At 32.4% G+C, this 72,089-nt stretch overlaps 3 protein-coding genes, 4 long non-coding RNA genes and 2 pseudogenes across 11 annotated transcripts in view; 7 read left to right on the top strand and 2 right to left on the bottom strand.

Annotated features, from left to right (window-relative positions):
• LOC144571114 (vesicle-associated protein 1-3-like) overlaps positions 1–2,848 on the top strand; it is a 4,522-nt gene extending 1,674 nt beyond the window's left edge. The window contains exons 4-8 of the mRNA XM_078320472.1: positions 1–24; positions 1,524–1,691; positions 1,772–1,816; positions 2,269–2,346; positions 2,532–2,848. The exon at positions 1–24 is cut by the window's left edge and continues 92 nt beyond it. Of these exons, the coding sequence (XP_078176598.1) occupies positions 1–24; positions 1,524–1,691; positions 1,772–1,816; positions 2,269–2,346; positions 2,532–2,642 (426 nt within the window). The 3' untranslated portion in view covers positions 2,643–2,848. The remainder of the gene's footprint in view (positions 25–1,523; positions 1,692–1,771; positions 1,817–2,268; positions 2,347–2,531) is intronic.
• A 14,490-nt stretch (positions 2,849–17,338) lies between these two features.
• Positions 17,339–18,057, bottom strand: LOC144567040 (uncharacterized). The gene has a single exon (XM_078317077.1). It carries the CDS (start codon positions 18,052–18,054, stop codon positions 17,395–17,397), a length of 660 nt encoding a protein of 219 aa, XP_078173203.1. The 5' UTR covers positions 18,055–18,057; the 3' UTR covers positions 17,339–17,394.
• A 7,169-nt stretch (positions 18,058–25,226) lies between these two features.
• Positions 25,227–25,661, top strand: LOC144571024 (14 kDa proline-rich protein DC2.15 pseudogene; annotated as a pseudogene). Its single transcript, XR_013517245.1, has one exon. The product of XR_013517245.1 is annotated as a 14 kDa proline-rich protein DC2.15 pseudogene (transcript).
• A 1,400-nt stretch (positions 25,662–27,061) lies between these two features.
• LOC144571040 (uncharacterized) lies at positions 27,062–28,666 on the top strand. The gene is made up of 3 exons (XR_013517261.1): positions 27,062–27,222; positions 27,329–28,171; positions 28,311–28,666. It is a non-coding gene; the product is annotated as an uncharacterized LOC144571040 (long non-coding RNA).
• A 377-nt stretch (positions 28,667–29,043) lies between these two features.
• LOC144571051 (uncharacterized) lies at positions 29,044–29,822 on the bottom strand. The gene is made up of 2 exons (XR_013517272.1): positions 29,583–29,822; positions 29,044–29,272 (listed from the first exon to the last, which is right to left on the bottom strand). It is a non-coding gene; the product is annotated as an uncharacterized LOC144571051 (long non-coding RNA).
• A 7,609-nt stretch (positions 29,823–37,431) lies between these two features.
• Positions 37,432–38,157, top strand: LOC144571008 (putative lipid-binding protein AIR1 pseudogene; annotated as a pseudogene). The gene has a single exon (XR_013517229.1). The product of XR_013517229.1 is annotated as a putative lipid-binding protein AIR1 pseudogene (transcript).
• Positions 38,158–43,322: 5,165 nt separating this feature from the next.
• Positions 43,323–44,002, top strand: LOC144567461 (uncharacterized). The gene is made up of 3 exons (XR_013515416.1): positions 43,323–43,531; positions 43,700–43,819; positions 43,909–44,002. It is a non-coding gene; the product is annotated as an uncharacterized LOC144567461 (long non-coding RNA).
• Positions 44,003–60,019: 16,017 nt separating this feature from the next.
• LOC144549136 (YbaK/aminoacyl-tRNA synthetase-associated domain-containing protein) lies at positions 60,020–61,729 on the top strand. 3 transcript variants are annotated; one of them, XM_078297874.1, is made up of 5 exons: positions 60,020–60,333; positions 60,505–60,582; positions 60,659–60,743; positions 61,234–61,322; positions 61,413–61,729. In XM_078297874.1, the coding sequence occupies exons 1-5, from the start codon at positions 60,049–60,051 to the stop codon at positions 61,548–61,550; spliced, it is 675 nt and encodes a 224-aa protein (XP_078154000.1). In that variant the 5' UTR covers positions 60,020–60,048; the 3' UTR covers positions 61,551–61,729. The 3 variants fall into 3 exon arrangements, with proteins under 3 accessions (XP_078154000.1, XP_078154013.1, XP_078154008.1); XM_078297887.1 differs by lacking the exon at positions 60,505–60,582; XM_078297882.1 differs by lacking the exon at positions 60,659–60,743 and having other exon boundaries at positions 60,505–60,595.
• A 3,942-nt stretch (positions 61,730–65,671) lies between these two features.
• Positions 65,672–67,350, top strand: LOC144549370 (uncharacterized). The gene is made up of 2 exons (XR_013509659.1): positions 65,672–65,884; positions 66,812–67,350. It is a non-coding gene; the product is annotated as an uncharacterized LOC144549370 (long non-coding RNA).
• Positions 67,351–72,089: the final 4,739 nt, after the last annotated feature.

Below are 72,089 nucleotides of genomic sequence, written 5' to 3'. Positions count from 1 at the left end.
ACCAAGGACATTGTATCTGATACGGTAAATCCTGAATTTTTTCTATGCATAACAGCTGTGATTTATACAAATTAAGTGATGCTATTGTACTATGCATAGCGCACATCGGTCCGTACTATGTATCCATATCTCGGTTTTCAAAGTTTAAATAGTCTATCCAAACCGCCCAATGTAATCTTCATATAAAATTTTCATACTGCGAATAAGGGTCAATTTTACACTACCCATAGCGTTTTACTCTAAATTTTATAGCAAATAAGGCATAAATATTATTTTTTGAAAATAAATGGGGGTCAATTGACCCCCATTCTTTGTACATTACTCCACCATTGAATATACTTATATGCCAAAGTTTATAATTTTTAGTATATTTTTAAATAGGTAGAAAATTGCTTGATTTAAATATTCTGGACCATTCGAGAGTAGTGAAATTCTACATATCTAAAAAAATAGTAAAAAAGTTCTAAAACATGTAAAATCTAGTCTCCAGGTACATTTTCATATGGAGATCATGTTTAACGGTTTGTATCGGCTATTGGACTTTATAAATAAAGATACATGTCCGTAGTACCGGCTGGTGTGCACTATGAATAGTACCGTAACCCTACTCATATCAATTATATATATATATATATATTTTTTTTTTACATCCAAGTTTAGAGTAGTTTCGAGTAGCACAGACAACACAACACTTTGAGGTAGATTTGAATAAGAGAATCATTATAGAGTAGAACTAGGGTGTTCTTAAGCTCACCAAAGTGTTTGGTGAGCTTAACTCCAAAACCCATCAAATCGGTTTCAAATGACGAATCCGAACCGTTGGAACCCGCCTACCTTACGAGTGATGCGTCTATATGTGAAAATTTTAAACATTCGAATTAATTTAGTATAAAGTCAATCGGTCAAAATTAGAAGGTTAATAAATTAATTTTAGTGCATTCATTTCTTGAACGTTTTTTGACCGCTTTACTTTATACTAAATTAATTCAAATGTTTAAAATTTTCACATGTTGACGCATCACTCGTAAGGTAGGCGGATTTTAACGGTTCGGATTCATCATTTGAAACCGATTTGATGGGTTTTGGAGTTAAGTTCACCAAACACTTTGGTGAGCTTAAGAACACCCTAGTTCTACTCATCATTATAATAGCTATATGTCAAATGCATGACTATATCATCTTGGTTTTGTTCATATTAACTCAAACAAATCATTTTGGGACCACTTGGTACTAATTCCATAATCGGCATCTAAATTTGTTTTCCTTGGTTTTAATTAATATTTTAATATGGTATTATAGAATAGAATCATGAGAGGCAGGAGTGAAATTTTCTCAGTCATTAAGATTTTTATTTTCACAAGTTGATGTAATTACTAGGTTCCTTTTTCTTGTAAAGATTTTGGGTATATTCCAAGTACAATATTTCTTGTTTCAAGTTTAAAAGGACAAAATTGATTTAATTTACATTTTTTTTTGTTAAATCTTTCTCGGACAAGTTTTGACTTCTTTCCATAATATCATAGTTTAACAAGGGATTGGATAAGGCTGTAGAGGAGTTCAAACTAAGAGTGATTTACATACAAGCAAATCCACCGTCACCTGTACCAGAAGAGGCTGAGGAAGACTTGACACCAAGGTCGTCTTTTGCTGAAGATGAAGCACGTCAATCCGCATTGTTTGATGTTGCGTCGGTACGTACCTTTATCCTTTAGCATTGTTTGAAGTTTTTATCCTATCTGAAAAAAAAAATCTTCCTCGTGTCTGCTTTTAGGGTTTGAGATCACATGAAGAAACATCAAGACAGGAAAGCTCAGAGGTGATTTGCTCAAACCTTTTATTTTTTTAATAAAGGGTGAAATGGTCATTTTAAAAATTAAAATGAGTTTTAATAGAAAAGTCAATAAATTGGGTAAATTTGTGAGTTTTTGAAATTTAGAAGAGTAAATATGATATTATGAATTGGGACTAAAGGCTTTGTTGTTGTTGTAAATATGTTATTATGAATTTTAGAGGGGAAATATGTAATTTTGAGATTTTTGAGGGGTATACATGAAATTCGCTCTTTATTTTAATACATGATGCTAATCAAATCTGGTAAGCTAGAAAACTTCTTTTCACCTACACAAGAATTTACCTTTTCTTTTCACCTCCGTAAATTGATGTAAATATGGCATGCAATTTCATTAGAGAAATATGGTACTTTTAAAATAGTTTTGATTATATTGTTCTTCTAAATTACTTTTTTTTTTTTTTTTTTTCGAGCAACAGGTGAAATCACTGATTTCAAGGTTGACTGATGAGAAGAGACATGCCAATGAACAAAATCAGAAGCTGAGAACACAAGTGGTACAGTTTATTTTTGTAAATAATTTACTTTTAAGTTTACTTTATTGTTATTTCTACAGGCAATTTTGTGCGCTTCATAACGGGTGGGTTTAATTTTAGATAACATTAAACCATTTGTGAATTTTTGATATCATTTTAATTTTATGATTAATTAGAATGGTGCATTTTGCATTTTTCCAATTTAGGATGTTTTGAAGAAACAGCTGGGAAAAAGTAGATCGGGTTTGTCAGTCACTACCGTAGTGATCATGTTTATATTGGCGATTCTTATTGGATATTTGGCGAAGAGATCTTAGTATGTATGACTTAGGATTTGATTTCATTGATATTATTTTATGTTTGCTGATTACAATACGTAGACTATACTTGTATGTCTATTGGTTTCTTTTAATAATATTCTTTTGTGATAAAAGTGTATTTTGGACTGGGCTTGGCTTGTTGGTAAATTTTTTATGATTCATGAAATTGGGTAAGAATAAATGTGTTTGATGGTTCCTGAAAACGTGTTTGTTTGTTTGTTATAGAAATGTTGTTTAAGATAAGGTTAATTTTACTGTTGGTTTCATATGTTATCTATTATTTTGTTGATTGTCTAGTTAACTTCATATTTGTGCATTTGAATGTACTATTCAAAAGTGGCGCCTTTTGAGCACCTTGACTGCACTTGTGGGTCATGTTCTAGTCGGTATTACTATTAGGTTTCGCTTTTTTCTGTTTTTTTTTAAGTAAAAATAGTTGGCCCGTGTGCATTTAAGTAATGCCCCCACTGACAAATGATTTATCCTCTATGGTGCACGCAAACAAATTAGTATTGATATTGCTTCAGAAGCTCTGATATGCAGTAAATAATTCAAAATTTTATGCATCGAGTCACAAGCATTGAAGCTTTAGTTTAATTGGAATGGGAGCAATTGTATTGGGAAGTTCTTGTTTGCAAATATCAAATTGTTTTTTTTTTTTCCTATCCTAAATCCTAATTGAAGAGGGAAAGCAAGGTGATCATGCTGCCTTAAAATATATATACATCATGACATGACCCCCTCACCCTTCCTCCTCTCTCCCCAAAAAATATATATATACATTGATCCTAATTGGAAGATGCCCAGCACAAATATTGCAGCTGCAAGATCAATGTATTCATCTTAATTTTGATACACCAAAATTTTGAATCTATTCATTTTCTTAGAGGCAATGTACATACATCAATTCATGCCATTTTCTGAAGTCTAAAGATAAAAACATTCAAAAACTCAGGGACAATTCAATTTTGATGCTGTAATACATGTTATCAGTTTGGTGATTTTTTTTGTACAAACATTTTCTTTTCAATATCAAAATTAGTTTTTAATTTGGATAATAAAATTGAAATTGAACTTCAGTTTAATTTGAATTAATTTTCCAAATATGATCGTGTCCATTAAAGACCTAAGAGACCGTATTTCTTTAAAAGGAAGACCAAATGATCAGTTGAATTGCAAAATGATTCATTTGAGACTTTTTTTTTTTATGTTAATATGTCAGAAATAACAAAATCCTAATTAATTACTCGATTTTTGCGCTAGCAGTATGACAAAAAAGAAGGTGAAATTATTTGTTGTATCTTATTTATTTGGATTTACTAGTAATGACTTGTCAAACACAGACAAAAATGAAATGAATTATGCTTGCTGTATCTTATTTGGAGTCAGTAGAAATGACTTGTCAAAAAAAAAAAAAAAAAAAATGACTCATGATAATATGTTGATAAGAGGAATAAGGTGTGTGGGGGATTGCGCTATGTGCTCTACATGTCCGTTAGAATCTGTTTTGCATATTTTTTTTCCATTGTCACTATGCTGCTCAAGTGTGGAGTTGCATGGGAGGGTTGCTAGTTAGAGCAGACACAATACATATGACATGGGAAAAATCATGGAGCCGCTACAAATCAGGCATGCATGAAAAGAAAAGAGTATGGGCCACGAGATTTATGGGGGTATTATGGGCAATTTGGAAGCAGCGAAATGAATTCATTTTCAGAAGCAAAAGAATGCCTCCTTGGTTGCTAGCAAGAACAATTCATGCAGAAACAGAACTGTGGATTCGATGCCTTGGAGGAAAGAATAGGTTGCAGTATTGAGTTTCTTTTTTTTTTAGTGAGTTCTTAATTTTGAGAGGTTGAACAATGATGTTGTAAACAAATTTATTTATTGTAAACTTGGTAGCCACTACCAAGCAATTTAAAAAAAAAAAAAGACAAAAATGACATGAATTTTGCTTGCTGTATCTTATTTGGATTCAGTAGTAATGACTTATCACAAACAGAGACAAAATAAAATGAATTTTGCATGTACTCATTCTGCTGTTATTTCAAACGAATAACAGGTTCATTTTCGTTGAAATTTGTGTATAATTTTTTTTTAATTGAAATTTGTGCATGAAAAAATTTAAACGGTTAAAATCCAAATAACAGTAACCTGTTACTCCAATTCAGATTTATTTCATGTAAACACCAGTAACTATTGCTATGATAACTCCGAGGTCCCGATCTGCTACTAATACTATTTTGTGGTGAATAGTAGGATTTTTTTCTTTTCAATTATATGGTCCGTTGGATGTAATACGGGCAGATAAGATGAAAATCGGTCGGTGCGTACTTGCTTTGCGTGCTATATATTCTTCTGATCATTATAAGCGGACAAATTTTATCCAAATTCGGACTCCAACTGTCCAATCAGCTTCATGATTCGTGTAAATAATTTACAACTTAATAAATTGAAACAGATCCATGAATCTAAACCGTTTGTATGATATTTGATGCTGATCGGACGGTTGAAACATTGCTTAGGATAATACTTCGTCCAAAGCCCGTTGGACGAAAATCGCACCTTCTTTTCTCCTCCATATCCGCAGTTACTAGTTTCTTAGTTTCTTTTATCATTTATTCACTCAACTCAACTTGGCTTTTCTTCTCTCTGAGTTGCAATTTATTCGAGTCACCAGAGAAACGAGAGATAGACAAGAGAATTGATAGAGAAAAAGGAAAAGAGAGATAGACAAAAGAAGGATCTTCTCAGCTGTACCGCTTGACTTCCTCGCATTGTTTTGTTTTCTTGGAATTGAAAAGGTAAGATCGAAGCCCTCTATTTTTACAAATTAATAAGTTGTTCCCAATTTCTTGTATTCAGAAGTCCCAAGTAAACAATATTTTGAGAGTATAAATCAGTAAGCAGATTTATGCTTCCGTTAGGTTTTCTTTTCCTTACGTTTTGTTACAACTTCCGAGATGTAGAATGCATGATCAAAGTATATAAGAACCCGGATTTCCGATTTACAATTTTTTATTTTGAATTGTTGTGTTGTCGTCACTGAAGTTTTTTTTTTTTCTCAATCATCATACTGCGTTTTCATTACTAAATCTACATTTTTATTTTTTATATAAAAGTGGATAGAAACCACTGATTTCAATGAAATCGATCAGCAACTAATAAAAAAAGATACCGTCCAGTACCAATTCCTGAGTACATATTTTGAAGTATTACAAAACAAGCATTTTAACCTATCAAATGCTATCAGTCCAACCTAAGAATAATCATAAGAATGAAGAAAACATTCTAAACAATACAAGATGGCACACAAAATATTACAAGTCCCAAAAAAGAAACAAGTAAAACATCAATATATATATATATATATATAGAGTTAGGCTGGGGTGCTATGGATAGCATAGTGGCCTCTATGCTACGGCTAAATATTCGAGTTTTCAAAATCCAAACGGTCGATCCGAACCGTTCATCTTATTCTCCATATTAATATCTGCTTGGAGACCAAATTTTACATTTTTCTGAATTTGTTTACTATTTATTAAGTATTTTACAAAATTGTTGATCCAACGGTAGCTGCACAAAACAGTAAAACCGTTGGATTAGTGATTTTCAAAGTGGCTTAATAAATAGTAAAAAAATTCAGAAAATTATAAAATTTGGTCTCCAAGCAGATATTAATATGGAGAATAAGATGAACGGTTCGGATCGACCGTTTGGATTTTGAAAACTCGAATATTTAGCCGTAGCATAGAGGCCACTATGCTATCCATAGCACCCCAGCCTAACTCTATATATATATATATATATATATATATATATTACATTTATGTCCACACCCACAGCCCATGGGGTTGGCCTAGGCCCTCCTCCATCTCGATCTATTTCTGTCTCTATATAGTAACTAGGTCTAGACGTCTAGTGCCAATTCCTTGACATCAGAACTCAGAAGGCAGAATGAGTGTAAGCTTTAAAGAGGTATTACTCTTACACCAAACACCGCTAGTGAATTATAATACGATCGAGTTCCTACGTATTTTATTTTTGTTACAGAATATTGATCCCTAAAACACAGCTTATTATGTTCAAGCCATACTAAGTTACTAACCAAAGAACTGCTCCTCGGAGCAATTTAATCAACAGTCTATCTTTCAATGGTGTACAAGAATCAATTATCCATAAATCCTCTGTTGTATTACATTGAATAGTAAATCCATTAAATTTAGCAATCCATGTTCAAATTTGAGAAATATAAGGACATGTAACAAAAAAATGATATACAGTTTCTTGCTGTCCACAAAAAAAGTAAATCTACATTTATTTCTTTTTGCCAGGAGACTGAAAAGTAGAACATGTCGTCCGAGCTAGACTATTGGAGACAGTTCGTTCAAACTGCTAACTACGATATATTTAAGACGATCGAGCACGCAATCCATGTAGCAGTGACCGACTACCCGGACCAATTCGAGAAGAAGAAGGAACATCTCTTGCATATCATCTCCACTGCGCTTTCAAATAAGGTGCTACAGAGCATTGCATCGGAGCAAAAGTACCACACTCAACTCAATGACAAGAAAGACAAAGGGAAACAAGTCAAGATTGTTAATGCTGAGAGCTGGACTAGTGAGGACGATGAAGATGATGAAAATGATGAAAATGTTGGGATTAAGGACTGTTTGAATAAGAAATCTGAGAGGAAACAAGGAAAACGAAAAGGGAAGCATGTTGTGACTGACAACAGAATTACTAAGAAAACTTCTTGGAGAGGAAGTGAGGTGCATACCCAAACTGGTAGCGGTAGTAGTATGCACAATGTTATTACTATTGCAACTACTGTTAATAATGGTAGTGCAGCAAATTTAGTTGCAAAGGAGGTGAAGATGGTGGTGGAGGTAGAGGGTGATGATCTGACAAAGGAAAATGATGTTTTAAGAGATGTATCCAAGATTAGAGATGCCCTCCTGCAGTTGAAAAGACAGGTTTGAATTCAAAATATTTATAAAATTTCCATTTACATTATTTGAATTGTTGGAATGGTCATAATTAATAAGTTAGATAAAATATATATGCAGATAATTAGGATTTGTCATATTTTAAGCTCCTGTTTGAAATGTTTCGAAACCAGAGATGATCTCTGAGAGATTTATAGAACTATAGAAGTATGTAATTGGTGATATGCATCAACATCTATAGCTTGTAATTAAGTTGAACTTCTTTTGATTTTATTGAATGTGTTGGAAGTTATTGTATCTCAACTTACCAAGTGTTAAATTAATTATAGCCTGTGATAGCATATGATCTGTTGATGCGGCTGGAAAAAATGCACATCGCTGTGCATGTGCTCCAGGTACTGGTTATTTAGCTGTTCATTTATTTTGATTTATTTCTGGAATTACTTCTATTGTGCCCTTGCTGAACTAGAGTTGTTCAGCCTAAACCCTTTTGATCTACAATTTGATCAGAAAGCCCTGCCAACGTTATTGTTTATCTATTTCTTCATAAAAAATGAGAAAGGAAATTTACTTGGTTCTTTCCATGTTCTACAGGGTTATAAGATTTTTAGTGATCTTAGTTTATAAAATTAGACTGGAAGATTATATATATATATATTTAAAAAGTTCAATGAAGACCTGAGAATTTTCTATTGAGTTCTGAAATACGTAAGCTTTAATTGCATGTAAAACCTTAATTTTTGGTGGCTCAAGTTGGAACAATAATCATTGGCATTTGCACTAAACAAAGTATGTTTCATGCGGAAAACAAATTATTAGGTGACTGAAATCGCAGCTATTGTAAGGTGCTTTGCGAGTAATGATTACTCTGACTATCCACAGACTCGCCTGTTAGCGTCTTGTCTTCTTGAGTACGTACATATACTCTTTTGAAGAATTTAACTTTTTTTGTTTCTCAATTTTAAAATTTCAGCAGGATTTCCCTTGATATGCTTACCCAATTAAAGTGTAGTACTTGCTTGTCTCTGTTATATAACTTAGCAAATTATTCCTACAAGAATAGAAATATAATCCATTTCCAAACTCCCTAGAATATATCTAGTACACATGGATATGCAGTTTTGTGCAAGGAAGAGTCTTTCAGAGGACTTATTTCTGACTAAGCATATTGGAGAAGAAGAGAGTAATATTTGCAGAATAAAACTGTGATTTTTGTAGTGTCCGGCTTATAGTGAAACTAGGAACTCTAAGTTTAAGAAGCTTTAAGCTACCAAATAACAATGCATTTTAATTAATTAATTAATTATTATTATTTTTTTTTTTTTAAGGAGTTGGGAGATCATACTTGACAAGTGGATTGAACATGCCAATAATGCTATAGGTATACATATGAATCCACACTTTTAATCTGACTCCTGATGCTCGGCGTGTCAACCTTTTCAGCTCTCAAGTTGTTTATTTATATAAATATTTCAACTTTGCAACATATATGATATTTATGTTAAGCCTTACTAAATCTAATGTTCCTAGATACAGATTTTATTTAGGTTTTACTCATAAGTTATGGGCTCTTGTGTGATGTGGCACCGTACTTGATCAGACCTATGTCATAACCTCTTTTTTTTCTTGTAGCAAGTCACTAGGGCCTGTTCGGTGTATTGAATTCCCATGGATTTTTCATGGGTACTGTTGGGTGTTTGACACCAAATTTGAAATTCTCATTCCCAATACCATAGGTTTTTCCCCCTTTCCTGATCAGCATTTCCCATGGAAAATAAATTCAACCAAATACAAACCTCTGTTTTTTCCCCAACTTTTGAGCAAGAGTGAAACTGAAAACATAATTAAGCAATATGCATGGCTAATCAAACCCCCTTTCATGTATAAAATTCAATTGTTTTCGATATATATAATTAAGCAAATATTGTCAATCAAGCATATATATGTCTAACATCAATTAAACAAAACATAATTGGATAGTACAAGAAGTTTCAAATTTATCCATTCCAAGTGTTTGTAAGGTTTGACACCGAACAACAAAACTTTTCAAATGTATTAAGCTATTTTTTTTAGGGTTGGTGAGCAACCAGCTCACAAACAATTTTCCATTTAAAAAGATTTTAAATGTTATGTACATCACCAGCCCAGTTTGACTGTTAATTACACGTACCAGTATACTCACTGGATTTTGCTTAGTTTCCTATACAGTTTATTCTCCTCTATTTTAATTGTATTAAGACTATCCTATCAAGGTCCACTGTGTAATTGTTATGACAGTTTCCTGTATCAGATGCTGCTCCAGCTTGTGCTCATGCGCAAATTGTCTCTTATTCCTCTCGCACCATAATGCCCAATTGCCCATACCCCCGCTTCCCATATCATCTTCCATGATATCCTAGTATCTCCTAGCTGTACCCTGGTTCACATAGCTGCCTCTATTGTTGTGTTAGCCGGAATCCCCACTATGTTCAATCTCCATGCCAAGTTTGTCCAGAATTCCCTTGCGTATGTGCAGTTCCAAAACATGTGGTCACTCGTCTCAACTGCAGTAATACCGCACAATTTGCATCCTTGAGCAACATTAATTGTAGCCCGTCAATATTAGAATCTCCTGCATGAGAATCTTGTTTTGTAACACAGCCCAGATAAATGCCCTTACCTTAATTGGTGCATTATTAATTCTCCAAATAATTTTTTCCAGTTCGCATCTTACCTGAGAGTCATGCAATGTTAGGTATGCCGATTTGCTCGTGAATCTCCCCTCTGGTATTAAGCTAATTTCTAAGTTGAGTTTCTATTCCGAGATGTCTAATAGAATCATTCCACATAAGTCTAGCAACTTTTTTTCTTTTATTTTGATACATGACTCATGTAATCAAACTTTGATCAATGAGATAAGGGCTAGACTCCCATTTATTACTAAAAAAAGTATAATAATTTACTCTCTTTTCAAATTTAAAAATCTAATATATACAAATATAATAATATAAGTGGACTTAATAACAGAGTTTCAAGTAAAACCCTAAACCCTAAAAAGTTTCTAATGTCCATAACGAAACCCTATATATATGTTCTAAATTTTTTCATGGGTTTTTTCAATTGAGGAATCAACAAATTGATATTCTCATTCCATTCCAAAAATTTTTCATTGCCAAAACGGCCTGTAAAAAGCAACAGTAATATGGATTAATTAGATGCTGGAATGAGAAAGTTTGTGAACAAGTAATTTGTAATCATCGACTGCAAATTCATATTTTGATGGCATATATTAATTACTTGTGAATCCATCGAATTTGTATTCCATGTGATGGTTTGTAGACAAAAAGAAAAGAAAAACAAAAACAAATTCACAAGTAATATCTTCAGTCTTCCTCGTAAGTAGGGGCCTCTTGTGCAATGTAGCACCATACTTGATCAGACCTAAATTCATAACCTCCTTTTTTTTGTACCAAGTAATGTAAAAAGAAAAAAGTCACAGTATTAGATGCTAAAATAAGAAGTTTGAGAAAAGAAAGTTCGCAATAATTGACTGCGAATTCATATTTTGATTGGGATATATACATTAATTATGAATCTATTGAAACTGTATTGCATATGGTGGTTCATAGACAAAAAGGAAAAACAAATTTGCAGGCAATATCTTCGGTCTTCCTTGTAAGTAGGGGCCTCTTGTATGATGTGGCACCGTACTTGATCAGACCTAAGATCATGCATGACATCCTTTTTTGTACCAAGTAACGTAAAAAAAACAAAAGTCAGGGGATTAGATGTTGAAATGAGAAAGTTTGAGAACGGAAGTTCACAATCACCAACTGTGGATTCATTTTTTAATTGGCATATAAATTATTTGTGAATCCATCGAAGATGTAATCCATGTGGTGTTTTTTTCAGACAAAAAAAAAAAAAAATCAAAGTCGCAGGCAATATCTTCTACCTTCCTAGTTGAAAATTTGATTTTAGATTTCATTCTTCTTGTTCTTATTCTTATATTATCAAATAAAAAGAGTGGCCCCTAACTATATGTGCCTAGATAAACCACTCCCTTCCTAGTCAGTACAAAAGCATTGGTACACCATCGGTAGAATTTGGTACCTTTTAGCTGGTACAGACCTGTCTAGAAGCTGAGATTCATGATTCTTGAAATCTAGGAAATGTCAAGTAAATTTGTGCATCACTGGCTAGGTCTAAATATTATTTTATCAATTAATAGGCTAATGTTTATTTTTAATTTCTAAATTTTTTTCTTATGATTCTTATATTTAGTTGCAGAAACTGATAAAATTACGGTTCCTACTGACATTGTTGAACCCAAGAGTTCAATTGAAGCAGCTAAAAGAACTGGCCCTATCCAATTCATTAAGGTATCAACATATTGCTCAAATTAATGTTTTTGTTATAGTTAGTTAGTATAACTATTGTGCTATAGGTTTAGAAGTATTTAGATGGGCTATAAAGTTAATATATTGATGTAATAAATGATCCATATAAGGTTTAGTGTGAAAATAGCTTTAATGAACAAGACAATAAATTAATAAAAAAAAATAGAACATCTAAAGCTTTTTAGCGGCCAACCTTCTTCTCTTTTCTCTTTCTCTCTTCCACTAAAAAATACAAACGTAGAACAATGCATCAAATCAATATATAGCCCACGGATAGGCCAACATATATATACCAATAACAAAACTTCCTGTTTGGATTATCTTTACACTTCAGATTTAAGTTTCTAAACTGTTTGAGATTGTATTATGATTGCCATTCTCCTAATATTTGGGTAGTTGCGAAGATGAAAAAAATGACACAGTGGGTTGATGCTAAATTTCAAAAATAAAAATTAGGTTGTTAGCCCCATCAAGAAAGAATATAAATAATCTTGTGTCAAACTTTGCTCGAATATATAATCGATCTGTCCTTACAATTGTTCTCCTTTAAAGAATGCTCTTTTTTTATGTTAAGACTTAATTAAGAAGTTATACTCCTTAACTGTATTTCGGTCGATCAATCTTAAAATTCACAACAAAGGAATGCATTATGTGCTTTACAGCAAGGTCCTTTGATCATATATCTTTAGCTTATTGTTTTATTTCAATGCAGGCCGGGCTCATCAAGGCCCCAGAGTTCTCAACCTTTATTTGATATTGGATCCAGGGGTTCTGCAAGTGAGCTTCATTATTTTCTCTACAACCTTTACGTTTTCCTTTCGTGAAATTTGGTATTCAGAGATTTAGAAACAACAATAAATGATAAGAATGTAGTTTTATTAAGTAAAATATATTGTTCTGCACTTATTAATGAGAAAGGCCGAAAACAATATTTTTCTAAATTTTTTTATTGACATTCTTTTTTCCTTTGAAGATACAAGATGTGTGGCTGGCCAACAAGCCGAAAGGTACAAAAATAGACAATTGGCGAGCAGCTCCCCGGTTGAAATTGAAGGCTCGTCAAGAGTAAACAATTACACGTACTACTCTGAAAGGCCAATCAAAGGGACCTAATTAATAAGTTGATTGCCAAGGAAGTCCCCGCTCCAGCCAAGGTTTGTTTAGTCTTGTTTATTTGTAATACTTTTGATGGAATTACTGTGAGGCTATTTTAACTTTGTTTTTCATGCATTGTTTTTTAGAAAATTGAAGAGGACCCAATCGGGGAAAGCCTGAACATAGCTAGGAAAAAGCTTCAAGAAATGTTGCAGAATCATAAACTGGGTTTGTCGTTTTTCCCTTTCCTTTTATAATCTCATACTAGCTACTTTTAATATTATAACAATTTCTTTTTAATATTTTTATGATCCAATATATATGAAGTTAATCTTGAATCTGTAGGAAATGTATATTTCCAAGTATTATATTGCTTTATAAGTTTTGGGGAAAAATAAGAATCCTCAGTTGTTTTCCATAATCATATTGTTGATATGACCAAAAGGCAGATCAGAAAAACCAATACTTTCCTTTATACTGATTTGTATCAGGATTTCCATCCAAATCGATTCTTGAACTCTAGGAAATTTCCTGAGTAAATTTCTGCACTCACTGGCTAGCTAGGAGATCTGGATACCATTTTGTCAATAAATAGGATAATTATTACTTTTTTAACTTCTTAAATATTTCTCATTTTTTATGAAGAAATAGATAAACAATAACGTTGGCAGGGCTTTCTGATCAAATTGTAGATCAAAAGGGTTTAAGCTGAACAACTCTAGTTCAGAAAGGGCACAATAGAACCAGAAATAAATCAAAATAAATGAACAGCTAATTAAATAATCAGTACCTGGAGCACATGCGCAGAGATGTGCATTTTTTCCAGCCGCATCAACAGATCATATGCTATCACAGGCCATAATTAATTTAACACTTGGTAAGTTGAGATATAATAACTTCCAACACATTCAATAAAATCAAAAGAAGTTCAACTTAATTACAAGCTATATATATTATGTTGATGCATATCACCAATTACATACTTCCATAGTTCTATAAATCTCTCAGAGATCATCTCTGGTTTCAAAACATTTCAAACAGGAGCTTAAAATATGACAAATCCTAATTATCTGCATATATATTTTATCTAACTTATTAATTATGACCATTCCAACAATTCAAATAATGTAAATGGAAATTTTATAAATATTTTGAATTCAAACCTGTCTTTTCAACTGCAGGAGGGCATCTCTAATCTTGGATACATCTCTTAAAACATCATTTTCCTTTGTCAGATCATCACCCTCTACCTCCGCCACCATCTTCACCTCCTTTGCAACTAAATTTGCTGCACTACCATTATTAACAGTAGTTGCAATAGTAATAACATTGTGCATACTACTACCGCTACCAGTTTGGGTATGCACCTCACTTCCTCTCCAAGAAGTTTTCTTAGTAATTCTGTTGTCAGTCACAACATGCTTCCCTTTTCGTTTTCCTTGTTTCCTCTCAGATTTCTTATTCAAACAGTCCTTAATCCCAACATTTTCATCATCATCATCATCATCGTCCTCACTAGTCCAGCTCTCAGCATGAACAATCTCGACTTGTTTCTCTGTCTTTCTTGTCATTGAGCTGTGTGTGGTACTTGTGCTCCGATGCAATAATGCTCTGTGGCACCTTATTTGAAAGCGCAGTGGAGATGATATGCATGAGATGTTCCTTCTTCTTCTCAAATTGGTCCAGGTAGTTGGTCGTTGCTACATGGATTGCGTGCTTGATCGTCTGAAATATATCGTAGTTGGCAGTTTGAAGGAACTGTCTCCAATAGTCTAGCTCGGACGGCATGTTCTACTTTTCAGTCTCCTGGAAAAAATAAATAAATGTACGTAGATTTGCTCTTTTTGTGGACAGCAAGAAACTGTAGATAATTTTTTTGTTACATGTCCTTATGTTTCTCAAATTTGAACATGGATTGCTAAATTTAATGGATTTACTATTCAATGTAATACTATAGAGGATTTATGAATAATTGATGCTTATACACCATTGAAAGACAGACTGTTGGTTAAATTGCTCTGAGGAGCAGTTCTATGGCTTGAACGTAATAAGCTGTGTTTTAGGGATCAATATTCTGTAACAAAAATAAAATCTGTAGGAACTCGTATTATTGCACTGGCTGTTTTTGGTGTAAAAGTTATTAATACCTATTTAAAGCTTACACTCATATGTCAAGGAATTGGCACTTGATCTAGTTACTATAGAGACAGAAATAGATCGAGATGGAGGAGGGCCATGGGTGTGGACTAGACATTGATGAACAAGACTGTTTATTGATGTTTTACTTGTTTCTGTTTTGGAACTTGTAATATTTTGTGTGCTATCTTGTTTAGAATGTTTTTGTAATTCTTATGATTATTCTTAGGTTGGACTAATAGCATTTGTTAGGTTAAAATGCTTGTTTTGTAATACTTCAAAATATGTACTCAGGAATATTTGGTACTGGACGGTATCTTTTTTTATTAGTTTGAGAAAAAAAATAAAGACTTCAGTGACGAGAACACAACAATTCAAAATAAAAAAAATTGTAAATCTGAAATTTGGGTTCTTTATATACTTTTATCATGCATTCTACATCTCGGAAGTTGTAACAAAACGTAAGGAAAAAAAAACCCTCACGGAAGCATCAATCTGCTTACTGATTTATAGTCTCAAATATCATACAAACGGTTTAGATTCATGGATCCATTTCAATTTATTAAGTTGTAAATTATTTACACGAATCATGAAGCTGATCGGACAGTTGGAGACCAAATTTGGATAAAATTTGTTTAAAATCTATTAGACAAAACCCAACTCCAGAAATGAAACAACTACAATTGGGACCTATGAGATGCAGTCTGCTTATAATCATCACAAGAATAGCACGTAAAGCAGGTACGCACCGTCCGATTTTCATCTTATCTGTCCGTATTACATCCAACGGACCATATAATTGAAAAGAAAAAAAAAATACTACAATTCACAACAAAATAGTAGCAGATCTGGACCTCGGACCTCGGAGTTATCGTAGCAATAGAGACGGCATCTCGATTGGTTTTATGGACCCAAGTAAAATTAATATTTAACCAGGTGGCGGGGTGGCTCTTGACAAGAACAATGACGATACCGTAAGTTACATGGCCAATGCAATGATCACCTTCATGGACATAAAATTTATCCTCGCACCATACTATATATCAGAAGTAAGCGTACTTCCATAACTTCTTGAATTTCATTTATCTATTTGAGACCACTATTAATTGATTGATTGTTATTACATAATTAATTTGTAGTAAACACTGGGTTCTTCTCGTAATCCAACCTCGGGATTGTATGGTGTACGTCCTCGATACCAAGAAACCTGAGGAAGGAACTAAATACGTTATCACACGTACGGCCTTTTCAAACATAAGCATCCATTTTAAATTTTGTTCTTATCTAGTATAAGAAGTTATGGGCCTTTTCAAACAGTAGCCGAAGAACTGGGAGTGTGGATATTATGTCATGAAGCTTATGTTATGCATGACCTAATGATTACATGGCATTCTTTATGACCAAATGTATGTATTTCATAAACATGTATATTAAGTTAAAAAATAGATAAGTTCCAAGTAAACTCACAAATTTTTAATTCATGCAGTGTTCCTTGTCGAGGTAGACACTTTTTGTGAGGGAAAAAAACGCTTTTATGACGGTCGTCCGTCGCAAAAAGTACCGTTGCAAAAAAAAAAAAAGCTGAACAATGGGAGTAATCTATCACAAAAAGTCACTTTTTTATCCTCGCGAAAAGTGTCTCATTTTTGTTGTGGTTACCTATGACAGACCTTCACCAAATACGTCTCCAGTGGGTCAAGTTTCTATTGGGGAAAATTGATAAATAATGCAAACTTGTTAAACTTTAATTTGTGTGTGTATACAGGGGCGGAGCCATGTGTGATGAATGGGGGTCAATTGAACTCCATTAATTTTCAAAAATTTTGTATTTCTATATGATTTTTTATATATTTTAAAATAAAATGTTAGGGGTATTGTAAGATTGACCTCCATTCGTGTGTATTAGATGTACATCATTGTAATTTAATTTGTAGTTATTATAATGTGTTATTACTTATTAATTACCATACATTTTAATAACAAACCAACATTTGATATACTTCCAAAAGGAAAATAATAACAAAAATATATGATTCCACAAATTGGAAAGCAGCAATCAACAACATAAAATAACATCATAATTAAAGAAGGAAAAAATAGTAATATTTTCTCTATTCTGCCCTTCCTTCTACAGAACTAATTTTTTCTTTCACAGAGAAATTAATTACACGGTAAACAAAAATAATGCTAGGTTGGTACAAGGAAAACATCATCTTGAAATCCTCCATAAATTTCTGAGATCACAATGGCAACCGCTACCGCCACCGCAACAGCAGCCCCTACCAATGTTACAATTCTGCTTAAACGACGCAAATATGGACGATAATATCCATGCGGTTCCATTTCATCTCCTCCTCCAATTTTTCCTTCATCAAATCTTTTCACTTCAGAAACCCTTGTATCCTCAGTTTCTAATTCAAAACACTCCGACTCTGCCACACCACTGCCTTCCTCTTCGACATCTTTTTCCTTTTCTTCTTCTTTTTCTCCGTTTTGGTCTTCATCTTCGCCACTAAAGCAAGACCTGGTGCAAGAACACACCGAGAACTCGCCCGGCACATGTTTCTTCAAGAAATCACCACCATCCATCCAATCATGAAGCGCCGTATCGAGGCCTTCCAATCGCTCCTCTAATTTGACAAGATGTGACGGTGCATTCCCATGCAGATGGCACTCTTTTTCAATTGATAAAAGATTCTTTAGAAAATCGACTTTCGCTTCAATCTCCTTCGAGAGCCTTTCTTGACTAGCAGCCTTCATGGAATTGGCAGGAGGAAAGAAAAGATCATTGAATTGCTTCTCCAACTGGTGTAATTTCTTGTCTAGTACTCGGTGTGGCCGCTCCATAGATAATTGTTTCTTAATTCCCGCGTTTAGGAACAAGTGATTTTGGTTTTTTGATTTGATGTCTGGGTTGTAAATATTTAATGGGAATTCGTAAGTTGCCAAAGGTCGCCACTAGAGGCGGTTCCCAAATCGTGTGCATTAATTAGAGATTTGCTAATCCCTTCGGACTTTAAAAATAGGAATAACCGAATAAACCAGAAAATCGTGTGCAGTAATTACTGTACTAAAAGTTGTGTGGCTGGCGTGCATGATAAATACAATTTTGTACAATAATATAATAAGAATATAAAAATAGGAAAAACCGAATAAACCATAAATCAATACAATTTAAGATTATATATTGTTTCCAAATATATATATATGACTCGCTACAAAAATGGTACATTAATTATTGCCACAGAAGATACGGTATTATATATATATATATATTTCCCCATACCATTATGGCAAGCATCAGTAATTCTTAATATACCAACTACATCGATCTAATTCCTTTCCTGATTTTTTTTTCTTCAATTTCTTTCCTTATTTTGACATTTTCACCTCCACCGTTTATTGGTTGACAATTTGACATGTATTTTCTCAAACGCAACGTGGTTTGGGTCATGTGCGCTTCGGGGAATCCAAACTTAGAATTAGGCCCAACCCAAAAACCGCATCATCGATCTACTAACAAGTAACAACACACTTCATTAGGCAGGCTGTTTTTAGTTAACAAAATATTGAAGACTAAATTAAAAGACCGTGTTAAAATTTGACATCCCAAATTCTCAATTGAGGGGTGGGGTTTTGGACAAAGTCTCATCCAAAGTTGGATTTATACCTTCCGATTTGCATCAAAATTCGTACAAATATTTAGATTTAATGAGCCATTTAATTATTAAGTTCTAAATATGTTTGCACCAATCTCAATGCAAATTAAACGTTTAAGCTTAGCTTTGGATGAGACTTTGTCCAAAACCCTTTGGACAAAATCCAATCCCCTCAATTGATAAAGAAGTGATTACTATGTTTAGTAGGTCGAGTATTCTAGGATTTATTTTTAGAGAATATATTTTTTTGTTGAGTTATAAATTAGATATCTGTACTGTACATAATTTGGAAGTCAAATTGATCACAAGTCCTTTCCTCATAAATTTGTCAATCCGTTTTCTCTCAAATTAATGCATCTTCAAAATTCCTAATAATTTAGTATTAGTGCTAGGGTTGCAAACTTGTCCTAATGGAACTAGTATAGAAAACACGATCATACACAGTTTGAAAAGCTAATGTCACATAGTTACATGATTGTGTCAACAAATGTCGTGTATAAATAGGGGGCCGAGTAATTTTACATGATTTCCGAACCGTATCTATATAGATCTAATATACACAGTTAATAAAACTAACCTTGTCAGATTTAAAAGAAAATCATTGAAAATGGAGGTTTCTACATGGTTAATTTAACTTTGTACAATAACTAGGTTTATATACACGGTTTCTACAAGCCATATGTGTATTATTTTCATAACCATACATTATTTGTTATTTATAACTGTGTATATATGTTTATTTTTTTAAATAATTTATAATAGGCTAGCACCCATATTTGCTAGCCATTAAACATACAAATTAATATTACACATCCATAATTCAATATATATTCAACATCACAACATACAGAAATCAATCATATTCATTCAACATTCAACAAACAAAAACAATTATTACACATACACATACGCATAGACATATAGCTAACTACTTAGTGCAATAGCTTATTTTTTTAACCGTCCCGCTATACCGTTATAATCGCTATTTAAACCATTGATGTGAATCAATAAGTTGAAAATCAACATATATAAATTATCCATATTAATACGTTTTTACAAGCTCTTGATAACAATCAAACCTGAAATGTCATAATTTTTTACACGTGCATAGATAAAATGATGTAGATCATATCCAATAATTTTATCTTAACTTTTAAATTTTAAATTTTGAATTATTAAAAATAAAAAATATATATAATAGAGGTACAAAAAATAAAGACATTTGAATCATTATCTATTTATAAAATCATTAACTCAAACTGAGTATACGTTACAACACAAAAACTACACTTTCCATTTTTTATTTCTTTTTAGATAATTGATATATGTTTTTTTCATTTTATTTACAGCATAGTCCTCTCTAAATATTTACAGTCACGACATGCGACCACAAACCTCCCAAAAAATGATATATGTTATTGGTGTAATATCTATTTGTTAGTTTCTGATTTAGTAGGAAAGCTTAGCTTGCATCTTCGTTTTTGGATATTTGATATATTATTATACCATCTATTTATTAGTGTCTGATTTATATTACAATTGTTTAAATTCTTTAGCGATTAGAATTAGGTCAGCTCCAATTAGTGACTATATATTCTCATTAACCCCGTGTTACATCCAACATAGAATTTTCTAAGAAACAACCTTTTAGATAAATATTAATACTTGCGAGGATAACTTATTATTTATTTGTCACATTAATTTTGACAGAAAAAAAGGGGTCATTTGAAATTTCTGCAGATTTTGGTATAACATACAAATAATATTGTAATTATGATAATTCCTTTTATGAACATTTAGTTGAATAAAATCACATCTATTCAATCCGAATAATGTGATTTGCTAAAATATATTGTTATTGTTCAAAGAAGCTGATAAACTACTTAATTAACCTAGCAGAACACAATAATATTCTCATTAATTCCACTACGGATCGAGAGAGACTTCAACCCTAAGTAATATCATAAACGCATGCCAAAATTTCATAGCAAATTTTGGCCGAATTTTTTATAAATATCCAAAAAAATAATTAAATTTCAAAAACTAACCAAAATTACTAGAATTTTGAAATCTACCCAAAACTGCAAAAAAACGGTAATTCAGTCTAAAACTGCATTTTTTTTGCGGTTTTAGAATTCCAAACCAGTGGTTTTTTTTAAAAAAAATCACAAATTTTTTTTGCGGTTTCAATTTATTTTTTCATTTTTCAGATTTTTTTTATTTAAATAGAAATATTTATAATTTATTTATTTTTTGTATTGAAATATTAGAAATATTTAATATATTTCTTTGAAAATAGATGAAATATTATATAATTTGATTTATTAGAAAGACTGCTACAAATAACTCTGATCAACATTTTTCATGTTGGATTTTTTGCGGCTGTAAGAAAAATTAGGCTGTGGCTAATTTGCTGCCGGCATCATTTCTGCCGGCAGTGCTGCCGCTGTTTTTTTTATTTTGTGATGTCCAAACAATAAATCCAAACCGTTAGATGTTTAATCTATATTATAATCTACTTGGAGACCAAATTTTACATTTTTTGAAATTTTTTTACTATATATTAAGCTGGTTTGAAAACCGCTGATTTCAATGCTGCAGAAATTTACTGAAATCAGAGGTTTTCAAACCAGCTTAATATATAGTAAAAAAATTCCAAAAAATGTAAAATTTGTTCTCCAAGTATATTTGAATATAGATTAAACATCTAAGGGTTTGGATTTATTGTTTGGACATCACACCGCTAAATATAGCCCCGGCAGCACCTCTGCTGAAATGGTGCCAGCAGCAATTTAGACAGACCCGAAAAATTAATATATTTATTCATGTGTTATTGGAAAAAAATAAAAATATTTGGATTCTGAGTTATTGATCCTGGTTCAAAAGTCACTTCTAAGTTAATACAAAAATTTTGGTCATCCTTCTAGTACATTTAATTTATAAAAAGTTGTATCTATCTTGAGAATTCTTTTTAATAACAATAATTAAATAACTTAAATTTTTTGTTTTTTTCAAAAATAGATACAACTTTTTAGAAATTAAATGTATTAGAAGGATGACCAATTTTTTTGTATTAACTTAGAAGTGACTTTTGAAACGAAATCAATAACTAAGAATCCAAACATTTTTATTTTTTTTCCAATAACACATGAATAAATATATTAATTTTTCTTACAGCCGCAAAAAATCCGGCATGAAAAATGTTGATCCGGGTTATTTGTAGCAGTCTTTCTAATAAATCAAATTATATAGTATTCCATCTATTTTCAACAAGGTTCTAAATAGCGTTTATCGCGTCATAGCGGGAAGCCCAGAAAAAAAGCTATAGCGAAAGCTATACCACATAGCGTTTTTTATTTTTATAAAACTTATATCATATATTTGTACTAAATATCAACATTATCTAAGTGTCATAGAAAATAAATAACATCAAATTAATTAAAAAATTATAATATTTATATTGAACCAATAAAAGTCCAAATTGTGACTCAAAATATCTATAGTAATACATCATAAACTATCGATCTTTTTCTATTCAAAATATATTCAGCATCATGACATAATCTATATTTTTTTCTATTTAAATTTCAAAATAACCTAGATATCAAGGCATAATTAACTATCTTAATCTATTCAAAATATTCAATCTACCATATAGTAAGTATCATTTTGTTATTTCAAGAAATATCTTAATATATTCAATCTGAGCCTTTATTTAAAGCCCATATAAATTGAAAAAAAACTCATGCTGCATAGCCCGCTGTAGCTTCCTTATTTGATTTTGTTTGATGGATCTCTCATTTAATAATTAATAGTTTAATATAAAGCTTAGTACATCAATTGCAAATAAAAAATCACGGTTAAAATCCAATCTGCGCCTTTATTTAAAGCCCTATAAATTGAATTCTAAAAGAAAAAACAGCACATTTTGCATAGCGAGTGCTATTTGCGCTACACGCTATGCGCTATAGTGGACCGCTATTACCGCTATAGCGTCCGTAGCTCAAATAGCGCGTTTTGATGCCATAGCTTAGCGTTTAGGGTCCAAAAACGTTATAGCGACGCTATAGTGCGCTATTTAGAACACTGATTTTCAAAGAAATATATTAAATATTTCTAATATTTCAAAACAAAAGATAAATAAATTATAAATATTTTTATTTAAATAAAAAAAATTTAAACAACAAAATTTTTTAGCGGCTTTTTTTTTTTAAAAACGCCAATTTTTTGCGGTTTTAAATTGAATTACTGCAAAAAAAATTTGCGGTTTGGGTAGATTTCAAAATCCCGTGCAACTTTGGTTAGTTTTCTAAATTTAATTATTTTTTTGGATATTTATAAAAAATTCGGAAATTTTGGCAAACACACTATGGAGCCAGATCTAGTACCTGATGCCAATAATAAATAAAAAAAAACTATATAGTAAATCTGGATCTGAGGTTCAAGTTTTAATTTGTTTTGTTTTTTTATAAGAAGAGCTGTTTTTGTTTTCATTTAATAAATATATAGTTGCAGCGGAAAATTATATGTTCTTTGATTCCTCAAATTTGCCAGACTATGCATGCTTGTGCAATAGCAGCACAAAACTACAAGATCTGTATATTCTTTTCTCCAGAAAGAAAATATTATACATGAATATGTTGCTTTCAAATCTGGTGCTTAGCGATTCGATACAATCATATAGACATATGGAAACCATTTTAAATTGGTGAGCAATTTCATTCGTACCTGATGAAAATAAGGAATGTCAAATAGCCACCTGCAGGAGTAAAAAAAATACGAAACATTTTTTTCTACATATTACTAGATAAATTTGCAAAATTTATTAGGGATATAAATTCATGTTAATGAAACATTCTTTTACATCCATGAATAGTAAAAACTAAAGAGAAATTAATTAATGTTGTATTTTATTTCTAGCTATCTTCTGCCCCTGGTAATAGACATGAAAATTGATGTTTTTATTGGGACGGAGATGTAATAAAAGTTGTGATTACATCCAAATTAGAGACAGGTAGTGTTCACGAGAGTTAATATATGATGAGACAAGACCCACATTAGCCACCTAAAAAGCTTCTATTAATTTCTCATTCCCACACGCAATTAATTCATAAATTTATTGACAAGTTGAAGGGGATCAATTAATATAGCTAGTGACAATCCGAATTTCCAATAATATATATTCTCTTAGCACATTAATTAATTAATTCCATCTTAGAAATCAGCAAAGTATAACACCCTGTGATCTACTTAATTAATTACTCTCATCATGTGGTTACTGTAGGTAATGTCTCTCACCTACTCTTGGATCTATTCATATATATATATATATATATATATATATATTGATGTAATCATGTAAATATTTATTACCCCGGTTCGTGTAATTATAAAACCATCTAAATCTTGAAACGAAGATCATATATTCGGAATTTAACGTGCTTTAAACATGAAGTTATTCAAAATCGTGAACAATAATATTAGAGGAATTATTGTGAATTATCAAAATGAAAAGTATATATAAAGTCGTTTTGTCAAAAGGAATTATTGGAAACAAATTATTCCTAAATGATTTGCAAATCTATTATGGCACTAATTAACCAATCAAATTAAAATTCATTGATTCCGTTCAGATATGGTTGTGTAGAAGCTTATTAATTTCAATGAGTTTATTTTCATTAATTTTATACTAATTATATTATTTATCTGATAGATTGATGAACGGAATTCCATCCGATATAACTTAATTAAAGTAGAACTTAATAATGAAATACTAACAATTACTATGGGCTTAAACTCGCATTAAAAAAAATAATTGAATTGCGGATTAAGTGTATTGACATGAGACTTTGTTTCTCTTTTAAGAGAACGCGTGTTCAATTCTCGAGAATAACACACATCTAAAATATGCTAGAGTTTAGCGAGCCCTTTAATAATTTGAAAAAAGAAGAAGAATTAACTTATTTATATTGACTGGGCTTAGCTCACAATTCGAACCTAAGGTACAATTAATTGACCTCTATTTCTTCACACAACAAGTAAAAGAATTGAAAAGAATTTTGAATTCTTTTTTTTGATAACCAGGTAGTGACTACCAGGAGAAGAATTTTGAATTCAATATTTAATTTTACTTGCTGATATTGACTAGGCTTAATTAATTGGACTCCAAGCATACATTAATTGGACTAGGCTTAATTCTTTATTCAACCCGACCCGTGGAACCAAATAATTAAGGTACATTAATTGTATCCGTTAAAGCTCCTATAAATACTCCATTCTGCAAAACCTGAAAGCATCACAACACAAACCTTTTCTATATATACCTAAACATCGATCAATCAAACACTTAATATATACCAAATGGCTGCAACCAAATCCGCTGCTTCACTTGCCCTCCTCCTGACCTTGAATCTCCTTTTGTTCACCTTCACTAATGCCTGTGACAGCGGTTGCCCCAGCCCATCTGGTGGTGGCAGTAGTGGCGGCAGCAGTGGTGGCAGCAGCAGCGGCAGTAGCAGTGGCAGCTGCCCCAAAGATGCACTGAAATTCGGTGTGTGTGCAGATGTTCTGAACATCATCAAGGGAGTGAAGATCGGCACCCCACCGACAACTAAATGCTGCTCCCTCCTGAAGGGACTTGTTAATCTGGAGGCCGCAGTGTGCCTGTGCACTGCCATCAAGGGCAAAATATTGGGCATCAACCTTAACTTGCCTGTTGATCTTAGCCTCATTCTCAACTACTGTGGCAAGAGCACTCCTTCTGGTTTCAAGTGTTCTTATTAGAATATTCATCGAGAGGCTAGCTTCCACTCATATCAATCGGCCGGAGTTCATTTGGGTTGCTTTGCTTGAATATTTATGTTTGTTATTTGCTTGAATTATGTTTGGTTTGTTATATATTGTATGAGGTTTGATTGGGTGTTCTTGCATGCGTACGTACGTACGTAGTTCACTTATGCTTCATGTATGTTAATTTGATGGAAGATCGAGTGCTAGCTGTGTTTGTTGTTGGACTAAGTAATTATCACTATTTGTCTGTTTACTATATATATATTATGATAATTACTTCATGTTTATATATATATATATATAGAGAGAGAGAGAGATGGGCTATGGTGCATTGCAATGCATTGCACTATAATCAAGGATTTAAAGTCCAAACGACCGATCCGAACCGTTAGATATTTAATCCATATTGAAATGTGCTTGGAGACCAAATTTTACATTTTTTGGAATTTTTTTACTATTTATTAAGTATTTTTTAAAATTGCTGTTTTGCTGTGAACAGTAAAAAACACTAAAATTTTCTGGACCATCAGATCAGCGACTTTGAAAATTGCTTAATAAATAGTAAAAAAATTCCAAAAAATATAAAATTTGGTTCCCAAGCACATATTAATATGAAGAACAAGATGAACGGTTCGGATTGGTCGTTTGGACTTTAAATCCATGATTTAGAGTGCAATGCATAAAAGGGTTCATGCATTGCAATGCACCATAGCCCATCTCTCTCTCTCTCTCTCTCTCTCTCTCTCTCTCTATATATATATATATATATATATAGGTCACAGCTAAATTGCTGCTGGCAACATTTCAGCGGAGGTGTTGCCGGGGAATATCGTAATTTCTGATGTTCAAACGATAAATCCAAAACGTTAGATGTTCAATCTATGTTAAAATATGCTTGGAGACCAAATTTTATATTTTTTGGAATTTTTTTACTATTTATTAAGCTGGTTTGAAAACCGCTATTTTCAATGCTGGAACCGTTTAATAAAAACAGTGGTTTTCAAACCAACTTAATAAATAGTAAAAAAATTTCAAAAAAATGTAAAATTTGGTCTCCAAGCAAATTTTAATATAGATTGAACATCAAATACTAAGATATGGCCATATAAGCACTTCGGTTGAAGTGCTGCCGGCAGCAAATTAGCCATGCTCTCTCTCTCTATATATATATATAGGAATATGCTAGTATGTTACGCGTAGCATAGAGGGCCTCCGTGCAACGGCTCAATATTCAACTTTTCAAAATCCTAATCGGCTCAATTTTTTGCTACGGTATTTTCTATCACATGATGGCTTTAAGTTTCGTGCACAGGATTGACCGATTGAGCGCCGATTCAAACTAAACAGAGACGAAAAATTGTAAAATGCTCTCCGTTAAGACCAATCGTCCAAACCGTACGATTCCTCTCCCCCGAACCATCGGCCCGTCGGCCTCGCTAGGGTTTTTCTACCCTCCTCCCTGTCGCCCCGCGCTAATTTTCTCCTATCAACCATGTGCGCTAAGTTCTTCTATAGACCTTGTGCGCTTCATTTCTCCCATGATCCCTGTCGAGAACATCTTTCTCTCGTATCTCCTTCTCCAAGTGGCCATTAATTTTTTAGTTTCATTTTTGTAACTTTTTTGTTTTTATGTGTAATTTCTGACCTAAATAACTTTTAATTCTCGTTTCTAGGATTAATTCTCGTATCTCCCTCTCCAAGATACCCTGGATGGTGGGTTGGAATAACTGAGAAGCTGTGAACAGCCCGGTTTTTTGTGGGGGCCGGTACAGATTCCAGGCAATTAAACTTACTGGTACAAAGGAGTCTCCGGCTATTGGTATCTGGTATTTTCTCTTCTCTCAGGTGTATGACATGTTTCTCTCATGCCGATCGGCTACTGGTATACGATTGTGAGCGAAACTGGTACACATCTTTGTGCAACTCCATTCAGCAATATCTCAAGTAGGCTTTATCAAAGCTACACTTGAAAATTTTAGGACACTCTCAGTACGGCTTCATACAAGAATCAAACTTTACCTATCTTGTAGTTAAGTACCAATGTCATATTTTTGTGCTTATGCTTGGAGATATAATAATCAGCTTGTTGCAATGGAATCTACGATATTAATTGTACTGATGTGGAATTTGTAATCTTTGATGTTCATAATCTTCCTCAAATAGGTTGAAATTTATAATCATTATGGCAATGATGCTGTTAACTTGGATACATTTTAAGAATTTAGAGTAAGCTTAGTTTTATATTTTACTCAATTCAGATTAATTTTCTTGTATTAAACTTTGCAAAATGATGCATAAGCCCGAATAGATGATATTGCTAAGTTTTCTCATTCTTATGTTTTGTATTAAACTAGGTAACATGAGTAGTTCACAAGGGTATATTTGTAAAATACAATAATTTGTATTTGAATTACTGATTAATGTTACCTTTGATTTATGTATTGAATTATCTTGTAGGTATCATGCTCATCAGTATACAAGTAGTACCCATGTGACCTAACTGATATGTAACTAAGGTAACTTTCTCTTCTTTTCCTAGTCTTCATAAGTTACTGAAATTAACCTCATTTCTAATTGTCTGTGCTGATATTTTCATGGTTTATAACTTCATTTTTAATTGGCTGCTGTACTAAGACAACAAATGCCTTTTACCAGGTCGGTGGATCAAAGTTCTATTATTTGAAATATGAAGCTGTATTGTTGGAGATGGCACTTGAAGAATGTTGTTGTATGCTTGTAAGAAAATGAGTTACAAAAGAAAATGTACTAAATTGGTGTGATTGGATTTTTCTAATTTTTTTGCTGGTGCAACTAGCAATGTAAGAATTTTTTTATTTTATGTTCATAAATGATGAATTCTACATGCTTGTAATTGTGGTGTTCAATATATGTTGAATTAATAGTGGCGCAGTTTATAATTTTATGTTGTTATAGATATTCTTTTTCTAGAGCTTCATTTATTTTGTAATATTATTTTGTTATTTGAACCATCGTATATGATGTGAAAATTGCTACAATCCCTTTTAAGGCCATTAGTTCTCCCATTATATCATTTCTTGTTTTTATTATTATTTCCTAAATGAATAGTGGCATCATGGCATGCCTTTTTGTATGTAATTTGTTTGATGAATATGAAAGAGAATTTGTTTCAGACCAGGATGTCTATAATTACAAGCAAGATGAAACCATGCGCACATAGAAACAACATTCTTTAAAATACCATGTTCAGCTCCTATTATTATTCATCATTAACAAGAAACTCCAACATAAAAAAAAAAAAATTAATAGCAGCATTGAGAAAATTCATATAACAACACACATTTAGCATTCAGTTACTACATTGGAGTATAATGTTGCACACAAAATTAAACAAAAAGGTTACCCAAAAAAAAAAGCAACACTGCTATGCAATATATACAAGTATGCAAAAAGACCTGATAGTCTTACAAGATGAATCATAGCAGAATTTAAACATACATGACCTTCTTACCAGAATTGAATTTGTACAAGAGAATGATACCATAAGTGAAATTTTATAAACAAAAAAAAAAAAAATCAGAGAAAAATGCTTCAAGTATTATCATCTTCATCTTGTCCACTACAATAGCCTTGTTTCCCTGCAGTATTTTTAATTGAGATCATAAACAACACAGCTTTGCTAGACAAAGCATCAAGAATTAACAATATATAAATTGCAAAAATAAAATAATACAATAAACTATATCAAAATATCTAAACAGAGGTTGAGATTACCTCGATAATGCCAGATTGAAGATAAAAGAACTTCACAATTTATAAATTCATCAATTAATCTAAGTGCACTTCAATTAGGCCAACTGTACAATGAAATTAGGACAGCTACGGACAAGTTCAAAAATTCTGAACAATAAAGGAAGAGATCCACAAATGAGAGATAAAGGAGTGCACCTTACCTGTATTGACAAGTTCTCACACGCCGGCTTGGATCGAAGGAGGGGTAGTGATGCACCGAACAACTCCTGATCAGAGAGAGAGAGAAGGCGCGACATGGAGAAACTGAGAGAGCGAAGTGGTGGCAATGCGTCGGAAAGAAGATCGACGGGGATCTGAGAGAGGGAGCGTGACGGGGTTTTAAGAGCGGGAGTCGATAGAGAGGGAAAGAGGCGCGCAGCTGAGGTGAGTGGGAGAAACGAGAGGCACAGAGCAAAACCCTAGTGGGTACTGAGAATGGGGGTACACGGGGAGGAGAAATTAGATTAACGGAGGGTTTTTAGAAGCGTTTCTTTTCGTCTCCGTTAAATTCATCTGATCCAGCGCTTCATCATGTGTGCGAAAGTTAAAGCCCATCCAATGGTAGAAAATACAGTAGCATATATGAAACTTAGCTACCCGTAGCATGCTAGCCAATTCCATATGAGGAGGGTTCAAATGCCTCCATGTTTTTGTGCCTCCATCTTTCTCCATCATTTTCAAAGTTCAAACAGTCGATCCAAACCGCTCAATCTAACCTCCATACTAAAATATGTTTGGAGACCAAATTTTATATTTTTAGGAATTTTTTTTACTATTTTTTTAGATAGGTACAAAAATACTGTTTTTAGATGGTTCAGATTTACTGTTTTTAGTATGGAGGTTAGGTTGAGCGGTTCGGATCGACTGTTTAAACTTTGAAAATGATAGAGAGAGATGGAGACACAAAAACATGGAGGCATTTGAACCCTCCTCATTCCATATATATAGAGAGAGAGAGAGATGGGCTATGGTGCATTGCAATGCATGAAAGAGTTTGTACATTGGACCATAAATCTAAATTTCAAAATTCAAATGGCCGATCGAAACCGTTCATCTTGTTCTCCATATTAATATGTTCTTGGAGACCATTCTGAATTTTTTTACTATTTATTAAGTATTGGATCAGCTGTTTTCAAAGTGGCTTAATAAATAGTAAAAAAATTCAGAAAAATGTAAAATTTGGTCTCCAAGCACAATTTAATATGGAGAACAACTTGAACGGTTCGGATTGACGTTTTGAATTTTGAAAATTGAAAAACGAATTGGTAGCACCAAAGCTCAGGAACTATCACTTTGATCTTAGCCAACCTCTATATATGTCATATATATCTAGAATCTAAAAGAAAAGATTTTAGTTGTTTGTTGTGTATGTATAACAATTATATATAGAGAGAGATATATAAAAGAGAAAGGAAAAAAGAAGTACCTTATTTTCGAGGTGGCATTTTTCGACAACGACCGAGTCAGGAGCCGATTTGAGCTTCATGTACTCTTCCTTGAGCTGCTTGCTCTTGTGCCTTGCACGGCGGTTCTAAAACCAGACGTCAACCTGCTTTGGGTTGAGCCCGAGTTCGATTGCAAGGCTCACCTTGCGGCCCGTCTCCACCTTACGTTCCTTCTTAAAACTCATCTCAAGAAATTTCACTTGCTCGTCAGTCAGCCTCCGCTTCTTCATCTCCAATTCCGAGTTGGTACTCGAACCAAAAGTCCCACCCAGCAAGTGTATGCTACGACAACAAAGAAAATAAAAAACATTAAGTTCTACCAAGCAAGATTCTTCTAAATTTGAACTTGTGAAAGCATCGAAAAAACACAAGTCATGTGCCAACAATCAAGCCCCTCAAGTCCATAAACCGGAGAATGAAAATGAAGATCGTAATCTGACCTTTGAAAATAACGTTGCTACTATGCTTAATTTAAATGATTTTCCTACTTTTTGAAATTTTAGTTATATTGTTAGAATAATATTAAATTGTTCATCAAACACCTATTATAATTTATATTGTAGGAGTAATAATTTTTATTTTAGATTGTACTTTTTAAATTTTTGTTATGTTTGATTCCTTGATTTGTTAATTTTATAGTTTAAATTTGTATGGATCTTAATAAATATTAATTAATCCTATTATAATTGAAGAAATCTTCTATGTTATGAAAGTATAGTATGCATTTATATATAATGGTTTGATTCTCATTTTTTTTTTATTTGAATTACATCCAGAAATTATTATTATTTTACTTGTTTAAACATTTATTTTTTATCCGTAGATACTGTTTAGAAAATAACATCTGTACAAGCTATAGCTATTAAATAAAATAATGACTTTTATAGAAATATCACTCCTTGTTTAAAATATATTACATAACCAATTATTATTATAATTAATGCTGACATATTTGAGATAACTTTCTAATTTGAAAGATTTAAAAATTATGCCCTATTATTTCCTTATTGAAAATGGACAATTTGATAAAAAAAAAAATATCTTCTCACACTTCAGATCTGAAAACTAAAAAGCTAGCTGTTAAAATCGGTACCCATTTTCTGTGCTCTCGTGAACTAATATATTAATCCATCATTCCTTCATTGACCATATATCATTCCTTGACCGATTGGTACAAATATATATATTCCGATGCAAAAGACAAAAACGAAGATCCTGAATTCCAAATATATGGGCTCAAAGCTGTAACTAACAATCATTAATTTGAGTAATCTTAATTTTGGTTCGTGGGAATATTAATTAATTCTTACGCCACGCCCAATTCTACGTTAATTCCTTGTGCTAACATAATTAATTATGTTATCAACAAAGGTAATTAATACGCGCAACAGCTAGCTAGCTAGCCTCATAGTCATATATCTCCATTCTATTATTAAGCACGTTGGGTGTCCGATCCGTCAACAGCTACGATTGAAAAATGAAAATTCGAATTTGATTTCAACTCTCAAATTACATAATTTGTCTTCTTTTGATTAAATGCATCTGTTTTATGTATAGAAGTCTAAATTTAATTAAAAACATGCTCATCACATGTGCTGCCACACGATACGTTACAATTAAAATTGAACAAACTCTGAAATTTAGCGACATATTTATCTGTTTCCTTATTTCTTTGTTTCCATATTTCTCCTCTTCTATTAAGAAGACTCCACCTTCCATTTTTTTTATTTATTTGTTTCCTTACTTTTTTGTATCTATACGGATCACAATGGAAATCAAATTATTTTTTTATTTCCTTATTTCTCTTTCTTTGTTTCTATACATATTATTCTGGGCAATTAAGAATATATTTCCAATATATAATATATCAATGTGTGTGTGTGTGTATTCTAAATTGGAAACAAAGAAGAATATAAATTGGAACGTGTGTGTGAATATATATTTATCTTATAATGTGTGTGTGTGTGTGAATATATCCTATACATACACGATAACACTTTTTATTTATATTTTTTGATATCATATTATATATCGATATTGAATTGTTGTACGATATTTGATATTAGATTCGAATCGATCTATTATTTGATATCATTGGTACTTAAAAATAAAGAATCATCACATCATCAAATTGTTATCAGAGATCACGATTAAAGTTAATTAAAAATACAGAAACATATAAATTTCTATTAACATGTGTCTTAATTTTTGAATAATTATTATTTTCATTGATATATTTTTTTCTTATAATATGTCTCCGTTGCAACGCACGGGTATGATACTAGTATATATATATATATATATAGGTCTATTATATACATATCATATATAGACAGGCCGGTCATGGTCATTAATTGGTGCCAGATTATTATCAAACACTCTAATATTTAATCGAAATTAGTTTGTACTTTGTGCATACATATATATTAAGAGGAGGGTTCAAATGCACCCAAATTTTTGTGCATCCAAATGCACTCTATCTTTTAAATTTTTTTTTCTCCGTTTTTAAAGTCCAAATAGTTAATCCGAACCGTTAGATGCGATCTATATATTAAGATGTGCTTGGAGACCAAATTTTACATTTTTTGAAATTTTTTTACTATTTATTAAGCCACTTTGAAAATCGCTGATTTTACATTTTCTGGACCATTGGATCAGCGATTTTCAAAGTAGCTTAATAAATAGTAAACAAATTCCAAAAAATGTAAAATTTGGTCTCCAAGCACATTTTAATATATATATCGCATCTAACGGTTCAGATTAACTATTCAGACTTTAAAAACGGAGAAAAATGATAGGGTGCATTTGGGTGCACAAAAAATTGGGTGCATTTGAACCCTCCTCATATATTAATTATATAGCCCTCAAATTAAGGACCCATTGATGAAATTAATTAGGTGCATGTGAACACCAGAGAAGCACGCAAACCCAACCCTCAGCGGTACTCAGGACAAATGTTTCTTGATTTTTAGGGCTATATATATTAATATACTTTCTTATTAATTATTACTTGTTCAACTGTGGGCTCCTTTAATCTCGAGATTAATTAAGGATAAGGGTGGTAATGGTATATATATATATATATATATATATATATATATATATATATATATATATATATATATATATCCATTCTATTATTATGCACGTTTGGTGTCCGATCCGCCAACGGCTACGATTGAGAGATGAAACTTCGGATTTGATCTCAGCTCTCCAATTATATAATTTGTCTTATTTTGATTAAATGCATCTCTTTTATGTATAGAAGTCTAAATTTAGTTAAAAACATACCCACCACATGTGCCGCCACACGATACGTTACAATTTAAAATGAACAAATTCTGAAATATAGCTATATATTTATTTGTTTCCTTATTCCTTTATTTTCATATTTTTTCCCTCTTCAATTGAGAAAACTCTACCTTTCATTTTCTTATTTATTGTTGTCTTCTTCGTTTCTATATGAATCACAATGGAAATCATTTTTTTTTTAATTTCCTTATTTTTCTTTTTTTTGTTTCTATACATATTGGTGTGGGCAATTTAGAATATATTTCCAATATATAATATATCAATGTGTGTATGTGTGTGTGTATTCTAAATTGAAAACAAAGAAGAATATAAATTGGAACATGTGTGTGAATATATATTTTTCTTATAATATGTGTGTGTGTGTGTGTGTGTATACATCCTATACATACAAACGATAACACTTTTTTATTTATGTTTTTTGATATCATATTATATGTTGATATTAAATTGTTGTATGATATTTAATATTATATTCGAATCGAGCTATTATTTGATATCATATTATATGTTGATATTGAATTGTTGTATGATATTTGATATTAGATTCGAATCGAGCTATTATTTGATATCATTGGCACTTAAAAATAAAGAATCATCACATCATCAAATTGTTATCAGAGATCACGATTAAAGTTAATTAAAAATACATAATCATATAAATTTTCTATTAACATGTGTTTTAATTTTTAGATAATTATTATTTTCATTGATATATTTGTTTCTTATAATATATCTCCGTTGCAACGCACGGATATGATACTAGTGTATACACACGCACATCAAGTACAGCTGTACACACCAAATCACACTGACCTGGGAGTATTAATTTGCTGAATAACCCGATTAGCATACATGGAAGTTACAAAATACAGATCAGACTCTGTTCTTCCATTCGTAAAGCCCGTTGGGCCAAATCATTAAAAGTAAAAGTCCAAACTTAATATGGGCTTAGATGTCTATTCCCAACAAACATAGTTTTATCTTGTCAAGATTGAGGGTCTAAAGTTGGAATTGTTTTGTCTAAACAAACATCAGCTTCTCAAACACTCCACGTCTCCACCGATCGATCTGCATGCTCCAATAATTGGTACGAGGAGGTTCAAATGCCTCCATGTTTTTGTGCCTCCATCTCTCTCTATCATTTTCAAAGTTCAAACAGTCGATCCGAACCGCTCAATCTAACCTCCATACTAAAATATGTTTGGAGATCAAATTTTATATTTTTAGGAATTTTTTTACTATTTGTTTAGATAGATACAAAAATACTGTTTTTAGATGGTTCAGATTTACTGATTTTGTACCTATCTAAAAAAATAGTAAAAAAATTCCTAAAAATATAAAATTTGGTCTCCAAACATATTTTAGTATGGAGGTTAGGTTGAGCGGTTCGGATCGACTGTTTGAACATTGAAAATGATAGAGAGAGATGGAGACATGATGGAGGCACAAAAATATGGAGGCATTTGAACCCTCCTCAATTAATATATATATATATATAAAAGAAGAAAAGGAAGAAATAAAAGGAAGCAAAGAAAGTATATATAGACACTCTGATGTCATACGCTTATGGTCCGAAGCTAGCTCTTAATTTAATTTATAAGCATTGAAGTATTTTCTATAACATATTTGCGAAACTAATAATTAGATACTGATGAGAACGCTGTCAAGTGCTATATATATATATGTGTGTGTGTGTGTGCTTTGGTCCCCATAATTTATTTGGTCTTGTGACAAACACAGATGGGAGTTAATTGTTACTGTCTTCATTTAATAAGATACTATACATGGGGGAATATATATGTATACACCAATTTGCATTCATTTTTCAGAAATATATATTTTGTGAATGTGATGTATGTCATGTCATGAGCCCCACAAATTAATTAAGCCAGACCTATCGAGAATCGAGATGATATTTTCTCTGTACGTAGTCTGTACTCTGTACCATGACAGACAGACATAGAGGTAGAGCAATGGCCACAGTTAGCTCCTTGCATAAACCTCCAAAACCCTAAATTGTCTTCCCCATCCTTTTGCCACCTGAAACCCTTTTTTCCTATATATCACGTCAGTCCACATCGCCTTAATTATCACCTAGCTAGTGTATTAATGGTCGGCCGGGTACGGGTACCCCGGGTATACCCGGGACGGGTACGGTTACGTCTCGGGTACGGGTAGGATGGGTAGGACGGGTATAAGGGTAAGGGTATGTCGGGTATATTTTTCAAAAACCATACCCTATCCGTCCTATACCCGTACCCGTGTACCCTGGACGGGTAGGGCGGGTACGGGTTTTTTTTTTTTTTTGCTGTTTTTTTTTTCTGATTTTTTTGTTTTTGTTTTTTTTTTCCTGTTATTTTTTTTTCTGTTTTTTTGTTTTTTTGTTTTTTTGTTTTTTTGTTTTTTTGTTTTTTTTTTACTTTAAAACAATAAAATATAAATATAAATATAAATAAAAAAACAGAAATTAAAAAACAGAAATTAAAACAGAATTTGAAAAACAGAAATTACAAAACAGAAAATAAAAATAGAATTTAAAAAACAGAAATTAAAAACAGAAATTAAAACACAGAAATTAAAAAACAGAAATTAAAAAACAGAAAATAAAAACAGAATTTTAAAAACAGAAATTAAAAGCAGAAATTAAAACACAAAAATTAAAAAACAGAAATTAAAAAACAGAAATTAAAAAACAGAAATAAAAACAGAATTTTAAAAACAGAAATTAAAAAACAGAAATTAAAAAACAAAAATAAAAACAAAATTTTAAAAACAGAAATTAAAAAACAGAATTTTAAAAGCAGATAGTTAGTTATATTAGAAGTTGATCTGACTGTAATTGAAGAGTCAATATATATTCCGATCCGAGAAATTAATTAAATTTGCACCTTTATAATTATGTTCATATTTTAATTAAATAATGTTTCGTTAGATAATTTTTCAAGTAGGTATGGCATATATTTACTCAGTATCACGCAAAGAAAATCACCTGTGAGTACAAAATTTTCCTTTATCAGGAACGATATTTTTAACCTAATTCATTAATTAGCCACAAAAATATATAAACGAAGAAATCAAAAGTTCTGCTTTTCTCCGGATCAAACCAATTAATTAAAGATCTCTCAATTCTCATGAACGTATGTATAACTTACTAAACCCAGCCTAAATCATCTTAAAAATTAAACCCACCAAATTAATGAGCATTCTTTTTCCTATAAATACCCCCACAGTCCCTTCCCCAAAGCCCACACCAGTAGACACCACTCAAACCTTTAAAAGGCTACAACCACCTTCTAAAAAAAAAATAATGACATCCAAAGGCACACTCGCAGTTGCTCTCTTCCTCTCCCTTAACCTCATATTTTTCTCCCTTGCCACCGCATGTGAATGTAAATGCGGGTCGTGCCCAACCCCTAAACCCAGAACACCAACACCAACACCAACACCAACTCTTAATTCCGGAATACCAACACCAACCCCTACACCGAGAACACCAACACCAACACCAACACCAACACCAACAACGCCGGTTAGTCCAAGCAGTCCTTCATCAAAAGGAAAATGTCCGATAGACGCGCTAAAACTAGGTGTTTGTGCTAATGTGCTCAATGGTCTCATCAACTTAGAGCTCGGGACACCACCTAAAAAGCCTTGCTGCAGTCTAATTAGCGGTCTTGCAGATCTCGAGGCAGCACTCTGTCTTTGCACCGCACTCAGGGCGAATATACTGGGCCTTAACCTCAATGTCCCCATTGATCTGAGCTTGCTTGTGAACTACTGTGGCAAGAGTGTGCCTTCTGGCTTCCAATGCCCTTAACTTCTAAATTATCTGTGCATATATGCATGCATCGTCAAATTTGTGGCATTGAAGAAATATTGCTCAGTGTGTTGTTTATTGTTGTTTTAACTTTTAAGTTTGAGACAATCAGTGGGTTCTGAACACTACATAATTGTGTGTTAATTAATTGAAGTGTTCAATTTTTTTTTTCTTTTCTGTTTCACTGGTTTTGTGGGTTGCATGTACGTGGTTAATTAATGGTTAGTGTCTATTAAGTTCTAAAATATATTTGCTAGGTGCAAAGGATCCTTTCAATAAATTATAGTTTTCATTATACATAGATCGTTCAATCAATGTCGACCATCCTCCTTTCCACCTTGAACTTTTTATTTCTTATATAGAACAAATTATTTTTTTATTTTATTTAATTTTTTAATTATGAATAGTGAGATCTCTGAAATACCTCTAGCTAGTAGGTGTTCTGTTATATATATGAACTGCAAATGCTTCATTTTTATATTGTTCTTGATTCAGATTCACTGAAAATTTAGTGAATCGTTAAAAATTTAAAATAACACAAATAAATAAACAGAAAGCATTAAGCCTGTTGGAAGGGACGACTTGATCTATACATACCTAGTGTATATCGGCACAAGTAATAATTAATATAAAACCTTACGATATTAATGAAATGCAAGTAAAGATACATATATATTTTTTAAAATTTTCTTTTGGTGAAAACCATATATATGGACATCATCATCAAATCATGCATGCATAGTGACCTTTAAACTTAACTATGTTCAAGCGCAATTCTTAATATATTTGCAATAGCAATTAACAATCTATATAATGATCTACACCTAGAATTAGCTGAAAAGCAACATTCCCTCCTTTTGAGTGTTTAAACATCACAACTTCCAATTTTATTTTTTAAGAGTATCCGTATTCCGTAATAATACTGCCACTCATATATCTATATATAGATATAATTGGGTTTGAGCATAAGTACATGGGGGGAAATAAATGTGTGTTAACTTCTGAATATATTAATTAGTGCCTTTAAAGTTTACCCTGAAAAAGGTCATTAATTCTAGTGTGTACATCTAAGTTTTACGGTGTAATTAACATGGCTTAGCATTTAATGATTACATTTTAATCTTGAAACATATAATACTTTCAGGAAATAAAATATTTTCGTCGGTTTATATATTAATTAGAAGATGAAAGAAATTAAAATTGTCTGCGTTGGATATATAATATATAGACAAAAAGAATTAGCTGATATATTATGGATATCAAAAGACTTCATATTAGCTAGTTAATAAATTGGGAAAATTTCAAGTGTACCCATTCAAACTTTCAAATTAAAATAGCCATTTTTTTTCATGAATACATTATAATATCCAATATTCCTATATAAACTAAAATTTCTTTCTTCTATCACCTTTCATTTATTTTATATTTGATTTAATTATTTTGAAAATTGTATTGACTAATTTATTCTTTTATTAAAATGGAGGTGTCCATTAAATTTCTAACAGTGATCGAATAAGAGACTTCATGATCTTTCTTCCAGTGCTATTCGAGCTAAATATTCATCATCACCTTCTTTCACTTCTATATATGGAGTACGTCTGCCTTCAATCATGGCGGTGATCATTAATTACATTATTGTACTGCACATATAATTAATTACCTACTACTAACCTCAGTTTTCAATTTTATTGAGGCGCGTCGGTTAGGAGGGACCAAATTTACTGCGGCCGCGTGGCTCAATGCCACATTAGTTTCCTTTTTCATTTTTTATTTATTTTTAAATTCAAATTGTAAAATGTAAATAAATGCGGTCAAATTCATAACTGAAGAAATAAAATAGAAATAGAAATAAAGTTAATGAAATATATGATGTAAGAAATCAAACAGAAATAAAATGTCTTATAATATTTCATTTTTTTAACAATTAATTATATTTGTTCAGAGGAAAAAAACTTCATTTTTATATAATATATTCAATATTAAAAACAATTTTGTTTTAAACATAAATAATGATGACCTGATATTTTCGGAATATTACAGAGTTAGTGAACTCTAATCAACGTCTTTTTTTATTTATGAAAAGCAAGTATGGAATCATGTTAAGTGTTAATTCAAAAAAAAAAAAAATACCACCATATCTTTTCTTGATAAAAAATTATAATGCTTGGAGCTTTACTTGGTTGTCCTTTGGAAGAACGCAATGAACTAATCATGAGTATGATATCTACTTAGTTATCTATTTTAATGTGTCACTCAGCATTGGATTACTATATTATTAGTGTTAAAATATATTAAACAAGATGTAGTTGATCATCAATTTTGTTCTTTATTTTAGTAAAAGGATGCTTTAATGTTGATTATTGGAATGTTGAGATAATAGCAATTTTATTTTAATGAATCTATTTAATTTTTTACATTATTTAATAATTTATTTTAATTATATAATTGTGTTTTTGAGATTGTAGTACATGTTCGGTGAGTCTCCTTTAGCCTCCTTTAACCTCCTTTACGCTTTAATTCTGCCGAACGCTTCCTCCTCAGCTAGGATTAAAGCATCTCCTTTGGATCAAATCTTAATCCGCCTCAATAGCTTCCTTAAGAATCAAGCTCCTTTAAGACCTCCTTTAGAGCCTTTTTGAGTTGTTTTTAGACGTTTCTACCCTCATCCGTACCTTTCCTTAAGGAGCCATCTCTGTCATTCTTATTTTTCTATTCTTTTTCTTCACTTCAGACAGCACAAATCCCTAGGCACAGAGACAAAAAGCACCTTCTCTTTTCCGACCTAAATCACCGGTTTTACGGCAGTCGTATCGCAAATCCGATGTCACCAACAACTTCCTCTTGAAATGCACTCTCTATTGACATCTATTTTACTGTGTATTTCTTCCTTGAGATGGCCTCTCCGGTGACATCTCTTCCTGCGAGTGCTTAAACTCCGGGCCACCTATCTGACCACATCTCTTCCTGCGACACCTCTTTCTTGTACACGTTCTTCCTTTCTGGCGCTTCTACTGCGCGTACTGAACCATCAAGAGTGGTGCTCATTTTTTGAAATCTGATATTTTTTTATTGCTCGTTTCTTCTGAATTTGGAACAATATTGATTAATTTACTATTTTTCACTGTGATTTATTTTGTTATTTTATTGAAGAATTTTGCTGGTATTTCACATTGATTAAGAGAACGTGGGAAGGATTGATCTTTTACTATTTTTTTGTAGGTACTGATCTTTTTGTGGTGAAGGACCCAAATATAAAATTGCTGGTTGTTTTTTTTATTAACTAGCATCATAATATTTACATTTTTGTGTTAGAGATGGGAACAATTTGTTACTAGTTCTTTTCTTCAGTTCTTGACTTAGTTCATGCACAAGGATTATTATCTAATAAGTCTTGAATCTGTCTTGGATTAGTTCAAAGCAAAACATCAAAAAGATCAGCACTTAGTTCTTCTTCAATAATTGTTATTATCTGTTCTCAACTCATGCATGCAATCTTGAGTTATCAGCGTTAATCTAGATAATTTGATTTTAAAGCCTTTGACTTGTACCGTTCGGTACCAATTGAGAGTGTGAATTGATATATAACAACATGAGAGAGGGAGGGGTAATTTGGTATTTACATACTATAACACAAATTATTCACAATAAGTCTTCATTTTTAATCCTATCATCTCACACAACAAGAATGAGACACCTTTCGCGAGGATAAAAAAGTGACTTTTTGCGACGGACTACTCTCATTCTTCAGCTTTTTCTTTTTGCGACGGTACTTTTCGCGAGGGAGTACCGTCATAAATTTGTTTTTTCTCTCGCAAAAAGTATCTACATTGTTGTAGTGTCACCGAACATATCCTCCTTAGCAAGGATTAAATTTTTAATCTCCCACCCCTTAAGGAGGGCTGCCGAACATGCCCGTAAAGAGTAACAGTCAAATATATATAGAAAAGAAAATATTTGATTAGCCTTCTATAATTTTAATTAACGAACAAAAAAGTAAAACAGGAAGCAAACTTAAATTTTTTTTCTCTATGATGCATTAAGCTTTCAAATATAAAGAGGTTAAATATGTTAATATTTCTTTCTATTCTATTCTATTCCATTCCATTATATTATTCACATTTCCTCTTTTCATCTACTGAACCCTAAACTTTCGTTCATAGAAAAGGAGAGCATTCTGTATAGTCTGTTCGAACGGTTAATTTCCCAATCGTCTGAATGGATCGTGACAAAACCCTAGATCTAATCTTCCTATAAATAGAGGATCCCCCATTTTAGATCCTCTCTCTTGAGCTACCCCAAACTTCTAAAAATGCAAATTTTCTGTGGTTGAGACTCTCCATTGTTGAGTGAATTTATTGTTGGCTTGTGACATAATTTTTTTGTCTGTTTGACTAAATTTGCAAAACATATATTTATTGAATTTAACAACCCAACACTATTTTATTAAATTGTATTTAAATGTCAATATTTTTTATAAAAATATTTAATTTTACAATTTTTCATTTCCTTGCTAATATTTTATCCATCTGATTTTTTATTTATTTATTATGATAGGGTGACTCATATTTTTCCATGCTCTTTTAGTCTTTTTAGTTAATTATTTAAAAGTGAACCAATGTTAATTTGTATAACTCTGAAATATATTAATATAGTTAAGAGTCCTATTTTTAATTATTTAGTTTACAAATTTGATAAAATTATATTTTGTCTAAATTTTACATGGCTAAGATTTTTTTTATAAAATTATCACTCTTAATATTTAAGTTATTTATAAATAGGTATCACTTTTTTTCACTGTCAACAACAATTCTAGTTTCTTTGAAGAAAAATTGAGAGAATTATATATATATACTCTCAATAAACAAAAATCCTAATTAGGGGCAACACCAAACACCAATCAGATAGATCATAGAACTAAGAGAAAAAGTTTCCATCCACTGTGTTTTGTCCACGGTTTTTCCACAATCTACTCTCTAACGCATTTTAACTATAAAACTCTAACGACCTAACGATTTTTCACGGTTGTCAGTCCCCACCAATACGATTTCCTTAAATAAACTTCCTTCTTCACCAGCGTTAATTCTTTTTTACAAATTTTCGATCTCTCATCGGATTCTTTTCTCTCCTGATCTCTCTCCTCGTTCTCTTCTCTCACCATAATTATGATTCTTATGGATTCATATTTGATCTCGTCCCATTTATACACTAGCTTTCGCCCCGTTTCTTTTGCATTTAGATCTGATCTCTCGCTCCAGTTCGTACCAAGATCGCGTCGACAATGACGAGGAGGGCATGCGGTGGGCTGCCATCGAGTGGCTTCCCACCATCACCCGGGCCTACCGTGGCCTCCTCAGGACGATAGAAGCTGCTGGATGTGGTGGTGGTGGTAGCTGTCCAGTTGAGGGTTCATTTGCTGAGGTGGATGTGGTCAGATTGACGCGTGGGGACCGCACTAGTCTCATTGACCGTTTGTTGGGAGATTCTGAGGATGCTGAGAATTTATTTCACATAATTCACCACAGATTTGATGCGTCAGTTTCATTCCTTTCCTTAATTTCCATCCTCTTCATCTCTTCACCTCCCCTACCCTACAAAAGCAAATGTGCACCTGGACATTTCTTCTTTAGTTTGAATTTTAGCATATTGCTTAGCTTACTAATTTGTTTCCTGCTTTTCTTATCCATTGTATGAGCCTGCAGCGTTCAGCTTGAATTTTCAAAGATTGAAGTGAGATTTAAGGGCCTAAAAGTAGATGAATACGTCCATGTTGGCAGCCGGGCATTACCTTCAATTCCAATTTCATTTGCAACATGACCGAGGTAATTTCATCAACCCCAATTTATCTTTTGTAATTTAAGTCACCTCTTATGTTCAGTATAATTTTGAAAAAACTATCTGTTTTTTCAAGGCTTTTCTGAGGTATTTGAGATTATTCACTGGAAGAAGAACAAAACTACCAATTTTGGATGACATCAGCGGCATAATCCGACCATCTAGATGTTACTCAATTAACCATTTTTTTTGTTAAACTTTGGTCAACAAACATAACATGTTAGGCTTTATGTGATACTAAATTTTACAATTCTTACGGAATGACACTATTGTTAGGGCCCCCAAGCTCCGGCAAGACAACCTTGCTCTGAATGTTGAATGATATAATTAGGTTTGCTATTTTGTAGTGAATATTATGATTTGTGTTGAACAGATGCTGTGTGTGATGAATATTATGGTTTTGTTGAAGAGATGATGGATGTATGTATAGATTTAGAAATTTTACAATATACATGGAATTGATTTATAGTTTCGATTTAAGAATTTTACAGTATTGATTGTTTGTAAGTTGTATGTTTTGTTTTTATAGTTTAAGTTGAAATTTTGTATTTTTAACATTTTATTTTATTCTATTCATATGCTTATTTTACATTATTAAAATTTCATAGTTTTTACGTTTTATTTTCACATTTTAAATTCACAATTTTATAGTATTAAAAATTTATATTTTTTAAATTGTATTTAATCGTTTTCATCTGCTAATTTTAAATTGTTGTAAATTTATATTTTTACTTTTTATTTTCATAGTTTAAGTTTACAATTTTACAGTATTGAAAATTGACATTTTTAAAATTTTATTTAATATGCTAATTTTACAATTTTGGAATTTTATAGTTTTTACCTTTTGATTTCATAGTTTAACTTGATATTTTTACAGTATTGAAAATTGATATTTTTAACATTTTATTTTATCGTTTTCATCTGTGAATTTTGCATGTCTGTAATGTTATAGTTTTGTACATTTTATTTTTATAGTTAAAGTTATCAATTTTACAGTATTCATTATTTTGATGATTTATTTGTGTGTTCATTAAATCGAGAAAAAAGAATAAAAAAAATTAATCGGAAAATTTAATTTTGTCTTTTTATCACGTTTTTTTTTGTCAAAATAACTGCTAATAACTAACACTAACTGCCAATAACTTCATATAACTGCAATTTTTGAAAGTACAGTTTCAAAGTATATTTTTTTTGTCATGTTGTGCAAGTTGCAATCTGTTTCTAACTATCATGGGACCACTTCAAATAGTTGATAGATGTTTTGTGATTAAATGTTATATTTTATGTGATATATTATATAATTATACAGTATGTAGAAGTAGTTTTACAGTATTCGCGCAAGTCAAATCTGTGGACAAATAGTGGACAAAAATATGTAAACAATTAGACGCTTCCTAGAACTAATGTCTAATGTTCTAGTGGAGTTTAAAAACGATTCATTTAATTAAGTAGTTTTTTTTTATTGGGAGACTCCATGTGAGCCCAGCTCATTACATAAAGTCGGTAAAAGTGTCAGTTACTATCTGCGGCCTTTTAGGCCCAATTATCCAAGTTTAGCTTAGTTAAAAAGTTTAAAACATTTTGTTGGTTGATTTAGCCACTCAGTACATTGGTAAATTAAAATTTTGCAAAACTGAATTATATTATGATTCTTGGCCTCAATTTGGGTTTAGAGTTTTGGATATATATATATAATATATTGGATCAAGGAATGGTTTGTCTGTCTTTTCTGGAACAACAACTTTTCGTTTCCCTAGCAACTAAATACCAGTTCCTCCACTATTTAATATTGTTTCATTGTTTTCAAATTTAACTAAAATTACTGCTATCTCTCGATTGGAAATTAAATTAAGAACGGTAGCTGTACTAATATAAATGATTTCGCAAAGAGAGACACACACACACATATATATATAGATGGGCTATGGTGCATTGCAATGCATAGGCATCCTTGTTCATTGGACTATAAATCGCCGATCCGGTGATCCAGAAATTTTTATTGTTTTTTACTGCTCACTCAGATTTTCTGATTTTTAAAGTGGCTTAATAAATAGTAAAAAAATTCCAAAAAAATATAAAATTTGGTCTCCAAGTACGTATTAATATGGAGAACAAGATGAACGGTTTGGATTGGTCATATGAACTTTGAATCGGTGATTTATGGTCCAATGCACAAGGATGCCTATGCATTGCAATGCACCATAACCCATCTGTGTGTGTGTGTATAGCTACAGTGAGTTGCGAAGTAAAACACGTTTCTACTTCACGCCGTATTTTCATTTTGAAAGTCCAAACGACTGATCCGAACCGTTAGATGTAATCTCCATATTGAAATGTGCTTGGAGACCAAATTTTACATTTTTTGGAAATTTTGTACTATTTATTAAGCAATTTTGAAAACTGTTGTTTTGCTGTAAACAGTAAAAATTTCTGGACCACTGGATCAACGATTTTCAAAATTGCTTAATAAATAGTAAAAAAAATTCAAAAAAAAATGTAAAATTTAGTCTCCAAGCACATTTCAATATGGAGATCATGTCGAGCAGTTCGGATTGGTCGTTTGGATTTTCAAATCGCAAAATATGAGTGTGAAGTAAAATAGTCCCTTTACTTCGCAACTCACCGTAGCCCATCTCATATATATATATATATATATATATATATATCATCGATCCGACACTACTATATACTTATGATTGTCACTTAAAAGTCCGTCTTAATTCCTTGTTATTTATATATGTCTGGAACTGTACAGTGAGCTTAATTTTGCTTAGTAATGAATGCCTAATCATAAACTGGTTTGGCATTGAACTTGTTAATTGTTTAACTATAATGTTCTAGGCAAGTAGCAATTTTTGTTATATTATTTTCTTGCAAGCTTTCGAGTTAAGGGAGAATTTAATTTTTTTTTTCTCTTCTTTTTCCTAATTCTAGTATAGAGCTAAGAGCCTTTTCATTTTTCCTCTACTGCGGAAAAACAAGAGTGTGAATCAATAAATTAAATTATTGTATAAAATAAATCTCAATTGTTTTTTTTATGGTTGAAATTGGATAATAACTCATGTTTCTTCACTTCATCAACATAATAATCGTTACCTGGCAATATTATTTAGTTACTGTTTCTCTTAACACTTCTGGATATGTAAATAAAATTTTCAATTGCTTTAAACTTTTATATTGCATTTTTTAACTACGCATGTGAAGAGGGATGTTACAGACAAAGGTTGTTATTTATTTTTTGAACTCCTGTTGTATATTAATTGCATGTACGGCATCTTTCTGCATATGCACTTTATATATCTTTGGTAATTTAATTAACCAAAAAAAAACGAAATCAAATCATTTTGTTTGGATCAGTTTGTGTTCATTTGGGTAATGTTTTTCGGTTGATTTGGTTATATTCTTTCCAAACGAAATAGAACATTAGTTTCACTATATTAGTTTGGTTTTAATCGGCCATTTACACAAAGAGAGGACTAGTCTTGCTTGCACAAAGCAATGCAATTCTATCTGAAAATACAAAACATCTAAAACAGATTGATAACTGGCACATATATTATGTGCTTTGATCAGGTGATCTAAATTGCAAAACATTTTTTACAGCAATGAACCGCTAAATAAGCGTGGAAACTGATAAGGCATATAGGTGATTTTATTAATTAACCAAAACCCTAGAAAGCTTACAGAAAATTACCAAACTCAGCTACAAAATTACAATTTACGGATCGATACAGAAACTAAACCGGAGCTCTTTACTCTTGAAACGCTCCCTCATAACAGTTTGCAAAGTGTCTAGATCACAAAATTAATAACAACTCAATTTATCAGCACATAAATCTTTCTGTATTTTCTAAGTATAAGGCTAATTTGGGTCTTATATGCTAGCTACAACCTACCTGTTGTTAACTGATGGTGCTAGATGTGCACTTGGGTAATCCATCTCTACTAAGCTTGAATTGTCTATGTTCTTACTAGGGTTTACTTGTTCTTCATTCCACTTGGTTCCAACTAACAAAGATCGCACTTGCTTCGGAAATTTGACCTAAAAGAAAAGAAAGATGCAATTATCTACTAAAAGTATAAAACACTAGCTAACTAGTTCTTAATTCATCTACATTCAGTCAAAATTCTAATATCATGCCAAGGGTTTCTCGGTATATATTATGTTGTTCAGTCTGGCTAATTGCATTCATGCATGCATGCACTCTGAAGTCAGATAATTAAGTCAGGTTTCATACTTTCATGCAGGGACAAATATAAACAATGCATTACTAAGTATATACTCGAGCTACTACATAAGGGGTTAGAAAATTACGGACCTTCAATTACAGTATGTGGTAAATGAGTTTGCTAAGGCAAATGAGAAATTTACCTTATTTTGCTTTGTTTGTGACATATCATCAAGACAACAACGGACTAAAGCCATGGTTCCTGAAAATTAATTCTGCTGTTGTCAGAAATATATATACACATATACACAAAGATGGATCGGCTTATGGGCATGGATGCCTTAATTAATGTATACATGTATAATAGAATGTTCGAGACAAGACTTGTTGAAAAAAAAAATGTGATAACAAAAAGGACAGAAGTTGAGGAAAACAGAAAAGAAAGTGAAAGTTCAAAGTACTTTGGTTTCAATGAACCAGAGGTATTTCCCCCACCATTAAAAAAAAATAAAGAGACAGAGACTGAAAGTTTAGGGTACTAATCGACTGAAATAATCATCTGAATATTATTATTTGATCATTTTGTATGATACAATGATAATTGATGGCATCAATATCAAATTTCCAGATAACTTTGGAATTTTTTTTATAATTTCATTTCTCTAATTAAAGAGAAAACAGATGGAGCATTAATTGTGTTATATATGGAGTGTGTGAATTCTGCTGGGTCCTGTATATAAGTATATATAATTAATGAAGATCAAAACCTTGATTCTTTTCTGATACCCTGCATGGTGACTTGTGCTGCAATACTGCAACAGTTTTTGATCTCTGATAAGAAGTTGGTCTGATTGATTTTCTGATATTATCTTCCATCTTATGATTCTTGTAACTTCTTGATTTCCCAGTCATTGCTGTGCTTTGATGAACCTTTCCTAAAATAGCCTCCAGAGTTGGGCTTGAAGGATTCTTCAGCTTTATCACATCCTAAACAAGTGTGAGGAACTATATATGCAATTGAAAATTGGAAATCTTGCATGCAATGCAGCAAAAGTTAGTACAAACAGAAAAAACTGCATGCATTTACAAACATGAACCTAGCAAATTTCCGCTAACTTTAGAGAGGCACAAGAGCTTTAGGATGAAATAATTTGTGCATTAGTTAGGAGTGCTTTTATGTTATTTAGGGGTACAAAATTTAACCTTACAAATTTGCAGCAATAAAAGTAGTAGTTTGAACTTACCTTCCTTGAGTGAGATAATGATGTATGCAAACGACGCCCTTCGCAAAAGCAAGTAGCAAGAGACAGATAAAGGAGAATGATAATAAAAAGAGATGACATGGTGGAATACATTGTAGTTCTTATTTAGTTAATTGCTTCTTTTTAAAAATTAAGTAAGACCAACGATCGATTTGTATTGCATTAGCTGCAAATAAAGAGATAATAATGGAGGAGGAGAGTACTGTGAGAGGTAGCAAGTCTTTTAGTTCTCTAAATTAAGACCCTTTCCAATTGAAGGTGATAAGGAAAGGGGATTTCTTGCGGTTGTGTTATATATATATGGATATTTAAAATTTTAAGAAAGTAATAGGTAGGAGAAGATATATCTAAAGATACTTCTGAGAAGCATTTTGTAGCCTTTATTGTGTCTTAAGTTGTATTCTGGACAAGTTGGAATTTGTGTTGAGGCGGCATTTCCTTAATTTATTTTGAAATTTGTAATGACCTGCTTTATATGTTTTGATAACTTGACTACAAAGTTATTCAACTCAAATACTAAATTAAATGAGGTTTTTAAAATATTATAGTTGTAATTAATATATTATTGAAGTAAATGATACCCCGTTAGGAGTGTATTGAAATTTTCACAACTTTGATTAATATCTTAATGGTAACAATATAAATTATAAATATATAGAATAGAGCACATACGAAAAAACAAAAATTCATGTTAAATAACATATATAAACTTTTTGAATATATTGTGCGCCTAATACTATACAACCATAATAAAAGACAATTGGCAGCTATTAAATTAAATGACTATTAGATTAAAATATATTGTTTCGAGAGAGATGCAAGAGATTGAGGAAGACAAAAGCAATGTCTCAACAAAAATGAACTTCATGCACGCGTAACAATGAAATTAAAAACGCCAAAAAGGCATAATAAATGAAGAAGAAACAGCACTGTCTATATAATAAAATAAAGAGCAAACCCCAAGGACTAGGGATGCAAAATCCCTTCAACCACGCATAATTGTCCGATCTTTGTACAATGCACAACCACATGCATCAATGAATTAATGCATCTGTGATTATACAACGCATTTACATCAATATTCATGCGATAAACCAGTGGCTCTCATGTGACTCATTGGACTCTTCTAAGTAATGGAGTACGTTACATGGTACATGCATGGTAACAGGAGGATAACAGGATCGGCCGGCCTAAGGAAAGAAGACACAATTGGGACTGCCTGAGTGGCGGGGCTCTGGGCGCTATGGCGGGAAGAACGGAACCGTCCATTTTTTAGCGACAAATACAAAACAGAGGCTATATTTGTATAAGAAACAGAGATGGAAACGAGACGATGGTGTGCACTTTGTTAATTTCCTAGCTAGTACAAGAGTTTTCTTCAAAAACTTTGGATGTAAAAATAATGAGGAGGATTCAAATGCCTCCATTTTTTGTGCCTCCATTATGCCTTTATTTTTAAAAAATTAAATTATAAATGTCACCACACCTCGCCAGGCTAGGAATTGCGACAAGAGAGGCACCCATGCATCCATCCTTCGTCCCATCAACCTACATCGTAACAAAAATAACAAACAGAAACAATACAAAGTCAGCTACAAAGGTCAGTAATTGGTTATTTAACGACGCACTTCTCTATAACTTGCTTAATTAAACAACTATTCAAACAAACTGGATTAATCCACACAAATTAATATCAAATTAGGAATACATATTTAACCAGTGATAGCACCTGAGTCTGAGTTATCCATAAAACAAGTCACATAATATCCATATCATTTTATTTCACACAATCATATCATTGCTCAAATTCTCATAACACACAATCATATCATTTCACAAATCAAATTCAAACCTCATACCTGCTATCCCGTTAAATATGCATCATAATCTAATACCCAATTCAAAATCCAATTCAATCAAACAAAAAGAAAACACATATTATAGAGAAGTCCGGTTATCTAATAGCGATCAATCCAGAATCCAATTGGAACTGCTATGGTTTTTCGGAATCAACACGACGTAGTCTGAATTCCAATCAGACATGACTTGAAATCAATTTTTTTTTTATAAAAATATTTCTAATTTTTTCTCTCTTATCTTTCACCCTCTGTATCCTATTATTTTTCTTAAGATTTCATTGGAATGTTAGTAAAAAAAAAAAAGAGATTAACTCTATTTAAGAAAAAAGAATTTTACCAAATGAAAGTCAGCTAGAAGGAACAAAGGAACAGATGGTTTCATGCATGGGGCCCACATGACCAACATACGACACTTCTCTCTATTTTGTTTAAGAGAAGAAGGAATTTTTATATTTTAGTCCTTCAAATCTTTAATTTACACATTTTATAAATAAACCTTTAAATTTTCATATTTATAAATAATTACAAAAATAAATTCATAAAATTTGTAAAAAAATACGGGATGTTACAAATTTCCTTCCCCCCACCCCTTTTAAAAGAATTTTGTCCTCAAAATTCAAACGGATTATATTCAAATCGAACGGAACATAATAGATGATAATCAAATGAAATTTAACAGATCTAAAAGAAAAATATTAAACTTGAGTTTATTTAACTTACATAATTTTGATACATTTAGCTATGCTTAAACCCAATGATAATATATAATCTCATCAAATAAATACATCTAATATTACTTCAATGGTATCCCAAAATAATCGGATCATATAAATCAAATTGATTTTTCCTACAAAATTCATAATTGATATGACCAGATCGATTTTCAAATGGATCAAAAAGTCAACACTTCAAGAATAATTCTTTAAAAAGGTCAAATTTAAATTTTAGATTAGTAGGGGGTTAAAACATATTGGGATAAGATAGTTGTCGAAATGATTTTAGATGAATCAAATTTAGATGGAAACCGATAACAAACAAAATAAGGATTCAAATACAGTCTGAGGAACAAATGCTCTGATACCAAAATTGTCACGACCCTGTCGTCAGGCCAGGAATCGCGGCAAGAGAGACACCCATGCATCCATCTTTCGTCCCGTCAACCTATGTCACAACAAAAATAACAAATAGAAACAATACAGAGTCAGCTACAAAACTCAATAACTAATTATTTAATGACGCGTTTCTCTATAACTGACTTAATTAAATAACCATTCAAACAAATTAGATTAATCCACACAAATTAATATCAAATTAGGAATACATATTTAACCAGCGATAACACCTGGATCTCAGTTATCCGTAAAATAAGTCACACAATATCCATATCATTTCATTTCACGCAATCATATCATTGCTCAAATTCTCAGAACACACAATCATATCATCTCACAAATCAAATTCAAACCTCAGACCCGCTATCCCGTTAAATATGCATCATAATCCAATACCCAATTCAAAAACTGATGAACCATAATTTGACTCATTATTTGACACATAGTTGACCCCAAAATTTACCTTAATTATCATGTTTTGTTGCATTTTATTTATCATTTCGTTTAATTTTAATTAATGTTAGTTAAGACACAAGATACTGCGCAAGTTGTTAATTATTGCAGAATAGGAGCATGAAACTGCGTGATTCGTATGTGCACAGAAGATCGAAAATGTCAAGCCGAATGGAGAAACAAATCAATGAAAATCTTACAAGGAAAGAATTGGAGAGTAATCGGCATGGCATCAATCATTTGGACCTTTGTTTGGATTCCTACTTATTTTAGCTGCCAATTAATGCATTTGATTCAGCTAATTTTATTTGGCTAATTGGATGGCTGGCTGGCGCATAGCAGCACATTTAATTATTTTCTTACCAAAAATTTGGATTTAGCTTAAGGGATATATACTCGTCTCTGGACAAAAATGAGGGATCTCAACTTTAGCATTATTTTATTTGACACTTTGAATTTGATTGGGACACTTTGAATAATTGAGATAATTCGGCCAGAGGCAAAATTGAAGAATGAGAGTTCGGCCAGAGGCAACTTGAAGAAAGCTAGAGCCGTGTTTGATTTAAGGGAGCCTTTATTATTCTTCTTTCTTTTATTTTTTCTGATTTTAATTAAATCAAATATAACTTGTGCAGCCGTGCTTGTATCGAAAGTATGCTTAGCTAAATATTTTATCTAGGAATATGGGAGTAGCTTGATACTTTTGTTATGTTAATTTAGTTGTTTGAATTTTATTTGTGGTTATGATGTTGATTTGTTTATGAATGCTTGAATGGTTTGTTTTGTTATTTCTTATTTTATTAAGGGATCCGCTAATAATAAATTGAGACCGAAAGAAGAAATTTATATTAGAAGTATTTTTTAAAATAGTGATAGTTATGCAAACAATATTAGGTAAATTTGGTGATGGACCGAAAGGAGAAATTGGATTACTAGAACAACACAAACAAACTTAAGTACTTTGAGCTACGAAAGTAGTCCAAAGGGCTTTTGGGAAAAACATGGGTTATCAAATAGTTTAATGGATTTAGATTAAAACTGGTAAGCCACGAACGTAGGAGACCTATTTAATCTAGATACGGTGCGAAGCCGCAAAGTGGATAAACATCTACCTTAGAATAACACTGTTAGTTTGTAATAATCTAGAAGTCAATAATACGATAAATTATCATAAAACTTTGTTCATGAATTGAATGTTTATTTATATATCATTTTGTTGCCTTGAGTATTACTGAATTTATGGATCATTTCGAGTTCATGACTGAAATTGTGAAACTCCATCATATAGATGATATATACTCTTAAAAAGTCACTGACCAAGGTCATTAGCAGGAACACTAATTACCGCGATAAGGTTAGTATGTGGATTAAAAGATGGTTAAGTTTTACAAACCACCTGACACGAGATGTCATTTTAATCACATAGATACATGTTCTAGGAACATGGTATTTGACAGACCCCGAATGAAACATTAAATAGAATTGTGTTCGTGTCATTTATGTTTTCATTCAGTGTCAGGTTCTACAGTATGAGGTATTTATCATTCCCACTGAGAAATATGTATGTGTAATTGTTATCTAACGCTGTCCGTAAAAAGCAGTCATAACGGTAGCTTTTATATATGTATAGCTTAGCTGAGGAAGTGATAGTTTACCAAGAATACTATTTGTCCCTCGTATTTTATACGAGCTATAGCATCACTGGGCCCCTTGATAGAGTAAGATTATCTGCTAGCGGTATAATTATAAGAGTAATTATATTTGATAATCTGCTCAAGATCAAGAAAAGATTCAGTTAGCAAGGATGACACACATCTACCTTGAAACTAATCTGATAGCTATGAGGCAGAAGAACAGACATAAGTAAATAGTTTACTGGATCCTGATATTGTACAGTACAGCATCATCTGTGTAATTGGATGGTCATGATGTATACTGCCAGATATCGCTCATGATTATAGAAGTTAAAACAGTTTTAACTCTATTTACCAACATAACACAGATCCTATTGAGTCACACCATATAGGAGTTAATCGGAGAATCTTATTTTGATTGATTATAAATTGGTTATGATCAATAGTAAGATGGTTATAATTAATTATATGTGTTATAATTAAATTATAAATGTCATATAAGATGACAAGCAGAAACAAAGGTTAATTTATAAACGTACACGTTACGTTGTATAAAAGTTACCGAACAACAACCGAAAAGAAATATAATTGTACATGACAATTATATATATATTTGATTTGGATTTTAATTGTTAATTATGGATTTGAATTATGGGTTTAAAGCCCAAAAATAATCAAAGCCTTGATTAAAATTAAAAGCCCAAAGTCAAAGCCCAATTTATAAAGCCTTTTACTAATCATGACACACCACCTTCCACACTCTTCTACATGCTTCTACACCCTAAGGTATCATGCAAGGTGGCATGGAATGAAAGGTGGCATGAAAGGTGGCATGGCATTTTGGTAAATAGGCCGAACTTGAGGGGTATTTTGGTCATTGACGAACCTCCTCAAATGCCTATAAATAGAGGGGTGAGATGAAAGAGAAAAATTACTAATTCACGTGTTATCAGATTGTCTGATCAGTTCGTTAATTATATTTTCTCTCTTTCTCGGTTTACGGTTTGTTGTTTAATATTCACAAGATTGGTGAATAGTGTTTCTGCAGAAAACTGCGGTTTACGGTATTTCTGGCAAAAGAAATAAACCGCTCTCTGGTTAGTCCTGGTGGATAACCGATAGAGGCATCAGACGTCTGATGCTCCGAGGAGAATCATTCCCGTGATGTAGCTCTACTCGCTTGGTCTGCATTCCAACTGTGATTTGGAAACAAGGTATAAATATGTTATATTAATCTATTTAATTGGTAAGTAGATTACAGTTTTAGAAATCAATCATGGAGTAGATCTGTAAAAATGATTAAATTGGGTTTTGATGTCAAAGGAATACTGAAGGTGTACCGCCTTGGAAAGTTTCCTAACATACCCCGTTTAATCCTGAGCTTAAGTTGGCCGTAGAAATTTTTGTTCTACGGTCATTCCGCAGCTTAAGCCTAAACGGGTTTTGGTTACCCCGAAACCCAACAAACACCCCCTCAACAATTACAATCCAAATATTAGAAAAACAAGAGTGAGTATATGGTACTATGCATATTACGATTTGGCACCGTGCTACGGCTCTATATTCGAGTTTTCAAATCCTAACGGTCGATCCGAACTGTTCATCTTGTTCTCCATATTAATATGTGTTTGGAGACCAAATTTTACATTTTTTGAAATTTTTTTACTATTTTTTTAGATTTATTGAAAATCACTGTTTTTGGATGGTCCAGAATTTTCAGATCAAGTGATTTTCTAAATATCTAAAACAATAGTAAGAAAATTTCAAAAAATGTAAAATTTGGTCTCCAAACACATATTAATATGGAGAACAAGATGATCGGTTCGGATCGACCGTTAGGATTTGAAAACTCAAATATAGAGCCGTAGCACGGTAACAACCTGTGATATGCATAGTACCATAGACTCACCCAAAAAATAATTAGAAATACATAATTAAAAGTATCATAGTGAAATCATAACCCTAGATATTCATTTCTTCTGATTTCTCTCATCATTTACTGTTTCTGGAATTCAATATGCATTCTGTTAATTTAAGTTGCATTCAGATAATTCGTCATGCATTCTGTCTGGAATTCAAGCTACATTAGTTTATAATTCATCCTGCATTTTTAGAATTCAGTTCATAAAAATTCACTCAATATTTGATTGTCTAGATTATTGAAAACCGGTAAACCAGTACTTACAATACCTCTCTATGGTTCGATACCCAAATTACTAAACGATAAGGTCATGCGCTTGTGATCGAATTGTATTAGGATTAGGAATTAAATTGTTAAGATATCAAAATTACATCAAAAACCAATTCAACCAAACAAAAAGAAAACACAGATTATAGAGAAGTCTGGTTACCTAATAGCGATCAATTCAAAATTCAAATGCATCATAATTCAATACCCAATTCAAAATTCAATTCAACCAAACAAAAAGAAAGCACAGATTATAGTGAAGTTCGGTTACCTAATAGCGATCAATTCAGAATCCAAATCGAACTGCAACAACTATTCAGAACCACCGCGACGTAGTCAGAATTCCAATCGAACAAACAATTTAATAATTTTTTTTTATCAAAATATATCTCTTTCTCTTTCTTTATTATTTTTCTCTCTTTTTCTTCTGTTTTACACTTTGATTTTAAGTAATCATATTTTTCCTAATCAAATAAAGAGATATAAATATGCTTTTATGGGGTTTTAACGGTGGTAAAAAAGATGGCAAGACATACATAAGCCACGTGGCCATAGTGTGTCATGTTATCAAATTTTAATTTTTATACTTTAAACCCTAAGCTTTATAAATATTATAGAGTAGAACTAGGGTGCTCTTAAGCTCACCAAAGTTTTGGTGAGCTTAACTCTAAAACTCATCAAATCAATTTCAAATGACGAATCCGAACCGTTGAAACCCGCCTACCTTACGTGTGATGCATCTACATGTGAAATTTTTAAATATTCGAATTAATTTAGTATAAAGTCAAGCGGTCAAAATTAGAAGGTTAATAAATTAATTTTAGTGCATTCATTTTTTGAACGTTTTTTGACCGGTTGACTTTATACTAAATTAATTCTAATGTTTAAAAATTTCACATGTAGATGCATCACACGTAAGGTAGGCGGGTTTCAACGGTTCGAATTCGTCATTTGAAATCGATTTAATGAGTTTTAGAGTTAGGCTTACCAAAACTTTGGTGAGCTTAAGAGCACCCTAGTTTTACTCAATATTATATATATAAAGATCCAAAAATAATTTTCAGAAAAAAAAAATATATTATATTTATCTGATGTTACAATTCTCCTTCCCTTTAAAAGAATTTTGTCTGTAAAATTCAAATGGATGATATTCAAATTAGACGGAACATAACAAATGATAATCAAATTGTAATTATCAAATATATATCAATAAGGGGAGATTAGAAAATTGAACCAATAATTAACTGGACATTAAATTCATTTAACTTTAAATACAATAATTACATAATGTACTATCAGATATATAAACCGAATAATAATGAAATGATAGCTAGATTTGAGGAAATTGATAATGAATCATAATTTCAATTTGAGATATATAAACCGAATAATAATCAAATGATAGATTTGACGAAATTGATAATGAATCATAATTTCAATTTGGGATTAACAAATATGCGTTAGACACATGTCAAACTAATTTGATATAAATTATATTCAATTCAGACAAAGCACAGATAACAAACGAAATGGACTCGAACACAGTCTGAGGAACGAATGCTTTGATACCAAAATTATCACGACCCCGCCGCCAGGTCAGGAACCGCGACAAGAGAGACACCTATACATCCATCTTTCGTCCCGGCCGTCAACTTACGTTGCAACAAAAATAACAAATAGAAACAATACAGAGTCAGCTACAAATTAAGCTCAGTAACCGGTTATTTAACGATGCTCTTCTCTATAACTTGCTTAATTAAACAACCATTCAAACAAAATGGATTAATCCACACAAATTAATATCAAATTAGGAAGACATATTTAACCTGCGATAGCACCTGGGTCTGGATTATCTGTAAAACAAGTCACACAATATTCATATCATTTCATTTCACACAATCATATCATTGCTCAAATTCTCATAACACACAATCATATCATTTCACAAATCAAATTCGAATCTCAGACCCGCTATCCCGTTAAATATGCATCATAATCCAATACCCAGTTCAAAATCCAATTCAATCAAACAAAAAGAAAACACAGATTATTAGAGGCGCTACTTTTACCTGATTACCCGGATTCGATCCGGAACCAACTTGATCCGACCCGGAACCGACCTGGATCCGATTAATTTGGATAGGGTATGGTTTAAAAAATATAACCGGTTAAATTATGGGTATGGTTACAAAATTAATAATTTAATATCCAACTCGGATCCGAATCAGAACCGATATTGTAATGGGTAGGATATGGGTTTCATTTAACCGAACACAACCCAATACTCGTATAAATATCCGATAAAACATATATTAATAATTATTAATATATAAAAATTTAACTTTGCATATTAATGTTTGCATAAGCCGTGGTGAGCCCAGTACTTTTTTAATGTGAGAAAATATAATGCAGTCACATATTTGCTATGTTGATACACATAGATGGATGCCAAATTTATTCCTTCCATAACAGCCGCATTAATTTTTTAAATAAAATTTATTACTATGAATACATCCTTCAATATTTGCCTTGATATCCTCTGCATAATAATGGAAATTTATTGCTCTCATTGATATGTCTTTTCTACAAATTATTAGTATTCCATTCATAATTTTTTTGAACCATAGAAAAAAAAATCGTCATCTCTAATATTTACTTTTTGAAAATTATATATCTTCTTCAATATTTTTTATTTTCAAAAGTTATTTTCTCTCCATCCTCCTAATTTTTTTGTGACATATACCTGCTCTGGATCCGAAACCGCTCTGTATCCGAACCGGACCCGATAATCTACAAACAAGTTATGGGTATCTATATACCCGGAACGGAAAAACTGGACCTGAAATATCGACGGGTAGATAGGTATCCGAATCCGGATCCGACCTGAATTGAAATAGATAAGTGTATGGATCGAAATTCAGACCCTAATACTTTTAGAGTATGGGTCCAAATATAATGGTATCCGGACCCGACCCGACCCGATAGCACCTCTACAGATTATAGAGAAGTCCAGTTACCTGATAGCAATCAATCCAGAATCCAAATCTAACTACTACAATTTTTCAGAACCAACACGACATAGTCTGAGTTCCAATCGGACATGACTCGAAATCAAATTTTTTTCATAAAAATATCTCTATTTTTTTCTCTCTTATCTTTCACACTCTGTATCTTATTATTTTTCTTATGATTTCATTGGAATGTTAGTAAAAAGGAGAAATTAATATTTAAGAATTTTACCAAATAAAAGTCGGCTAGAAGGAACAAAGAAACAGATGGTTTCATGCATGGGGCCCACATGGCCAACATATGACACCTCTCTCTATTTTGTTTAAAAGAATAAGATGGAATTTTTGTATTTTAATCCTTCAAATCTTTAATTTACACATTTTATAAATAAACCTTTAAATTTTGATATTTATAAACAAGTACAAAAATAAATTCATAAAGAAATTAAAAAAATACGGGATGTTACAATAACTGTCAAAATATAGCATGAAAAGAGAATCATCGATCTATCCGTTTAGAGTTGTGAAACCATGGCGGCGCTGGCTGATTTGGAAGCGAAACAAAGTCAAATCCTGGATCGCATCGCTCAACTGGAGTCGCGCCTCACATCGGCCTCCCTCTCATCCTCGGATGGAAGCGGAGAGACCACCGCTGAATCTACGGAGACGCGTCTCTCCGTCATCCTCCTCGCCAGAGGCGTAAGCGACTTCGCTTGGAAGCGCGTCCCCTCCGATTACTACGATCAAAGCCTTGAATATCGGCGACAGATACTCGCTGCCTCCCGTATTGAACAGCTGTGCAAGACCATTGTCATGGTACTGCATTTCTTATCGTAAATATTTAATTGTCAAACACCTAAGCTACATTGTTCTGTCGTAAATATAATATTTGGGGCTCTTTTGTTAATAGATCACAATTTGCTGTTTCATGCCCTATCTCTAATTGGAATTAACATGTATTGCACTGTTAATTGGATTTCCTTTTAGGTCAATACCCAAGCTCCTGAAGAAATTACAGATTGCAGCAACCCCAAAAATTCGAAATACTATGTTGTTGTGGTTCAGGTAAATAATAAATGTATTTATTATAGTTTTTTTTTGTTATGAATTTTCTCATGTGTTGCCTTGTGATTTTGTACAGTATATGGCAAGGCTTAATGCAGAAAGTATCAAGAATTTCCTTTATGCATTAAATGACAAGAAAGTGCCGAAAAAGCGATTCAATAGTGAGTCCCACATCATCGCTTCAATACATCTACATAAGATTGATTGGGGAATAACTTATGCATAATCAGTACTGACTACTGAGAAGTGTAATATACCGATTAAGTACCAGTATGGTACAGCTGGTGCAAAATCTTGCGTACCAGATGCCACCTTGCGCCAAAGTTAAACCCTGGAGGTCCACTACTGGTTTATCACTGACATGTCCCTGTATTATTGCCAATCTAATTATTATGCAATTGTACCATCCCATAAACATACAGATTTCCTTACTGTTTTAATTATATTGTTATAATTAGTTTAGACTACCAGATTTAGCCAAATGTCAACTCATTAAGTAAAAAATAAATAAATAAATAAATAAATGCACATTTGTGAGAAATTAAGAAGTATAATACACTCTGACCAAGTTTAGAAGTTTAATTAGCTAAAATGAGTTAAACTTAAAGGTCATCTAATTTAATATGTGCATTCTACATTGCATGATTTCAGTGAGACTAGCACCAGAAGATGAATCACTCAAACTCACTGGGTTCATACACAATGCAGTCACTTGCATCGGAATGCGGACAGACATTCCGGTAATTTGACTTTTGCTCTCTCTTATTTTTCCTTTCTACGTTGCAGTGGTGGAACCACTAAGTTTAATATGTTAATAAATTTCTGTTCAGGTGATCATAGATGAAGCAATAACAAAGTTAGAAGAAGATTATTTTTGGTTGGGAGGCGGAGATGTTGACTTGAAACTTGGCATGAAAACTTCACAATTTCTAACTGCTTTCAGGCCATTTGTCGTTAAATGTAGTTAATTAAACGAGATCACACCTCCCTGGTGTGGTTATCATGATCATTTCAATTTCACATTGGAAATTGGAAATTGGAAATTGGAAATTGCTTAACCCAATAACAATATCCATGTGGCTTTAAATATTTTGATATTGGATCGAGGTTGGTATGTCTGTCTTTTTTAGTGCAAGATTTTGTTCTTTCCAATTCCTCTATTTTCAATGTTTCTTTGTTCCACTTCCGGTAAAAATAAAATATATATAAATGAAAATAATAAATTTGGTTGTGTTATTGTAACACCTCAAGATATCATTCATGTCTACATTTTCAAAAGAAGAACAACATCAGCAGCCTCCAAAATGTTATTATGGCATCATTTGTTTTTTGTTGGGTCATAATGTGCGTGTTTAACTTTTTTTTTTCCTTAGTTAATTAAATGCATTTGTGATTTAAGCAACATACAGTCAAAATTGAATGATATGCTCATCTCCATATACCAAGCTTTCTATTTCAAATATCATTATCCAGAGCCCTTTCTCAATTTATCTGCTCACTTTGCTTCTATATGATCTCTTACGTCCTCCCTTTACTCTATCTCTACTTCTCCATTAGATAATTCACGAGAAGAGAGAGAGAGAGGCAACGGACTTTTAGCAATGAGAGAAAAATTATGTATTGGTGCTAGCTTTGTTCATTTAATTTTGGTTTGATCCTTTTGCATTTTACATCATGTACAATTGATCCTCATTAATTTTAACAGGAGATGAGCGTCTAACAGAATTGTGAAGCATAGAAACATTTGACAAACCCAGGTGATTGAGGTGAGAATGTTTGAAGAAATCATATCTTAAAACGATCGAAATCTTTAATTGGAGCTTAATAAGAGAGAATACTTAATTTTGAATGTTTACCATCAGATATTGAGTTATTGTAACATCCTGTAATTTTTATAGATTCTTATGAACTTATTTTTGTACTTATTTATAATATTGGAAACTTAAAAGGACTAAAATGTAAAATACAAAACTTAAAAAAAAATAATAATAATAACTAACGTGGCATTTTTTTAACCATGTGGGCTCCATGCATGAATGACTCCTACTTTTAACTGACCTCTAAGTTACTTGTATTGATTTAATCTCTCCTATTGTTAACATAAATCAAAAGAAAATTGAAAAAAAATGAGATAAATGAAAGAGGAAAAAATGAGAGGAGAAAGAAAACTTAGAAAAAATATTTTCTAAATATTTTGATAAAAATATATATGATTTCGAGTCATGTCCGATTGAAATTTCGACTACGTCGCGTTGATTTTGAAAAGTCGTTGCAGTTCGGTTTGGATTCTGAATTGATTGCTATCAGGTAACTAGACTTCTCTATAATATGTTTTTTCTTTTTGTTTGGTTGAATTGGATTTTGAATTGGGTTTGGATTAGGTTTGGATTATGATGCATATTTAATAGGATAGCGGGTCTGAGGTTCGAATTTGATTTGTGAAATGATATAATTGTGTGTTCTGAGAAATTGTGAAATTATATGATTGTGTAAAATGAAATGATACAGATATTGTGTGACTTGTTTTACTAATAATCTAGACCCACATGCTATCATCGGTTAAATATGCAGGCATAATTTGATTTGAAATTGTGTGGGATTAATCCACTCTATTTGAATTGTTGTTCAAATAAGTCAATTATAGATAAGCATGTTGTTAAATAATCGATTACTGAGCTTTGTAGCTGACTCCGGATTGTTTCTGTTTGTTATTTTTGTTGCGACATAGGTTGACGGGACAATGGCTGGATGCGAGGGTGCCTCTTTTCTCGTGATCCCTGGCCCGGTGGCGGAGTCGTGACAATTTTGATATGAGAGCATTCGTTCCTCGAACTGTGTTTGGATCCTTAATTCGTTTGTTATCATTATTCCATTTGAGTTTGAATTCATTCTAAATCAGTTTGACAACTATATGTATTTATTTAAATTAATTTTAAACTTATATACTAGTTCAGAATTAAAATTTAGCTATGAAAAATATTATTCTTAAAATATAATTTGGTTATTAAACTCATATGATTTTAAAAAACATATTAAATTTAAATGGTATGATTTTATAAAAATTATTCAAATTATTTTGATTCAGGTTGATTATCTCCACTGATTGATCCGTATATGTTAAATTTTATTTGATCATTGTTTATTATGTTCGACACGAATATTATCCGTTTGAATTTTGAGGACAATTTTTTTTTACATTTTTTAAGGACACAAATATTATCCGATTGAATATGATAAATGTGCTTGGAGACCAAAATTTATATTTTTTTGAATTTTTTACTATTTATTAAGATGATTTAAAAATCGATGTTTTTATTAAAATTCTGCAACATTGAACAACAGTGTTTTTCAAACCATCTTGATAATATAAATAGTAAAAAAAATTTAAAAATGTAAAATTTGGTCACCAAGCACATTTTAATATAGTTTGAACATCTAACGATTTGGATCGACTGTTTAGACATTGAAAATTGAAAAACTGAGTCGTTTGTTCCGGAGGCTAGGAAAAAACGTTTTAAATTTAGCCATTCTGTGTGTGTGTGTGTGTGTGAGAGCCATGGAGTAAAACGCGTTTGTGCTCCATGGTACTATATTTTTATTTTGAAAATTCAAACGACCGACCCGAACCGCTCAACATGATCTCCATATTGAAATGTGCTTGGAGACCAAATTTTACATTTTTTGGAATTTTTTTACTATTTATTAAGTAATTTTGAAAATCACTGATCTGATGGTCCAGAAATTTTTACTGTTCACAGCAAAACAGCAATTTTCAAAATTGCTTAATAAATAGTAAAAAAAATTCCAAAAAATGTAAAATTTAGTCTCCAAGCACATTTCAATATAGAGATCACATCTAACGGTTCGGATCGGTCGTTTAGATTTTCAAAATGAAAATATGGCATGGAGTACAAACGCATTTTACTCCATGGCTCACCGTAGCCCATCTCTCTCTCTATATATATATAGAGAGAGAGGAGGGATCAAGTTACAACAAGTTAGAACAACTATATTAAAATCCAAACAGTCGATCCAAATCGTTCAACATGATGGATATATTAAAATGTGCTTGTAGATTAAATTATATATATATAGGAATATGCTAGCATGCTATGCATAGCATAGAGCCCCTCCAAGCAACGCCTTGGATTTCGACTTTTCAAAATCCTAACGGTCGATCCATCTTGTTCTCCATATTAATATGTGTTTGGCGACCAAATTTTACATTTTTTGGAATTTTTTTACTATTTCTTTAGATTTATTGAAAATCGTTGTTTTCAGCAAATCTGTCACTTTAGAAATTAATGTCGCCGAAACCCTAGAAATTAATGTCACCGAAACCCTAGGTGGCGCTGTCGCCGAAGGAGAGGAGACGGCCACTGTCACAGAAGGAGAGGAGATCGCCAAAACCCTAGTCACCGCCGGGTCCGTGAGATCGCCGCTGGGAGAAGGCGTCGCTGGGAGTGAAATAATCAAAGTGAGTGAGAGAGTCACTGGGAGGGAGAAGTCGGGATGCTGAAAAGAAAGGGTTCAAATTTGAAATGGAGAGTCCATTTAATTTTTTCAGCGACATTTCATAATCAGATGAGTTTGCATGAATCTTAAAGGCCATCTAATGGATGAAAATGCAAAACACAAAGGGCTGTTTGCTTTGCAAAGCACGGTGGCTGCTGATTTTACTGTTTTGTTAAACCACCGTTGGATCAACAATTTTGTAAAATACTTAATAAATAGTAAAAAAAATTCAGAAAAATATAAAATTTGGTCTCCAAGTACATATTAATATGGAGAACAAGATGAATAGTTTGGATCGGTCATTTTGATTTTGAATTTTAGATTTATGGTCCAATGCACAAATCCCTCCATGCATTGCAATGCACCATAGCCCATCTCTCTCTCTCTCTATATAGTATGGCTAATTTGCTGCTGGCAGCATTTCAGCAAACTGCTGCCACATCTAGGAGCCGTCGGATTTGCTTTCAGATTTGTGCATGATGAGGCGCTGATTTGAATTGACGGAATGAAAAAAAAAGGCTCCGTTACGTAGGGTTTTGATTTTCCTTTTTTCTCAGCATCTCTCTCCCTCGTTCCCTTTTCCTCCAGCCTCTCTGGTTCTCTTCTCGGTCCGCCAAGTTGCCTCCAGGCCAAGGTCGCTCCCATGACTCCGCCCAGTTCGAGTTCGCTCAGCTCCGCCTCTCTCTCGTTCTCTTCTCTTCCCCTTAGCTCCGCTCCCTGTGTTGTCTCTCCTCCGACTCCAGTTTATCTCTCCCCTCCGCGTTGCAAGGAATCGAAAGAGAACAATGTAAGTCTCTCTCTCTCTCCCTGTCTCTTTGTCTTCATGCTTCCGATTAGTTGAGCCCTATGTTGCATGGATACGGGTACGGGTATCGGATACGATACGGATACGGCTATTTACAAAAATCTAGGATACGATACGACAATTATATATACTGTTTTTTATTATTTTAATTATATTATTAATTCAAGTGCATCGGTTACCAACTTATACATGATCAGAAAATTACGAATCATTAAACAACCTATACATTGAAAGTACAAGCAATCAAGGTTCTACCAGCATAACCCTGAACAATTAATATGACGAAATAGTGTGTTAAATCATCATGAAATTTGAATCAGCCTCGAATTGCTTGAAATATTAATAGTGTTTATCAATTTCCAACAGCTTTGTACCAGTAAGAATTTGTAGCTTTGTACCAGTAAGAAAATATCCAAGTAAGATTAATTGAATTCCTTGCAGTCCACAATTCTACTAATTTGAAAAATAACCAAGGATGTTAATCAAAGATACATCCGTTGTATGAAAAAAATAAGAAGTCTAATTTCAAATTTGGCTTAATATTGTGCCAGAATATATTCATATATGGTTTATTTCTATTAGATTCCCTGGACGGACTCCTTTGACACAATTGCAAAGAAAAATAGCACAATTGCAAATCACAATCTTGAATTGTTGAATTGACTCTGACACAACTGCATTCTTAACATAGGTTGAGCCCAATTGCTTCTAATAGAATTAAGATATAATTCTCTCTTCTGATTTATGAAAGCATGTTGTTTTTTATGGATTATGGATATTTGAAATTCTTGCCTTAAGCATTGAACCTTTTTTTAAGAATTATTTTTTGTTGATTGTGTTTATGCAATAGCAATTTCAGATGCTCTATTTGCAGTAATTAAAGAATTATTTATGTTTATTTTTTTTTAGACAAATGGATGATATCATGTTAAGATGAAATTGATGATTTGGAGAAAAATCTAATGGATGACTTGGTATTAGAAGAAATCTGTAGCACAGTCCAACCTGAAGATAACAATTTGATGCTAGATGAAGTGCAGTGTAGAGGGCAAGAGCATGGTCCAACTTGACATTGGATTAATAATGCATGTGGTATAGTTATAAGGGTCTTTTTGGTATAGTCATAGAAATTGTACTCTTGGTAGTTATAGAAAGGGTAATTTGGGGTAGAGTCAAAGAAAGGGTTTTTTTGGGAATATTTTGTAATGTAACATTGGTGAACTTGCTGTTTATGGATTATGGATATTTGAAATTAGATTTTGATGAGTAATGTGATGTTCTTATTTTGTCCAAATTTGTATCTGTTTTTCATTAATTCCTAGTAGTATATTATTGTTTATTTTGTGTTTGTTTCTCATTGATGCGCTACTTTTCTTTTCTGATTTTGTATTTTTGCATGAATATGTTTGCTTCATGTAATTTGCAAAATAATAAAAAGGTATTCATGGTGAAGCTCTGCTTGTACCAGTGCCATAAACGGTACCAGTGCCATGTTTTTGTTTCTTAATTTTACAAGTTGTGGTGTTTTAATGTCTTTTTCTTCTTTATACCCATGTTTTTGCTGTTGTTTATTTGAGCCAAAAAGGTATGAAAATCACACATATAAGTGTTTATCCTAATGCTCAATTCTATAATTAAGATATCTAAACACCATTTCCATCTCCATGGTATACATCAAAACATTACAAAACAAAAGACTATATTCCAGTAAAATACTCTCTAAATTTACAAGGTCAACATTTCAGGATTGATGAGAACAAAGTCATTATAATAGCACTTGTTAACACAACAAATCAAATTTTACAAAATTCAGCGGATGAAAAACAATGGAATACAAAAATGAAGAAATTTTAGCAACTCCTCGTTCTCTTTTAGAATGACACCAACTCGAGACTAATCTCCACATTACCTGCACATTGAAAAACAAATCATAAATCTTTGATTTCATCACAATTAGAGGCTGACTCTTGAGTTGTCACGTGACGCCTTCTTGTCGAAGACGCCTTCTTCACACCTCAAGGTCTCTGCCTCCGCCTCCGCAGCTGATGATGAGAGCTTGTTTCCTGAACGCTTCCGCTACTTAAAATTTGCCACCGCCTCCGCAGACCGCAGCGACACCATCCCCGTTCCCCTCCCTCCACATTACCTGCACATTGAAAAACAAATCATAAATCTTTGATTTCATCACAATTAGAGGCCGACTCTTGAGTTGTCACGTAACGCCTTCTTGTCGAAAACGCCTTCTTCACACCTCAAGGTCTCTGCCTCTACCTCCGCCTCCGCAGCTGATGATGAGAGCTTGTTTCCTAAACGCCTCCGCTACTTAAAATTTGCCACCGCCTCCGCAGACCGCAGCGACGCCATCCCCGTTCCCCTCCCTCCACTCTCAATGTCAAGGTTTGTGCTTCTTTGCCTTTGATTTCTTTCATTTTCTCCTGGCATTTGCGAAATGGATCCGTTTAGAGCTGTGACAAAAGAAGATCTAAAATGAAATCAAACTCTGTGCTTTCTTCTTATCTCTAGTTTGAGCTCAATGTTTATTTTTAGCTTTTAATTCACCTAATTACAGTTTTCAATTTCGTCTTCCTTCAATTATGGGAGTTTTTTCATGCCAGAAGGGCTGATCTGAAAGTTCAATTAAATTCTGAGGTTTTTAACATAAGACCTTGTTTTGCTGCAAGGGTCATGCATTCCGACTCATATCACTGCAGAAACAAATGAGATGTATGAAACTGCGATCAGATTCGAATTTGTATGTATGAAACTGCGATCAGATTCTAATTTGTATGTATGAAACTGCGATCAGATTCTAATTTGTATGTATGAAACTGCGATCAGATTCTAATTTGACCAAGTTATAATTCTAAAATCAGATTTTGTATTTATGCTACAAGATATTTTTGTACTGCTATCAAATAAAGCTTAAGCAATTGACAACATAATACTTAATTGGTTGCAGAATTGACTCCCCAGTCAGATGTTTACTCCCTCGTCAGTATGTTTATCAAATAATTTTTCAAGTAGTGGTGATGAGCGGAAAAATTGCCAGTATGGGGAAGGAAAAATGAAACTCACGGAGGAAAAGAAAGAGGTCAACAAAAAACAAAAGAGATCGCTGATGTGGCGGTCAAAATGAAATTAAATCTAATTTCATGAATGTAGAGTGTTTGAAATTAAAATGAATTGAAATTGCAATTATCTTATGACAGACTGTTTGCAATTGCAAAGCCTTTCACCAATGGATATGCTCTAATCATTTAAATCAGCGAAGGTCTGAGCTAACCTAATTGATTAATACTAATCATTTAAATTATTTATATCAGCAAAGTCTACAAAGACATTTCCATGACATGACTTGCATAAAATATTAATACTATTCATTAAAATCATTTAGCATCTTTGGTCATCGTAAATAACATAATTGATTAGACAACTAACCTAACTAAACCTAAATCAGCGACTGTCTGAGCAGCCAAGGGTATCTAATGAGAGAGAAAGGAAAAGACTGAGGGAGAAATGCTAACCAGGGAGAGGCAGTCAGACAGGAGGACGAGTATGGGGAGGCGAGGCGCAGCTGTGATAGCGCTGAGGCTGAGAAGGAGATAGGCGCGCTGCCAGTTCGAACGGGAGAGGGAGAGAGAGAGAGAGAGAGAGAGAGCAAACAAGAGAGAGATTTCTCCAATCTATTAAACGAGATTGAGCGGAGAGAGAGAGTCGGACATGGTGAGGGAGGGTTTCGTTTTCTTCAAACGAGAGAGAAGGTTGGGATTTCAAAAGTAAATCGAGAGACGGAGAAGTGCTGGTGGAAAACGGAAAATAAAAACGGAGCCTTTTTCTTGTTCCGTCAATTCAAATCAGCGCCTCATCATGCACAAATCTGAAAACAAATCTGACGGCTCATAGATGTGGCAGCAGTTTGCTGAAATGCTGCCAGCAGCAAATTAGCCCTATATATATGGATTACGGTGAGTTGCGAAGTAAAGCGACTATTTTACTTCACGCTCATATTTTGCGATTTTAAAGTTCAAAACCTCGATCCGAACCGTTCATCTTGTTCTCCATATTGAAATGTGATTGGAGACCAAATTTTACATTTTTTGGAATTTTTTTACTATTTATTAGGCAATTTTGAAAGTCGCTGATCTGATGGTCCAGAAAATTTTACTGTTTTTTACTGTTCATAGCAAAACAGCAATTTTCAAAAATGCTTAATAAATAGCAAAAAAAAATTTCAAAAAATGTAAAATTTGGTCTCCAAGCACATTTCAATATGGATTAAACATCTAACGGTTCGGATCGGTCGTTTGGACTTTCAAAATAAAAATACGGCGTGAAGTAGAAAAAGTAGAAACGCGTTTTACTTCGCAACTCATCGTAGCCCATCTCTCTCTCTCTCTCTCTCTCTCTATATATATATATATATATATATATATATATATAGAGGTTGGCTAAGATCAAAGTGGTAGTTCCTGAGGTTTGGTGCTACCAATTCGTTTTTCAATTCTCAAAGTTCAAAACATCGATCCGAACCATTCATCTTATTCTCCATATTAATATGTGCTTGGATACCAAATTTTACATTTTTCTGAATTTTTTTGCTATTTATTAAGCCACTTTGAAAATCGCTGATCCAACGGTGGCTTCTAATTTTAATGTTTTGTTAAGCCACCATTGGATCAACAGTTTTCAAAGTGGCTTAATAAATACTTAAATAGTAAAAAAATTTAGAAAAATGTAAAATTTGGTCTCCAAGCACATTTTAATATAGAGATCAACTTGAACGGTTCGGATCAACATTTTGAACTTTGAAAATTGAAAAACGAATTAGTAGCACCAAACCTCAGAAACTACCACTTTGATCTTAGCCAACCTCTCTCTCTCTCTCTCTCTCTCTCTCTCTATATATATATATATATATATATATATATATTACCATTTATTAAGTATTTTACAAAATCGTTGTTTTCAGACCATTGAATTTTTGTACACATCATAAAACAAATCAAAAAAAATAAAAAATTTGATCTGCAAGCACATTTTAATAAATCCATCATGTTGAACGGTTTGGATTGACTGTTTGGACTTCAAAGATGTAGGGTGTAATCCGGTGTCACCAAAAAAGGGTGTAAGTGGATCCCTCCTATATATATAGAGAGAGTTTGACTTGGGTGAGCCGTGGAGTAAAATGCGTTTGTACTCCACGCTATATTTTCATTTTGAAAATCCAAATTAACAATTGATTCGAACCTTCTAACAAAAAATGTGGCTCCAAGGACATTTCAATAGTAAAAAAAATGTGGCTCCAAGCACATTTTTAAAGTGGCTTAATAAATAGTAAAAAAACTCCAAAAAATGTAAAATTTGGTCTCCAAGCACATTTCAATATGGAGAACGTGTTGAGCGGTTCGGATCAGTTGTTTGAATTTTCAAGTTAGAAATATAGTGCCATGGAGCAAAAATTTATTTTACTCCATGGCTCATTTTAGCCATCTCCTATATATAAGACTTGAACTAAATAACACCTAGCTGATGACTAGGGTTTAATGTAAGGGTGCAAACGGGTCGGATAATATATGTTCGTATTTGAAAATTAGGAATGGATGTCCGATATCTGAATATCCGTGCAGATACGTTACAGATATGATTTTGAATTTTAATTACCCGTATCTGAATAGTAGATATATATATACCATATAGTGTTGGATTGTGCTATAATCTACTTATTTGTTGACTAGATTTGCAAAACATATATTTATTAAATTTAATAATTTACTTGAGTTGAGATATGTGCAGGTTTATAAGATTTAGAATTGCAACAAGACTATTGAGGCTCTTTCTTTTGTCCTTGAGATAACTGACTACACCATTGTTCCAATGAAGGCTATAACATCAAAATCAATATCTACTCTTCACAAGCTTTCCGAAAAGTGGTCATATGCTGAAATCTGACACTCGAGCTAGCCAAGATACGCCTGTTTGAAAATTGCTGAAGTTTCACATGCTGAAATCTGACACTCGAAAAGGGATGTATATATATAGAACATATATATGATGCATGCTAGCTAGCTAGGGTATATATGGGTATATATCAAAAGCTCATATATAGCATGCATGTGCAAATATAGTTATATCAAAAGTTCATATATAGCATGAATTTGCTCATCTTCACATATAAAGAAAAGCTTGA

This window comes from Carex rostrata, chromosome 2 (assembly GCF_964058835.1).
Source record: "Carex rostrata chromosome 2, lpCarRost1.2, whole genome shotgun sequence".
Taxonomy (NCBI): domain Eukaryota; kingdom Viridiplantae; phylum Streptophyta; class Magnoliopsida; order Poales; family Cyperaceae; genus Carex; species Carex rostrata.
This window is presented reverse-complemented; position numbering and strand designations above follow the sequence as displayed.

Excerpts from the sequence above, each read along its gene's own strand:
- LOC144567040 (XM_078317077.1), bottom strand. The coding sequence starts at position 18,054 with ATGGAGCGGCCACACCGAGTACTAGACAAGAAATTACACCAGTTGGAG.
- LOC144549136 (XM_078297874.1), top strand. The coding sequence starts at position 60,049 with ATGGCGGCGCTGGCTGATTTGGAAGCGAAACAAAGTCAAATCCTGGAT. Across the intron at positions 60,583-60,658 it reads ACTATGTTGTTGTGGTTCAG|TATATGGCAAGGCTTAATGC; the intron begins GTAAATAATAAA and ends GATTTTGTACAG. Across the intron at positions 60,744-61,233 it reads GCCGAAAAAGCGATTCAATA|TGAGACTAGCACCAGAAGAT; the intron begins GTGAGTCCCACA and ends GCATGATTTCAG.